Here is a 54,950-nt window from a genome sequence, read left to right as displayed (position 1 = left end):
AACTCCTCAGTCAGAACAAATTCCTCAGAGACCAGAAGAACTTCGTCTCTGTCACTGAAGGATATGACTGAACTGTATGAGATTTCCAATGGCTTCACTCGAAGGGATTGGTAGGTGTAGGATTTTCAGTTGAGCATCACATGGAAATTTTTCCTTAGTATTTCCTCGACCCCCTTTAACAGCACGGTGTTTCCTATGACTCAAGAAAGAGAAAATGAAACTATGAAAAGAAAAGTCTTCACGCTTCATGTTCCTCAAATGAATACCAAGTCTTCAAGGTCACACCAATTTCTTCACTGTCAAAGTCTTCAGAAAGTCTTCAGAAATCCAAAGTCTTCAGTCAAAGAACTCCATTTTTAGGGGTCGACTTTCTCTGTAGATATCAAACTCCTCATAGACTTATAGACCTGTGTACACTCATAAACACATTAGTCCCTTAACCTATAAGTCTTCAATACACCAAAATCACTAAGGGGCACTAGATGCACTTACAATCTCCCCCTTTTTGGTGATTGATGACAATGTAGGTTAAGTTTTCAACGGGGATAAACATATAAAGTGTAAATACTGATATTGAGGAATTTGATTGCAAGATATAGAAGAACTCCCCCTGAAGATGTGCATAGTGAGGAATTTGCTTTTGAAGCAATGCACACCTGAAGAATTGAATCATGGAGATCTCCCCCTATATCTTGTAATTCATACACGCATTTGACATAATATATGAAGAATTTGAAATGCATGATGAAATATGGTGACTGATGTAATTAAGCATGCGTGCAATAACATTAACGAGGAATAAGCATGCAGAAGGAAACAACAAAAGTATCAGGCCACCATAGAGTTTAAGTTTATAACTCGATCCAGCAAAGTCTTCAAAACGCCCATATAAGATAGACCCGCTTGAAGACTAACTCATTTCTCCCCCTTTGTCATCAAATGACCAAAAGGGCTGAAAATGAGGACTAACGCCCCTGAAGAATATCAAGGTGATGAAGGAGCGTCAGCGTTGTTGGGGTCGTTAGTTGATGTAGGGCCTGCCGCAGTGTCGTCCAAATCTTCATGTTCATCAGTGTCACGTGATGAAGAATAGGAGCTGGCCACCAAGGAAGGAACCTTGACCTTCTTGTACTTCTTCGGAGGAGGTGCAGCCCAGTCAAGATCTTCCTTGAGACCCATTTTCTTCAGATCTTCTTCACTATAGACTTGAGACAGAACAACCTAGGTTCGGTTGAGGGTTTCATGAAGGTAGTAGTGGTTTTTCTTCACTGCATTGTGGGTAGCAGTCATGTTGTGAAGAATTGAACCAAACTGACGCTTGACCCATTTATGATTGCGACCAACCTTCTGGTGAAGAGTGAGGAGAAGCTCACGGTCAGTCATCACCCTGGGTGCTGTGCCTTGAGGATTTTGCTTGGGTGCGTTGGCGGCAGAGTCATGGGTGGCAGAGTCATCATTGGTGGAGTAGGATGCAGCCTTGCGAAATTGTCCATCCAATGGTCGAATGCCTTCATCAATTACAGCAGTAGCCTTGCCCTTTTCATCAGCTGAGGAAAATGTCCGTTTGAGGACTTCGATCGGGGGCAAGTAGCTGCAATGGTTCAGTGTATCAGCCTTGTAGTTGAGTGAAGACCTTGTTCTGATGAATCTCATAATCCATGGTGCATAAGGCTTCAACTCAAATGGTGACATGGCGACATTGGCCGGAGTCCTCATGAAGAAATCATGGAAGTTTATGGGAATGCCATGAATGATATTGAAAAACAGATTCTTCATGATGCCAACGACTTCTTCTTCATTTGAGTCGTGGCCCTTGATTGGACTCATTGTCTTCGTCAGAATGCGATAGACAGTCCGAGGCACATACAGCAATTCCTTCACAAGGAATTTTGTTCTTGGGGCCTGACCTGGCTTCAAAGGCTTCATCAGCACTTGCATGTAGTGATCGGTTAGCTCATGTTCATTGTAGACGCAACAAGCACCTTCAAGGAGCGGACTGAGAGGTAAGGCACGAAGCAATTCAGTAGCTGGTGCCTTGTAGTGAGTGTTTTCAGACATCCAGTCCAGCACCCATGAATTCACATCTTCAGAATTTCCGGTGATGTGCAGTGTTGCATAAAATTGAAGAATTAGTTCTTCGTTCCAATCACATATGTCAGTGCAGAAGTTTAACAATCCAGCGTCGTGAAGAACACTGAGGACTGGCTCGAAGCACGGCAGAGATTCCATATCCACGTGAGGAATGTGCTCATGATCGAAGACTTTGCCTTTGTTGAACAGCACTGAGGAATAGAAATTTTCCTGGCTGGCAGTCCAGAAACGCCTCTTCCTTATGCGAGCAGAGTCATAAGGGTTGTAATCAGTGAAGAATACATGCTCGCCAAAGAAGGCATCAGTCTTGAATTTTTGCTTCCTGGAGAATGGATCCTTTGGCTTGGGCAGAGGAGTGTCAGTGAGTTGCATCACAACCTCAGGAATCGCAATCTCAGGTTCTTCAGGCTGAGGAATTTCTGGTTCCTCTTCAGTGGCAGCCTGGTTCTTGAATTCTTCATTTTCATTTTCTTCAGCACCAGCGGCTGGAATGTCTTCATGAGCTTCATCAGATCCCATTTGAACTGTAGTGACTGGGGACTGAGGAATTTGCTGCAGTGGAGTGAAGAGTGGAGAATTGGGGTGCTGACTTTCCCAAAAGTCATCATTCATCACTGGTGTGGTACAGCCAATGTCCACATCTTCATCTTCAATTTCTTCAACGCCAGCCTCTTCAGCAGTGAACTGAGGCATAGGCGAGGAAACAACTGGTGTTGAAGGGATTTCATCCACTTCAATTTCTTCATCCATCTGCTCTGTCCTAGCAGCAGAGGGAGTTTCTTGATCAGATCCGCTAGGGATCACATATTCTTCATCAAAAGGAACAAGGTCCTTTGATGGCATGGTTGAGATCGGAATAACATCAATCGGGTTTGCAAAAGAGCTGGTCATAGACTTCATTTTCTTCGGAGCTGAAGAATCTAAAGAAGCAGATGCTTTCGTTTTCTTCACAGCTGCACGCTCTGCAACCTTGGTCTTCTTCACATCTGATGCAGATGGAAGGATTGGAGTTGGAGAAGGCGCAGGAGGAGCAGAGGAATGTGGTTCATTTTCTTCAGACGCACCACTAGTGGGTGCCCTGGGAATTTCTTTAGTGGCTGGAATGCAGTCATCAGCGGTGCTGGCATGTTCTTCAGTTGGCTGAGCAGATGCTTCAGCCGGAGTGACTTCAATATGCACAGGGGCAGCGGCACTTGAAGTGAGTGTCTTCGTCAGATTACGAACCTGACCTTTGCTCCTTTCCAATCAGCATAGTAAGCGTTGAAATCATCGCTGAGGACTTTGATTTCAGACTGGATCTTTACAAGTTCATCAGTTGTCATAAAGACAACGTTGTTCTTCAGGAACTTCTCCTTCCTGTACTGTGCTTTCTTGAGCTGTCTGGCCTTCTCATATTTCCATTTTTCTTCACTGATGAATGGGTCAGCATGTGACTTTGGCCAGGTGTCAACTTGAAGTCAGGCATAGGAGTGTCTGGGTCCTTGTGCCAGAGATCAATATAGTCGAGGATCAACTTTGGATCCAAAAGCAGTGGCACCTCTGTGCCCTTGGCTCTAGCGGCCCTGACTTGCCAGTCTCTGATGATTTCAGCAAGTTCTTCATCATCAGCTTCGTCTTCTTCAGACGGCACTTGGAAGGCAACCTACTTCTTATGAGGACTTGGGCGAGAGCCTCGTCCAGCAGTGGTCTTAGTCTTCAGCAGTGAGGGTCCTGTTGAAGAGTTTGGTGTAGCTGAGTAACTAGCTGAAGCTCCTGAGGCAATGGAGATGCCTGTAGTCCTTTGGCACATGGCAAGATGCACAGGTGCTGAGGATTTTGTTGGAGCAGCTGAGGACTTTGGAGGAGCAGGAGCGGCTTGAGGAATTGGCCGTGAGGGCTTAGCTGAGGAAATTGGCCGTGAGGGCATTGAAGAAGAGGCACTTGGCTTGTGCGCAGGCTTCTTTGCCATGGATTTCTTCGGCCTTACAGAGGCCTCAACAGCAGCAGCAGTGGAATCTTCGTTGAATTTCTTCACTGCTTCCTTAGCCTGTTTGGCCAACTTGGCCTGGCGCTTGGCCTATTCTTCAGGAAAATCCTCACCGCGCTTGATGCTAGTGGGATCTGCCTCTTGGCCAGGTGCCAATGGAGGTCTTGAGCATGGAGGAGTAACAGCGAATTTCTTCATGTATTTTGGAGTCACATACTTGTACTCCCTCCACTCTTTTGCCCATCTCCTTTCTATCCTCTGAATGCGCACTTTGCGCTGATTTTTATCTTCCTCAGGGGGTGTGCAGTACCCAGCATAAATGTCCTCAGGGATTTCAAAGGCAGTATTGACCTCAGGCCTCTTTCCTCCTTTCTGTGGCTTCTTTTCATTAGCCATTTTCTTCAGTTGAGGAATTTGAACAATTGAACTCTCTGAAGAAGTATGCAACTTTTCTTCAAGGAACGCTGCAAATGAGTTAAGTTGATGAGAACCTAGTGATTTAGCAGCGGACATGAGTACCTGTTAACAGATTATAGTTGCGAGGAATTTGGAGAGGTCATATGCGTTCTCAGAGGGTTTTTCAAAAAGAACAAGTTTGAGGAATTTGACCAGATGAGTCTTGAAGAATTTCACTAAGCGTTCTTTGTCTTAGGTTCCAGAGTTGTATAGATCGAAGATCCACACAATTGAGGAATCTTGAAGAAAAATGATGCTTAGGGAAACGAATCAAGAACAGATGACAAGTGAGGTGTTCAGTGTGTGAAAATTTTGAGGAATAAACACCTTTGAAGATTTTGTAGAAGTCATTTGAATCAAAGAGGGCAGTAAAAGTAACTTTTAAATTACCCTGAACGAAGAACACGACGAACTGGGATGTGAAGAAGTGAAGCTCGTCTGTGCAGATCTTCCACGCCCTAACTTGGCAGAGGAAGACGGCTACGGCGGCGGCGGAGTGAAGATTTTCGTGGCCGGCGTGCGTACGGCGGCGACGAGGTCGAGGCAGTGAAGCTCTTCCTCACCGGCGACGATGATGTAGCGGCGGCGCTAGGGTTTGAGAAGCCCGAGCGGGAGAGAGGTCGAGCGGAGTAAAAGAAGTGAGGAAGGGGAGAGGGGGTATTTATAGCCACGGTGAAAAACGGTTCGCCCGAAGAAATTGGACGAACGTGCCCCTGACTCTTCTCATTCGCATGACATGTGTCACCCACGTACTGAGATGTGGAGATCGTGTTAGATCGTGGGTGAATAGATAAGTCTATCATGGGAAGCGCAACGGTTTGAGCGGCAAAGCCGAAAATTTGGATAAGATAAGTTAAAAATCCCGTTCGCAAATTCTTCAGCTGACAAGGACACAGTGAAGATTTTGAACGAGTTTCAAATAGAATGCACATGAAGAATTTGTGAATAGATTGGGTTGAGTATAGCATAGAGGGGGAAGGGTCCGATCACGTTCACTTAGCAGAAAAACCAACTTGAAGAATTAGCCATAAGTGAATGCTGTAGAGGACATAAACTCACATATATATATATATATAGCCAATGAAGAAAAACGACGGAAATAGTGAAGATTTTGCAAAGTTGAAGAATATGAACAACCGAGGAATTTCAAAACTGAAGAAAAACTCAAATTGAAGATTTTCAACTTTTGTGGTGGCGTGACTCATCGTATAAGAATAATGATTTCAGACACCGCGTACAATTGTCGTAGGGTTCTGAGAATCAAATTCTTCATCAATTTCTTCACATTTAGAGTGCTATTCTTCATTGATTGAAGAAAAACGTTTCTTCATGTGTTGCACATCTAAATCATCAATTTTGCATAAGTGTTAGGATGAGTGTCCTTTTCAAAGAACATTCGAAGATTCTAAGATATTTAGCTCACACCGCAACTTGCTAAATCTCTTCTCATCCAAGGGCTTTGTGAAGATATCGGCTAGCTGTTCTTCAATCTTCACATGCTCAATAGAAATGTCGTCCTTCAACACATGATCGCGAAGAAAATGATGACGAATCTGAATGTGCTTTGTCTTCGAGTGCTGAACTGGGTTGTGAGCAATCTTGATGGCACTCTCATTGTCACAGAAGAGAGGCACATTCTTCACATTGACGCCGTAGTCCTTGAGACTTTGCTTCATCCACAGCAATTGAGCACAGCAAGAACCAGCAGCAATGTACTCAGCTTCAGCAGTAGACAGTGATACGTAGTTCTGTTTCTTCGAGGACCAACAAACCAAGGATCGTCCGAGGAAATGACATGTACCATATGTTGACTTGCGATCCACACGATCACCAGCATAGTCAGAGTCAGAATATCCAACGAGATCAAAAGCCGAGCCCTTGGGGTACCATAATCCTAGTGTTGGTGTGTGAGCTAGATATCGAAGAATATGTTTCACAGCCTTATGGTGTGATTCCTTCGGTGTAGCTTGAAATCGGGCACACATGCAAACACTAAGCATAATATCTGGCCTAGATGCACATAAGTACAATAAAGAACCAATCATGGAGCGGTATACCTTTTGATCGAAGTCAATACCATTTTCATCAGTGCACAGATGGCCATTTGTGGGCATAGGATTTTTGACGCCTTTGCAATCTTGCATGCCGAATTTCCTTAGTACATCCTTGAGGTATTTCTCCTGAGATATGAATATGCCATTGCGCTGTTGACGAATTTGAAGACCTAAGAAGAATTTCAACTCTCCCATCATAGACATTTGATATTCTTCACTCATCATATAGGCAAATTCATCACTATAACGTTGGTCAGTACAGCCAAAGATGATATCATCAACATATATTTGGCATACAAACAATTCATCATCATATGATTTAGTGAAAAGAGTAGGGTCTAGTGAACCGGGTTTGAAGCCTTTCTTCATGAGGAATTCCTTCAAAGTATCATACCACGCCCGAGGGGCCTGCTTGAGGCCATAGAGGGCCTTATTTAGTCTGAAGACTTTGTCAGGATGCTTAGGATCTTCAAAACCTGGGGGTTGAGCAACATATACTTCTTCCTCAAGCTTACCATTGAGGAATGCACTTTTCACATCCATTTGATATAAAGTGATATCATAATGATTAGCATAAGCAAGTAATATGCGAATAGCTTCAAGTCTAGCAACAGGTGCAAAAGTTTCATCGAAATCAATTCCTTCAACCTGTGTGTAGCCTTGAGCTACTAGTCGTGCCTTATTCCTCACCACAAGGCCATTTTCGTCTTGCTTGTTGCGGTAGGTCCACTTTGTGCCAATGATATTGTGTTTGCGAGGATCTGGACGATTGACCAGTTCCCAAACGTTGTTGAGCTCGAACTGATGTAATTCTTCTTGCATGGCCTGAATCCACTCAGGCTCCAGAAATGCTTCATCTACCTTAGTGGGCTCTGAGATAGAGACAAAAGCATAGTGCCCACAAAAGTTAGATAAATGTGAAGCTTTTGAGCGTGTGAGAGGACCTGGTGCTTCAATGTCATCGATGATCTTCTCAACTTGCACTTCTTTTGCAACGCGGGGATGAGTAGGTTGTCGTCGAGGAATTTGATCAGCATTTTTCTTCAGCACCATTTTCTCCAGCAATTTCTTTAGGTGCATTAGCTCGACGTTCTTCACATTCTGGAATGAATTCTTCAGCAGATTCTTCGGTAGGGATGACATCCTTAGTAGCCTTGAACTTGATAGTTTCCTCAGGTGCTGGTTCATCTATCACAGAGGGTAGGTGCTCTCTTTGCGAGCCATTAGTTTCATCGAACCGCACATCTACAGTTTCAACAACCTTGTGAAGAACGTTGTTGAAGACTCTGTAGGTGTGCGAGTCCTTTCCGTAACCAAGCATAAAACCTTCGTGTGCTTTCGGTGCAAATTTAGCATTGTGATGAGGATCTCTAATCCAACATTTAGCACCGAAGACTTTGAAATAACTCACATTGGGTTTCTTGTCAGTGAGGAGTTCATAGGCAGTCTTCTTGAAGAATTTGTGAAGATATACCCTGTTGATGATGTGGCACGCAGTATAAATTGCCTCAATCAAGAAGTGACGAGGCATCTTGTACTCATCAAGCATAGTGCGAGCCATCTCAACAAGAGTTCTGTTCTTGCGCTCCACGACGCCATTCTACTGAGGAGTGTAAGGAGCTGATAACTCATGAGTAATACCAAGTTCATCAAGATAGTCATCAAGACCAGAATTCTTGAACTCAGTTCCATTGTCACTTCTGATGTGCTTGATTTTCACACCAAAGTTGGTTGAAGCCCTTGAGGAAAATCGTTTGAAGACTTCCCGCACTTCATGTTTGTAAGTGACAATATGTACCCAAGTGTAACGAGAGTAATCATCAACAATAACAAAGCCATAGAGAGATGCATCATTTGTGATTTGTACATCCACTATCGAGGACCCACTCAGTGGCTTTGGGTTGATCATCCTGCAGATGAATTAGTGCAGCTTACGAACTTCATATAATTCAATAGTGAAGAATATGACATCACAATTCATCAGACCAATTTCATCAAGCAGTGCAACAATTAAAACAGTATAATGGCATAGGCAAAGAGTTCATCACTAGAGCTCCATACGAAAAAAGTGGCATAGAAGTCAATCCATTCTTTTCCTTTCGCCAGAGGGAAATAATTCATTTAGAGTTTTTTATACGAGCTACGCATGACCTTTATTTATCTATCCAGATGGGACATAAGAGAAGTTAGGGTAAGCATATGAATAAGCAAAGAAATTCTTCGAGGACATATGAACATAATGATTAGAAAAATAATGCTCATATTCATAGCCCTTGGCTCTTCCCTGCGAAACAGAGTTGTTAGCACGATGATATTCATATGAGGACTTTGATCCTCTTGAGGAATTTGATCCATGTGAGGAATTTGGTCCGTATGAGGACTTGGATCCATATGAAGAATTTGCTCTGGGGTTCCTATTCTTCATAGGTGGTATCATGAGGACATTCACCTGAAGACTTTCAAGGCACCTTTTGGGAACCCAGATTTTCTTCATAGGGGAACCGTTCCTGCAGTTAGTGCCAACATATCTAGCAAATACTTCACCATTCTGAGTTTTAAACAGTTTGTAGTTGGAGTCAAATGACTCATCAGAAGAATGAGAAGATTCACATGTAAAGCCAGATAAATTAGATGGATCAACTGGAGGTCCCTTTGCAGCAACCCATGAGGTTTTGGGGTACTTCTCAGGCTTCCAATATGTACCATCAGCGTTGAGTTTCCTCTCAAAGGCAATACCCTCTTTCCTAGGGTTCCTGTTGAGGATCTGCTTTTTAAGCACATCACAAAGAGTCTGATGCCCTTTGAGGCTTTTGTACATGCCTGTCATGTACAATTCCTTCAGCCCTGCATCGTTAGTGATACTAGCAATGTCCTAAGATGAGGAATTAATGATAGCAGAGACAGTTGAGGAATTTGTAGCATTAGAAGCATTTGAACATTCAGGTGAAGAATTACCAGATTCACGTTCAATGCATTTCAAACATGGAGGAACAAATTCTTACTGAGCAGCGCTGATTTGTTGAGCAAGTAATGAATCGCGCTCCTTCTGAAGATCTTCATAACTCACTTTTAGCTTCTCAAGATCTTGCTTTCTTTGAAGAAATTCATAAGAAAGCTTCTCATGATCAGATAAGAGAGTGTTATGATTACCTTGAAGGTTGTCAAACCTAGTCTAAAGTCTCTGAAGATTTTCAGTCAAGGTTTTAGTGCGATCCATTTCTTCACCCAACATATCATCACTTTTGTCTAGCATGTTTTGAACCTTTTCAAGGGCCCTTTGTTGTTTCACAACAATCTTAGCAAGTTTAGAATAGCTGGGCTTAAGGTTTTCATCAGATTCATTTTCACTTGATTCAGATGAGGAATATTTGTGTACCTTGGCACCCTTTGCCATGAAGCAATAGGTGGGAGCGTAGTCATCATTTCCTTCATCAGCCTTGTTGGTGAGGTCATTTTCTTCAGTGTTGAAGATAGACTTGCTGACGAATGCAGTAGTGAGGGCTAGGCTCGCCACACCGGATTCGGAATCCTCAGATGCCTCCTCTTCCTCATTTTCTTCAAATTCAGCCTCAGAGTCCATTTCCTTGCCAATGAATGTCCGAGCCTTCTTGGAGCTGCTCTTCTTGTGAGATAAAGACTTTGAGGACTTTGATGATTAAGATTTTGAGGATTTCTTCTTTTTCTTGGCATCATCAGAACTGTAATCCTTGTATTTCTTCTTCTTTGATTCCTTTTCCCACTGAGGACAATCTTGGATGTAGTGTCCTGGTTTCTTGCATTTGTGACAAAGCCTCTTCTTGTAGTCACTGGATGAGGAATCATTGCTCCTTGAGGGTCTTCCAAAGCGACCATGTCTTGAGAACTTCTGGAATTTCTTCACGAGGAGTGCTAGATCATGGCTCAGTTCTTCAGGATCACCAAGGCTGCTGTCAGAGTCTTCATCTTCAGACTCAGAAACTGCCTTGACCTTCAGTGCACGTGATCTGCCATAGCTCGAACCATAGAGATCTCTCTTTTCAGCAAGCTGGAACTCATGAGTATTTAGCCTCTCGAGGATATCAGCGGGATCAAGTGACTTGTAATCAGCACGCTCTTGTATCATCAATGCCAGAGTATCAAATGAAGAGTCAAGCGATCTCAGCAGTTTCTTCACCACCTCGTGGTCGGTGATGTCAGTGGCACCAAGTGCTTGAAGCTCATTTGAGATGTCAGTGAGGCGATCGAAGGTTTGTTGAACATTTTCATTGTCGAGTCTTTTGAAGCGGTTGAAGAGATTGCGAAGAACATCAACTCGAGAGTCACGTTGTGTTGAGACTCCTTCATTTACTTTGGACAGCCTATCCCAGATAAGCTTAGCAGTTTCCAAAGCACTCACTCTTCCATACTGTCCTTTGCTCAGATGGCCACATATGATATTCTTGGCTCGAGAATCGAGTTGCTTGAATCTCTTCACATCGGCAGCGTTCAGTGAGGGTGAGACAGAGGGAACACCTTTTTCCACAACATACCAGAGATCATTATCAATTGCCTCAAGATGCATTCGCATCTTATTCTTCCAGTAGGGGTAGTCCGTCCCATCGAAGGTAGAACACCCAGCAGAGACCTTGATCATACCTACGGTCGACATAACTAAAACTCCAGGCGGTTAAACCAAAATCACACAGAACAAGGGAGTACCTTGCTCTGATACCAATTGAAAGTGCGTTATATCGACTAGAGGGGGGGTGAATAGGCGATTTTTATAAATTCTTCACTGAGGAATTTGTGGGTGAGGAAATTCCTTAGCGAAGAACTACTTGCAGCGGAATAAGTACTCAAAAGTATGCATAGCAGAACACAAGCATAGTCATCATGATGAAATGAAAACAAGCACAGAGTACAGAAAGCGTAAACACAGGATAACACAAGATGAAAACAAACAGACTGAAGACATTGAACTGAGGAAATTGAGAAAGTCTTCAGTCAAAGTCTTCAAACACAGATATGAACAAGCATACAACACAGTAATGAGGAAATAAAAGAGTTGAGGAAATAGAACCAGTAAGCTTGGTGAAGACAATGATTTGGTAGACCAGTTCCAACTGCTGTCTCAGTTGTACGTCCGGTTGGAGCGGCTAGGTATTTAAACCTGAGGACACACAGTCCCGGACACCCAGTCCTGAACACACAGTCCAGGACACCTAGTCCTCATCGTATTCTCCTTGAGCTAAGGTCACACAGACCTCGCCCAATCACTCGTGGTAAGTCTTCAGGTGACTTCCAAACCTTCACAAACTCGGTCACTCGGCGATCCACAATTTCCTCTTGGATGCTCTAGACCATGACGCCTAACCGTCTGAAAGAAGCACAGTCTTCAAAGGTAACAAGCGTCGGATCCACGCAGGATCAATCTCTTCAGTGATGCTCAATCAATTGGGTTTGTAGGTATTTGGGTTTGGGGTTTTCCTCACTTGATGATTTTCGCTCAAAGTCCTCGGAGGATGGGATGCTCTCAGATGACAAGTGTCAGTTTCTCTCGGAGCAGCCAACCAGCTAGTGGTTGTAGGGGGCGGCTATTTATAGCCTAGGGAGCAGCCCGACATGATAAGACATAAATGCCCTTCAATGATATGACCGTTAGGTGGGTAGATATTTTGGGACAGCTGGTGCGCAGCACAGCAACGGTCGGAAATTTGAGGTTCAAAGTCCTCAGGGCTATCATGTTCCTCACTATGTAGGCAATCCGCACTGGCGAATTACTAACTCCTCAGTCAGAACAAATTCCTCAGAGACCAGAAGAACTTCGTCTCTGTCACTGAAGAATATGACTGAACTGTATGAGATTCCCAATGGCTTCACTCGAAAGGATTGGTAGGTGTAGGATTTTGAGTTGAGCATCACATGGAATTTTTTCCTTAGTATTTCCTCGACCCCCTTTAACAGCACGGTGTTTCCTATGACTCAAGAAAGAGAAAATGAAACTACGAAAACAAAAGTCTTCACGCTTCATGTTCCTCAAATGAATACCAAGTCTTCAAGGTCACACCAATTTCTTCACTTTCAAAGTCTTCAGAAAGTCTTCAGAAATCCAAAGTCTTCAGTCGAAGAACTTCATTTTTAGGGGTCGACTTTCTCTGTAGATATCAAACTCTCCATAGACTTATAGACCTGTGTACACTCATAAACACATTAGTCCCTTAACCTATAAGTCTTCAATACACCAAAATCACTAAGGGGCACTAGATGCACTTGCACATTGCTGCTCAAACGAGCTCCTGCTTGGACTGAAGGGCAGCGCCTGGGGGAAGAGGAACGGGGAGTCCACACAGCTGGATCCGGCGTAGTTCGCCATTGTGGGGCAGCCGCAGGACTGAGGTGCAGCAGCGCCCTCCATGTCCGCGGCACCGGAGGAAGGGGAGTCAGGCAGGGCGGCTGACGGGACGGTCGGCGACGACTGAGGGGGCCTACGGTAGCCGCGGCTGCTGATGGGGGCGGCGGCGGCGTGCAGAGTGACGAGGAACCCTAGCTATCGCCTGGACGAACGCGAGGCAGAGGAGCGTGAAAATGTTTTTTTCCCTTGGCCTGGGTCGGGTTGGGCAAGGGGATGGGGCGCGGTGGCATTCTCGCTGTAAATTTTGTGACAAACAGGGGCATTTCGATGTAGCCCTTTGATTGTAAGTGGACTTCTGCGGGAAGCTGCCCTTACCCCAGCTTTTTTCCATTGTGAAGAAAGTGGAGATGAAAATAAGCTAAGCCCGATCTCTCTAAACGAGTTCTTTTGGGCTTCTAGCTTATTTTCACTAAAAGCTGCCAAAAGCCACAAAAGAACTGGCCCTGAGTCAATTGGATTCAAAACATCTGCGGTTTGCTAGCTAGAATTTCCAACTGTATAAATATTGCTATGTTAAGCACTTCCAATCTAATTTACAAGATACCTCATATGTTATATGTTCATGAAACCTTCATCAGTGCTTCTCTAAACTTCTCCCTCCTAAACGCCGCTCATGGCTACTCTTGTTGTTCCAACGCCGGTCGGTCTTCAACACTACGAGAAAAGTATTAAGATAAAATCTAACCATGGCATTAAACTTTTGGATCCAAATCGGCCCCTTACGAAGTAGCACATAAATTAGGGTTTAAGCTTCTGTCACTCTAACAACCCATCATCTCATAACTACTCCACAATACATTCCCTTAGGCCCAAATATGGTGAAGTGACATGTAGTCGACGTTCAGATGACATCACTAGCTAAGGGAATCACAACATACATATCATCAAAATATCAAACACATATCAAGTTCACATGATTACTTGCAACATGATTTCTCTGCTGACCTAAAAAACAAAAGTAACTACTCACAAATGATAATCATGCTAAGATCAGAGGGGTATTAAATATCATAATCGATCTGAACATATTATCTTCCACCAAATAAACCATATAGTAATCAACTACAAGATGTAATCAACACTACCTGTCACCCACAAGTACCAATTAAGGTTCCGATACAAAGACTGAACACAAGAGGTGATGAATTAGGGTTTGAGAGGAGATGGTGCTATTGAAGATGTCGATGGAGATGGCCCTCCTAAAGATGGGAGAGTTGATGATGATGACAATGGCGATGATTTCCGCCTCCGGGAGGGAAGTTCCCCCGGCAAAATCGATCTGCCGAAGGGCAAAAATGCTCCTTCCTAAGTTCCGCCTCGAGACGGCGGTGCTTCGTCCCGAGAGTCCACTCTTGATTTTTTCTAGGTCAAAATGACCTATATACCAAAAGATGGGCACCAGAGGTGGGCTGAGGAGGGCACAACCCACTAGGGCGCGCCTGGGCTCCCTGTCGTGCCCAGGTGGGCACCTGGGTTGTGCCCACCTGGTGGGCCTCCTCTGATAGTTATTTGCTCCAATATTTTTCATATATCGCAAAACAATTATCCGTATATTTTCAGCTTATTTGAAGATATGCATAATAGGTAACTCTGACATAGCTTTTTCAGGTCCAGAATGCAGCTGCCGGTATTCTCCCTCTTTGTGTAAAACTTGCATATTATGAGAGAAAAGACATTAGAATTACTCAATAAAGCATTATTATGTATAAAAACATTATAAATAACAGTAGAAAAACATGATGCAAAATGAACGTACCAGGGATATAAGTCTGGCGGGAGAACTTAGTTTGTCAATTTAACTAATGAAACATATACAATGCGCCACAAAGAAAATAAGAAACTTCATTTGACGATGAATCAAAAATACTTACGACAAACAACACATCTTCAATAATTAATTCAAAGACCAGCAGGGGTAGAGGATGGAAATGGCAATCAGGAATACCTTTTTTTTTTCTGCTTTGTCTTGCTTAAAATGTACTAACAGTCAGCAAGACAGAGAGGAACAGAGGATGAACTATACATCTCCAGAAGCTTGTAACAGCAATTGACCGATTCAATCCCAGCCTCATAGACTGTTCCACACAAAATCCAAGTTTCCGTAAAAAAAAAAAAAAGAATCCGAGTTTCCCACAAAAAAAGAAGAAACCCGAGTTTCCCTCAAAAAAGTGAAATCTGACTAACCACAAATTATTACTAGAAATTAAATCCTTTCTTCAGAAATTCAGGCGTAGAGAAGGGGAATTGAGTGGTCTACCTTGTTCCGCTTACCGTAGCCATGTACCGTGTTGACAGTTACTCCAATAATTTCCATTATTCCGGTAGACCAATGGGTCCAATCCTTGTGCCCCTGCCTTCACGGAAACATCAATTACAGCTTAGAAAAGGACTCGATGCCAAAAGATGCAGCACGTCACAGTCAGATGCATCCTCCGCATCATAGAAAAGGAATCGATGCCAGTGGTCACAGCTGGGCAGTTCAATGCCACTGACCTGTTACTGGTAGGCATTAGCCTACTGTTCCTGTCCTCATTACAGTGTTTGGCCGACGACCAGCTGTCACATGCCAAGTCAAGTCAAGTCAATGGAAACTCTTGAATGCCATGAGATGCGGAAGTGAGAAAAATCATAATTCATAAGTAGGAGACGATTACCAGAATTGACGGAACTTTTATTAGGATTTACAGTTCAGACTGACGGAAGACGCCTTCTGTATTGAGGGACAAATAAATTTCATTGTTTTCTCAGTTCACAAATATTTCTGAAAGAAGATTGGCACTTTTCATTTAAAATATATCTTAACGGTAATTTGGTAAAAAGACGAAGCAATCATTCTAGAAAGCTCAGAAAAGTAGCGGCAGAGGAAAGAGCATTCGGGTTCGGGAATACCTTTTTTCTGCTTTGTCTTGCATCAAGTTTAACAGTCAGCAGGGAGAACTTTCTGCGCATGACAACGAAATGTCACTGATAGGAAGAGGAATTGACCAATTCAACCCCAAGCCTCATGGACTGCTCCACACAAAATCCAATTTATGGACATGATTTTCCATGTGCCACACTGTTCCACGAAGAAGACGCGTGATGACTGACCACTGTTAAGTGCCATTCTCCAAGGGGCATAAGCTTGCTCTCATCAGTAGGGGCACCAACCAAAGCAAAAGCAATGGCAGCTCACCTCCCATGGCGCTTTCTCCAGTTCTTGCTACTGCTGCTGCTGGGGGTTTCATCTGCTGCTCAAGCACAGGTGAACATCACCCTGGGCTCCTCCTTGACGCCCCAGGGGCCAAACAGCTCATGGCTCTCGCCTTCCGGAGACTTCGCGTTCGGTTTCCAGCCAGTGGAAGGTAACACCTCCTCATACCTCCTTGCCGTCTGGTTCGACAAGATCCCTGAAAAGACTGTCGCTTGGTATGCCAAGAGCAGTCAAGATACACCGGTGCAAGTGCCATCCAGCTCTGTGCTGCGGCTCACGGCTGATGGGTTGCTCTCGCTTCGCACCCCATCTGACGGTGAGGTCTGGAGTCCCCGGGTCCCTGGTGCGGCCTACGCCAGAATGCTCGACACAGGTGACTTCAGGCTTTTCGGTGCAGATGGCAAAGCAAAGTGGGAGACCTTTGATGTCCCGGCTGATACCATCCTGCCCACACAAGTGCTTCTTGTGGGTCAGCAGGACAAGGTACTTAGAAGCCGTCTCATCGCTACGGACTACGCCAATGGCCGGTTTCTCCTAGCTGTGCAATCTGATGGTAATCTTGTATTCTATCCAATTGCCGAGCCTACCACAAAACGGTACGATGCATACTGGGCATCCAATACAGTTGGGAACGGCTCACGGTTGGTGTTCAATGAAACTGGCAGGATATACTTCACAACGACAAATGGGACACAGGTCAATATCACTTCAGCAGGGGGGGTCTCAATGGGTGATTTCTTCAATCGTGCCACGCTTGACCCAGACGGTGTATTTCGGCAATATCTCTACCCAAAGAGCAGAAAGGCCAGAAGTGTATGGAGCTTGCAATGGACGGTGGTGAGCTCGATTCCCCAGAACATCTGCCAGGCGATAAAGGAAACAAATGCTGGCAGTGGGGCATGCGGCTTCAACAGTTACTGCAGCTTCGATGGCACCCAGAATCAGACAACAGTATGCCAATGCCCAGAACATTACGAGTTCTTCGACAAGGAGAGAAAATACAAAGGTTGCAGGCCAGACTTTGAACCACAAAGCTGTTACCTGGATGAGGCAGCAGCGGTGGCCAAGTTTGAGATGACTCCCATCAATGGTGTTGACTGGCCTCTAGCCGACTATGAGGAGTACAGCCCCATAGATGAGAATGAATGCCGGACACTCTGTGTGATTGATTGCTTCTGTGCCACAGCCGTCTTCCGTGCAAGCACAAATACCTGCTGGAAGAAAAAGCTCCCTTTATCAAATGGGAATATGGCGGCAGATGTAGACAGGACAGTTCTTATCAAGGTGCCGAGGAGTAACAATTCAGAGTCCCAGCTTAGCAGCGGCTCCACCAAATGGAAGGAAGACAAGAAGTACTGGATTCTTGGGAGTTCCTTGTTTTTTGGGGGTTCTGTATTGGTAAACATTCTCCTTGGCAGTATTCTGCTCTTCGGCACTTACTGCGGTATCTCCACAACCTCCAAGAAGAAACTTATGTCATCGCAATCATCGGGTAGTTCTATATTGCCCCCAAAGATTTTCACTTACAATGAGCTGGAGAAGGCAACTAGTGATTTCCGTGAGGTGCTTGGCAGTGGTGCCTCTGGTACCGTGTACAAAGGACAGCTGCAAGATGAGCATGCGACCAGCATCGCCGTCAAGAAAATTGGAAAGCTCCAGCAAGAGACTGAGAAGGAGTTCATGGTGGAAGTGCAAACCATCGGGCAGACATTTCACAAGAACTTGGTCAAGCTTCTTGGTTTCTGCAATGAGGGAACTGACAGACTGCTTGTATATGAGTTCATGACCAATGGCTCGCTGAACGAGTTCCTCTTTGGTGATGCTCGGCCGCATTGGAGCCTCCGTGTGCAAGTTGCACTTGGAGTGGCACGAGGGCTGCTCTACTTGCACGAGGAGTGCAGCACACAGATTATCCACTGCGACATAAAACCACAGAACATCCTGCTCGACGACAACTTTATGGCGAAGATTGCAGACTTTGGCCTGGCGAAGCTTCTTCGAGCCAATCAGACACAAACATACACCGGCATCCGGGGTACTCGAGGTTACGTTGCCCCAGAGTGGTTCAAGAACATAGGGATCACTTCCAAAGTTGATGTTTACAGCTTTGGGGTGATCCTGCTGGAGCTTGTATGCTGCAGGAGGAATGTGGAGCTAGAGATCGCCGATGAAGAACGTTCGATACTGACTTACTGGGCAAACGATTGTTACAGATGTGGGAGGATTGACTTGCTGGTGGAAGGTGACGATGAGGCAAACTTCAACATCAAAAAGGCAGAGCGATTCGTGGCTGTCGCCCTTTGGTGCCTCCAGGAGGAGCCGACTATGAGGCCAACCATGCTTAAAGTGACACAAATGCTTGATGGAGCAGTGCAGATCCCCACGCCTCCGGATCCCTCTTCCTTCATCAGTTCACTTCCGTAGTGCCTGCTTGTTAACAAATAAGTGTAGCATGAAGCAAGACTATGCAATACACGGGTAATATGATACTGTTTTCATTTGAAGCTTCAGAATTAATGGTAAATATAGTATTCAGGAACCTATGTTTAGCTGAACAATAGCATCACAGATGCATCTGTATCTTTTCTTTTTTTGCGACACATCTGTATCCTCTTTTCATAATGCGTATGTATATCTATTTATTTGCTTATTTATATCTCTGAACCTGTTTTTGTCATACATTCTCTACACTAGAAAAGGGGTAGAGGTGAATACGTAATACATATGGTTAGTAACTAATAAAAGTTTCCTACAGCTACATTGTCTGGGCCACTGGCGTCAAACAGTCCTTCAATAGCTACCTTGATATGTAAGCAGCGAATCAAGAAATTTTTCTATTATAGTTTGAAGACATTAGCTACCTTGTATTTCAGGCACTTACATCCAGCTGCAACAAATAGCACCATGATACTTCTGTTTTTTCTTCAGAAAATGCATCGTTATCTGTATTCATATGCCTAAATGTATCTTTGATGAATCCATTTTATTCAAACATTCCCAACAACTGAAGGGAGTCGGATGTAAATAGGCATGGGCTGGTGTCGAACATCCCATACAATCTTGCTAATAGTAATATGCAACCGCTGAATCAAGAAAAATGTTTTTACTAGCATATTTTGAGTACTTACAGAACAACATTGTATTCTCCAAAAAAAAGACATGAAAATTATTACTATGCACTGTCAAAATTCAGAGGGTAATACTCTCTGAATTATTGGGGATACCTATAGCAATGCAGACAGTAATTAGCTACAGATGTACTCCAATAATCTGCACTGTCAATACGCTCCAAACAAACAAACGCCCAAATATGCTGGTACTAGTGGACAGTATTAGTGGGGAATTAGTGAGAATACTCTGTGTTAGTGGACAGTATTAGTGGGGAATTAGTGGGCAATACTCTGCACTGTCAACATTCAGAGGGTAATATTTTTTTCGAGGGTAATTCAGACAGTAAATGGCTACATTGGCTATAGTAAAACAAGCAAACGCCTTCGTTCCGACTGATTGCCAGCAGCATGGTACTTCCATTCACTCACTGAATTTCACCAAAATTAGGGGGGTAAAAAATCCCCCAACGCCCAAATCGAGGGGCTCTCCACTCCCCGTCGCCAGTTTTCCACGAGCGGGATTCGGAAGCGGCAGCTGCTTCACCTCTGATTCTCCCACACGCATCCACAGAGCACTCGACAAACGGCGCAAGAAATCGAAATAAGAAAAAAAACAGATGCCAAGAACTGGGAACTCAGGAGCAAAGCGGCAGGGTTGGGGTCCTACGGATGGGGAGAAGAGACGCACCCAGGGCAGGGCCAGGGCAGCCCGGCGACGCGCCGCCGCCGCCACCGGAAGCGGAGCGGCCGAGAAACAACGGCCATGGGAGAAATTTTTTTTTTTGAGGTACCATCCGAGATTTTATTACTCGCTGGAGGAAACGGGGAGATTGGATTCTGAGAAGAGTACAAAGCAAATCTGAGCCGTTTGATCGGAGATTTCTGTCTGTTTTATCTCAATTATTACAAAAATCAAATCTCAGCCATCTGTATCCGAAATAAAAAATAGTCTACCGAATAATAAAGAAATCTAAAGTTCCTGATCTTTTAGTACTTACATGTTTATTTTGGAACTCCATTGGACTCCATCAGAAATAGGCAATGTGATACAGTCCAGTGGGTGAACACTAAGAGTATCTCCAGCCGTTGGCACCCTAGAAGGCGCTAAAAATCGCCGCCTAAGGGCGTACCGGCACTAACTGCGTGCTGGGGGCGTGATGCTCCCCGGTCGCCGCGCCCACGTTTCTTTTTGAAAAACAAATTAAATCCGGCACAAACAAGGCGCAAATTCAACCAAACTTCGGCGAGTTCATAACATATTTAAAATATTTTACAAAAGAAGAAAAAAAACACTACTAGACCCGCCGTCGCCCTCGCCGTTCCTCGCCGCCCGCCACCCTTGAATCTCTACATGCCGAGGAGCCTGTAGAATTGCGTGTCGTCGCCGTCGTCGTCGTCGTCGTCGCCTCCTCCGCGGCCGCCGTCCCTGCTGCTCCCCTGGACAGGGTCGCCGACGCGCGACGGGTGGGACGGTCCGGGGGCGTCCTCGTCCTCGTCGCTGTCGAGGATCACCACGCCGTTCTCGTCCTCGCGCCCACGCTGGCGGGCGGCTATCTCCTCCAGGGCTCGGCGCTACCGGACCATCTCGTCGCGGAGGTAGTCGTCCCGCGCCCACCTTAGGGCGTCCTCGTCAGAGAAGCCGCGCCGGACTATGGCCTCGTACTCCGCGGGGAGGCCGGGCTCCACCTTCGGCCTGACGAGCCGGGTAGAGGTGGGGGAGGACTTAGCGATGCGGACGCCGGAGTTGCGGGTGCGCTGGCTGACCGGCGTGTCCTGTGGCTCCGGCTTGATGGGGAGGAGGGAGAGAGAGCCGGACGAGCGGCCGGACGAGGAGGAGGACGCCCCCGGTTCCATGCGTCTCGGTGTCCAGTCCATGTTATCTTTCGGCCTTCTCAGAGCCCATTTATTCTTGGGCTCATTTCCAGCATTCGGTTACTTACGGCCCATTACTGTCATTTTCTGCTTGTGGGCCAAATTCAGCCCGTCGTTATAGTCGGCCCGTTTGTGGTCCGTTAATACGTTGGGCTGTTTTCATAGCGTCATCAAATACGGCCTATTAACGATGGCCCGTTATGGTCGGCCCATGAACGGACGATTCCAACTCTAGCCCGTTTACGGCCATAATGCGGTCTGTTTGGCCCATGTTTGGCCAATCGATCATACGGCCCGTATAAGGCCCATTGATGATACGACCCGCAGAAGGCCCATTGTTTCTATGGCCCGTAGAAGGCCCATTGTTTCTATGGCCCGTAGAAGGCCCACTGTTTCTACGGCCAGTAGGAGGCCCAGTGTCACTACAGTAAATATTAGCCCATGGTTATTGTGGCCTAGTTTTAAAAAATAGGTTATTGCAGCCACTAGCTAAACGCGGAAAAAGAACTGCAATGACTACAAGCAAACAAATAAACAAGACAACAAGGAAATAAATAAGCAAGCAACTAACGCTAGGCTATCACGGCTATTACACATATTACATCCACTGGGCATCAAAGTTCGCCACCAATGCAAATATAGGGAACAAAGCAGCATATCATATACACTGGTTGTCAAAGTTGGCGACCAGCGCAAATAAACGCCGCAGCAAAACAAATCCAGAACTGAAACCACTTCAGAAGATCTCAAGAAACAATATCCTGGGTACCCATAATGCTGGCAAGATGCTTAGCAAGCTTATTAACTTTCTGTTGTTTGGCGCTTAAATCTTCCAGCGCTTGCTGTTGCACCAGAAAATATGCATCTGAATTCTACAGGGACTTCCTCAGTCCTTCATCTTCCTGTCGCAGCACATCTGATCGATGTCTTTCAACTTGAAGTTGAGACTCAAGAAGACGAACTGATTCAGGCAGCGAGTTCGAAGAGCTTGTGCCAGCAGTAGTGGCCAGTAGCTCGAACACTACATCAAGAAAGGACTTTTGGGTTCCCTCACTGTCGTCAAGATAGTTTTTATCAGCTTTCTTGGAGACCAAGAGGGATGTCTCACTATCTTGAACCTTATCTGCATTACTTCCTTTACCATTGGATAACGCGGTACTGTTCTCCAATATTTTGTCCGCATTCTAAAATAGAAACAAGAAGACACATCACATGTTTACCATGTTGTATATGAAACTCATTTTGGTAAATGAGTTCAGTAGTAAAGTGGACAGGATAACAGCATGAAGCAAACATATATCTATGTAGCATGGTCACTTTATGGTCTATATCATTCTAGTTTTTGTTGCCAAATCAAGATAGAGACACCGTTCAAATAATATTTGTTCAAGACAAAGCAGAATAGACATAATATAAGTGTGGGTAACTATAGAGCAATAACAACACTTGTAATGTGCATGACATGAGAACATAACTGTTTATTCAATTGAAACTGAAATCAACATAGAGCAGGTTACAATAGCAAACCAGTTAAAGAAACAGGTTAAAACATACCTGTTGCGCCATTGGAGTTTCAATTCCATCCTTCAAATTTAAAAATAGTTGGTATGAGTAAATACAGTAATGCAAGAGCAAAGGAGTATGAACCATAGCTACAGAACCTGACCTGAGAACAAATCTTCTTCTCCTTTAAGCGTTGAGTTGGGATTCGGAGTGGTGGTCCTCGTGCTTTGGTCACTGCAGTTCCCTTACTATCTGCTCGTGTTTGGGTGCTCTGTGGTGGAGACGGTGCTGTGTCAACTGGAACTGGGTTACTATCTGCCGGGGTTGGGGTTAGAAGGGGTGTAGCTGGTTCTCTGTCCAACTGGGTAGGGGTACAATCTGCGAGAGTCTGGGTTATGTGTGGTGGATCTGGTCCTTGGGCAAGTACAACCATGGTTCTATCTGCATCAACTGGTAGCACTATCTTTTCTGAAGACCGTGTTGTTACTCCCTTAGATACTGCCATCACGCTCTCCAATTCAAATGGCTGATTAACAAGAAAAGTAATTGAAAGTATAGACATTGTATGATAGACAGGTGCAATGGATAGTGGGGAATAAAAGAGGGCATGAAATAATTCATATTTATGTTGTCTAACCAAACAGGATAGCATGACACAATTTCACATATATGATGGCTAACTAAACAGGATAGCATGACACAATTTCACATTATGATGGCTAACTAAAAAAGATGGAAAGACATAGTTCAAAATATGAGACTATGTAAACAGGATGACATGACATAACTATATAATGTGTTTATTAAATAGGTTGGCATGCCATAATTCACATACATTCACGGATAGAATGCCATAATTCATAATATGATGACTGTAAACACTAAATATGATGAGATGATATAACTATATGATGTCTTTATTAAATGGGTTGCCATGCCATAATTCAGATAGATGATGTGTATGTACTATGTAAACATGATGGCATGATATAATTCAAATATATGATTTATATAGTAAGCAAGTAAGCAGATGGCAATCCATATATGATGTAAAAACTAAGCAATGCAAGACAACATGCATGACATGGGTAATATAACCCTGCCAAGTTTGAGCATAGACCTCAGGGGGGAAATAGGACTGGTCATCAGTCTCTGAATCCTCCTCTGAGGAGCTCTCTGTAACCAGCAAGATGTCTGCTTCAGCATGTAGCATTGTCTGCTCTGAATACCTTGTTTTCACTCCAGATACTTCCATCACCGCTTCAAATGGCTGATGCACAGGAAGAGTAGTTGAATATACCAACGTTGTCGACAAATGGAACACGTAATACAAAAAAATGATAGCATGATATAATTCACATACATGATGATTGGCTAAACAGCATGGAATTGCATAATTCACATATATAATGCCTTTGCAACAAGATAGCATTGTATAATTCACATATATAATGTCTTGCAACAAGATGGCAATGCATAATTCACATATATGGTAATTAGACACTGAACAAGTGGCATTCACACAAAGCATGTCTAAACTAATCAAATGACATAGCAATGCGAGACACCATACACACGATATGAGCAACATAACCCTGCCAAGTTAGAGCATACACCTCGAGGTGGGGGGAATAGGACTGGTCATCTGTCTCTGAATCCTCCTCTGAGGAGCTATCCGTAACCAGCGAGATATGCGCTTCGTCAGATAGCAGAGTCTGCTCTGAAGACCTTGTTTTCACTCCAGAATTTGCCATCACCGTGTCAAATGGCTGATGCATACGAAGAGCAGTTGAATGTACTAACATTGTTGACAAATGTAATATGTAACGAAAAAAGGATGGCCTGATATAATTTACATATAAGATGACTGGCTAAGCTGGATGGCATTGCAAAATTCACATATATGATGCCTAGCTAAACAAGATGGCGTTGCATAATTCACATAAACGATGAATAAACTAAACAGATGGCATTCGCACAAAGGATGTCTAAACTAAGCAGATGACATATTTGATGTATAAAGTAAGCAATGCAAGACACCATATGCATGATATAACCAACATCAGCATGCCAAGTTAGAGCGAAGAACTCAGGGGGTAAATAGGAGTTGTCTTCTCCTTCCGAATCCCCCTCAGAATAGATATCTTCCTCTCGATTATAATCCGAAATGCGTGGAGGGGAGCTGCCTTTGCGCCTACCATGGAGCGATGTCTACATGAAATTTTATTGCCACGCAAGGCTCGTCTCTTTTGCTCTACATGTTCAGTTCCATTGTTTACAATAACTGTCATGCATAGGAATAAAACATAGTGAGATTATGTAAGGAGTGCATGTAGAAATCCAGAGTGATGGTAGCAACCTGTGGATAGACCCAAAACCAATAATAGCAGGCAGATAATGGCTTCAGTTAAAAAATACAGATAATGGCTTCTTTACTATTTGTTTCCCACCCAACATGAAACTCATAGTAGACACCGGAGATTAACCAGATGGTAGATAGATACTATTGATAGCGGCGCCGATATGTAGCCCACAACCATTTAAAAACTCAAGTTTGACCATTAGTTTGGAGCTGACTCAGAGTCTAATCGGTGAACAGGACGATAAAGTAGCATGTAATATTAAGTGATGCATAACGTAAGCAGACACGAAAGAGTGCGACCTCTCTTGCAGACCCGTGTAGTCCTCGAGGTCATCTGCTCGGTTGATGATGGTAATGCAGTTTTCATGGCTACCAGCGGCGGGGAAGAAGATCTGAGGCGGCGAAAGACAGTCTGGAGGCCGGATCCCTGCTGTGCTGGACCCTTCTGTCGTTGGAGCAGCTGAGCTGGGGTGGACGACGGCGCAGCAGGAGCGGGACAAACCACGCAAGGTTTTCTTTGACAACTATCTGTAAGAGAAGTAATTCTGTAAGGGCTCGTTTTAATTGGAGGATTCCAAAAATGCAGGGATAGGAAATAGACAGGAATAGGATAGGAATGCACGTGCAAAACAGAGAATTTAAAAACACAGGATTTCTGCCAATCTGGGTGTTTGATTCACAACAATTGGAGGATCAAAGGATGCAAAGAAGCATGGTGAGATTAAGTCAAACCATAAGAAAATGTACGGTTATAATGCTATTATGCTACTATCTCTTAGTCTTGTGCTTCATGAATAGGAATTTGAAAAGGAGGACAAGTGAAAATTAAAATTCCTACGTTTTTTCTTTCAAGGAGACACTAAAGGAACAAATCCGTGTGCTCAGTGGACAATATATATAACATGTAGAGTAAAAAAGAGATGCAACAAGTGTACAACCTCTTTGGCGAAGCCATGTTGATCTCAGCGTGAGTGGGTTGGCCGGGGAGGATGCTCCGGCTGACTTTGCTATCGGAGGAGGGGAAGAAGATCTTAGGCGTCTGGAGATGGAGCCCGAGGTATTGCTCCGCTGTGATGGAGGGTTTCGTCGTTGGAGCAGCTCCGGTGAGTTGTACGACGCCGAGGCTGAAGCAGGACAAGAGAGACAACGAACAACGTTAACCTGAGTGGAATTCTAATAGCATCTCCAATACATGACGTAAAATACATAACCACAAAGTGCTAGATGTAAAATACATCAGCCGCTCATCTCTGAACTTAACTGTCGAAACTGAACTTAACTTTCGAAACCGAACTTAACTGTCGAAACTGAATTTTGCTGTCGAAACTGAATTTTGCTGTCGAAATTGAACGCACTAGCAAGGTGAGGCTACACGTCGGTTGACTGGCTTTTTCATCTCTGGTCAGTCGATTTTGCAGCCGTTGGATACGAAATCAAGGGCCTGCTGTTCATCTTCAACCTCCACCCCCCTGAGCCGCCAGCCACCACCGGCCAAACAGCAGCACCCCGCCGCCCGCGGCCGGCGGTGCGCCGCCCCGCCCGCCCCGAAAACACACCCCACCGCCGGTCCGCCGCCGCCCCGGCCATCCCTCTAGGCCCCCCCCGTGCCGAGCTTTTTCTCCGGCGATCCCCACGCCACCGCCCCGCCAACGCCTCGCCACCGCCGGCGACCACCGCCCCCCATCCTGAACCCTAAGATAGATAGTGGGGTACCTCCCCGGCGAGCCCCCTCCCCGCTGCGGCTGGTTCTTCCTTCACCCCGGCGAGCCCCCCACCCCCTGAAAATCGACTGACCCAAAAGTCGATTCAGTCGACTGAAGTGTAGCTAAATCGGAGCAGCATCGCAAGCAAGAGCAAGAGCAGCAGCGCGAGCAAGAGCAATAGCAAGAGCAGACCAGGCAGACCAGGTGCCCTCTAACGTTCCGTAGGCTAGTCGCCCTATATCTTTGACTTGCACACACACAATTTCGATGGCTCTCTTCATCGATCTCGCACCCACCCACTTGATCCTCTCTTCGACTCTATCGATAGCTATGACCCCTCCCTCTCTTCTCGTGGATTGCCCGACCCTCTATCTATGATATGGATAGGCCTCCATTTCATACACATTGCATGCAAAATTTGGTTTGAGATGTCATCGACACATATTCCCACAAATAATTCACGAAATCAACCCCCCACCCCAAAACAAAAAACACTCACGAACGCGGTTTGTATCTCTCACACACACCCACGTAGGTGGGGGACGTGCACGAAGAGAAGAGGTGCATGCAAGGCGCACGTACTCCCGTCTCTTTCCCAACCACACCCGCGCGGGTACACGGTGGAGCTCATTTCTGTACGAAAAAGGCAGCCCACGTGGTAATTTGGCACGTGTACTGGTTGTCCACTTGGCGGAGGGAGGATCGTCTACCACGGGTGAACAAACAAATTGCGACTTGACGTGTTATGTTAAAAAAAGAGGCAATCCATGTGGGGCCTACCTTAGAGGCAAGGCTCTATACATTGGAGTACTTTTGATGTGTCCCGTCAACTCGTAGAACGAGGAGAAGCTTGCTTAGTACGCCGTCTCCCCCGCCCACGGGCGCGGTGGCTCGCAGGATGAGGTGAAGCTTGCTCCGCCTTACGCCCGCTCCCTCGCCCATGCGCGCGGTGGCTCGCAGGACGAGGAGAAAAATTTACTACTCCATCCGTTTATCCTCGTCCCTACTACCTTGGTTATAGTGATTATATCATATTGTTTGGAATATATATGTCCTTTAGTATATTTCAATATGAACTAGTAGTACATACTCCAAACACTGATGTATATAGACGTATTTTAGAGTGTAGATTCACTCATTTTGCTCCGTATGTAGCACTCTCCCTTGCCCCTCGACCCTCGCCCACGTGGTGGACGTGCAGCAAGTCATTCGGTCTCATATAGCCAGAACGATATATACTGCACTACCATTATTGCTCGACTTCCCGAAGAGGCGAAGAGCTAATCGCAAGGTTAATATTTTGGAGATGCCAAGCGCAAGGTTATAGGAGAATGAGTAGTAGGTGCCGCGTCATTTATAATTAAAGTTTTTTTCTTCAGTGGCACGTACGCAATATGATAGGTTCATATGGAGAGAAAAGGAAACTGCTCCACTATATACATAGTCAGGATGGGCCAGCCTACACGGTTGCTTGCTGGGGTTGCTCTCTTCACACTCTCTCGCACAAAACGACTGTGGCCACATCTCTAACATCCCGGTGCATCACGTCCGCTTGGGGAAGGGGTGGATGCTTAGTGTAGATGCGGTGGCCGTCGCCGACGGCGAAAACCCACTGTCGGCACGTCCCGATCAGGGGTCCCCGCCATTCTCTCTCACAAAGCCGGTGAGGTTGCCTTTGTCCCTTGCTCACTGCCGCGACGTGGGCAGTTGCCGCCTCCCGCCGCCCTCCTCAAGGTTGAGCTACGTCCCTCAGGTACAACTCCCTTTACAGCCGGCTTGCACCACTGCTCCAGCTGCCCACATCACTCCCTGTGGATATTTCTCTACTTCTTTGCCCCGCACATACCTCTACTGGCTTCTACGCACTGTATTTGTGATGAGTTTATGTCTCATCAACTAGTCCCAGTAATCTTATTCTAATCACGCTTCTTCAATTTCTTTGCCACAGGGATGCTCATCTCGATTTTGGTGAAACTGCACAAAATGATCCGATGGTCAAAAGGTTGCAAACTTCATTTATTAGGAAGCTCGAACGTTGCCAGCAAATTGAAGCCTGGTCAGGGTTCACGGTTCAAGGGCTACGGACTGCATGGATCGTTTTTTTTTCTTTAGCTGCCTCTGTTCCAAAATAAGTGTCAACTTTAGTAGTAGTACAACTTTGTACTAAAGTTTGCACAAAGTTGATACACTTATTTTGGAATGGAGGGAGTACATATTTGCTATGATCTGTCAATCATTGAGATGCAATAGCATGCATGTTATTCTCCTTTGTATTTGATGAAATGTTGCAACGGGCAACCTTGGACGCAAGATACATGTAACAGAAGCTGGAAGCTTCATAGCATTGTACAAATTTATCTCGCTGATAAATTACAGTACGTACTATACTAGTACTTCCTCCGTTCCTAAATATAAGTCTTTGTAGAGACTTCACCATGAACCACATGCGGATGTATATAGATGCATTTTAAGTGTAGATTCATTCATTTTGTTCCGTATGTAGTGGAATCTCTACAAAGACTTATCTACTAGTAATAGCTAGCCCCCACTACTAGGAATTCTCTATCCTCTCCTTGAGCCACATCATCAAAATTGATGTAGCCGTTAGATGAAGTAAATCAGTCCATAATAGCCGTCTGATCTAGACGTTGAGAGGCTCCGCACTAAGCCACATGCAAGCATGCAGAAATACCGTGGCACATGCATGTGAGTGGGTTTTAAATCACATCAACATGTCTGCATGCAAGCATGCACCGGTAGCATGCATGTAAGTGAGCTTTTAAGTCCCATTAGCATGTCAAAAATAAAAATATAATCCCATTATGCAGTAGGAGTTGGCTGATCTTTTTTCCTTACGTGGGATGATCTAAATGATGATGGGAGTTTATTTAGTTTGGCTACCACATTTGTCATGCGGTTATAGAGTTTTTTTAGTTCTATGAAATCGATAATTTTGCGCAGAGAGATATACCGCTGTTCCGCGACAACGCGCGGGGACTCATCTAGTAATATTTAGGAACGGAGGGAGTACTATGTAAAGAGTTAGGTGTCGCACGGTGATAGTGTGAGGTGGGCCATGTAATCACTGAGCCTGTGTGTTTTCACTACTCTTGCACGCCTCCGCTGTAAGAATGGAGAAAATTGTAATCTAGTAGTAGTACCTCCTTTCGCCGAAAGCGTGGGACATCCAGCAGTCCTACCACCTTAGTAATAAAGACCAATGAGCCGTCAAATCACATAGACCCAGCAGTAAGTTGGATGGACGAAGCAACCATCTCTCTTGCGCCAGTGAGAGGTCGCGTCCGCTCTGCCCGGGCATGAATGCGGCACCGATTCTTTGGAGCGGCGCTGACCGTTTCGGGAAGGAAGCGCGCGCGGGCGATGGAGGGGCTTTGGGTGGGCCAGGCTGGTCAGGAGCGGGCGTGGCAGCTGTCCGCATGTCCCTACCGGACACGCCCGGAAACGAGAGGATGCACGGACACTCGCGGCTAAAATCGTACACTACACAACATCTCTCTGTAGGAGTAGGTCGATCTGTCGCTCTCTCTAACACACACATGCTGTTAAACACACACACACACACACACACACACACCTTGGTCCCGTTGCACCTTCTAACGTGACTTATTACACCTAGACGGAGGGAGTAGTAAGTATACGAGATACGGTGGCACACTGACTTAAGTCGAATACAAGTGCCCAAAATTTGTGTGCATGTTATAATAATGATTCACTTAAAATATTACGTGAGCGAACAGAGGGATCAATTGGAGAGTGTTCCCGAGCAGTAGCGAGATGTGTGAGGTAAGATACATCGCTGGCGCTTTTAATTTTTCTTATTAATTTGTTTGTTTCACCCTCTGACTGGTGGGACCCAACGTACTACGTGGAGAGAGGTAAGGTGACTAAGGCTGCATTATTTCTGCACCACTGTGGATAGTCTTACCACCAAAGCCACATGACACGATTATGATTGAAATCCCAATGACTCCCACACACAAAAAAACACGGCATGCTTGTCACACGAATGCAGGAATGTATAAAAGGTTATTTCCCTCTCGTTGAACATAACGGGAGGGTTGTGCAGCTGGTTAGCCTGTTCGCTCATCAAACTTGAGGTCTCGGGTTCGATAACTACACTTGAGCATAATTTGTGCCAGGAGGATTCTTTGACTGGTCAAAATGTTTTCTAGGGTTTGCATGCTTCACACTCTTTCTCCAGTATATATATACACGCTGGAGCCTCAGCGCTTGTAGTTTCTCTCTTCACACTCTCTCGCCCTCTCCCGCTGGAGCCTCAGCGCTTGTAGTTGCTCTCTTCACACTCTCTCGCCCTCTCCAGATCTAAACAAGACTTTGTTGGCCTCTCTCTCCCCTCACTGCTGCTCAAAGAGCCGGCAGGATCCGTCCACGGGAAGGGAAGGAGGCTTAACGCTGTCGCCGTCGGCGAGGGACTACCGGCGCAGCTGTTCAATTTCGACCCAGCGGCGGCGCGGGAGGGCCTCCGACCCCTTCTTCTTCGCCGCCGTCCCGTCGCCCACCGAACCACGCCCCAAGAACCTTAAGGTATAATTTACTTACTCCACATGCATTGCTCTAGCTGCATGTATACCATGAATCTGGGACGTGGTTCAAAGAGGAAAGGAGTGGGGGAAAGTAGTGGGAAAAGTTGTATATAGCATGAATCTAGGACGTGGTTCAAAGAGGAAATGAAGGAGGAAAGTTGTATAGCATGAATCCAGGACGTGGTTCAAAGAGGAAAGGAATGGGGGAAAGTAGTGGGGAAAGTTGTATCGCATAAATCTAGGACGTGGTTCAAAGAGGAAAGGAAGGGGCAAAAGTACTAGTTCAAAAAGGAAAGGAAGGGACAAGGCTGTAGAGTTTGAGCAGGACTAGATTTGCTGCGCTCACATAGGGAAAGGTGTCTAAAGATAACAAAACTGGGACCAACACAAATATGCTCCTTGGTTGTTTGTTCTTTGTTGCAACAGACTGTGCATGACCACAGTACATCGGTAGATGCACATGGTGCTGGTGCGTCCACTGTCCCGTGCAACTCATTAGCTATTGTTAATCTAAGGCCCTGTTTGGTTAAAAACTCCCTAGTCCCTACCTGCTTGGTTCCAGGGACCAAACATGGACTAGAGGTTACTAAATGACATTCTACCCCTAGTAATGAACTAATCGAGACAAGGTGCAATGCGTGGCAGGGGCAACTGTTGGAAAAAGTCCCAAAAAGACTCCCTCGGGGTCTTCTTTCTTTAGTCCCAAATGCCCACTTTTAGTCCCTAAAAGTCCCTCCTGTTTGGTTTAGATGGGACTGACACGGAGTTTTTTTAGCCCCTACACCAAAATGTCCCTGTAAACAAACACCCTCTAATAATGCCGCTGGAAAATTGATGCAATGCCACAGTTAAAAGCAAATTACATGTTTAACGAATTTTATTGTTAATATAATCTCTATGTTAATATTAATCAATGCCACCATTTGAGAAATGCTACTGTCTTGCTTTCTTTCCCATTTAGATAAGGTAGATGCTTCTTTTTGTTGGCTTCTGTGTCATCCACCGTTATTGACCACTAACTGTTTCCTTTGCACCTCTGTGTAAACAGGGTTATCTACTTCACCTCATTGCCATTGTGACCTTTTGTTGCACTGCACAAAACACTTTTGTTTTAAGAGTGTTTTGTGCAGTTCAACCAAAATGTCACACCGACAACGTTGCTTGATCTTAGTGGAACTGCACAAGAGGAGATCTTACTTCCTATCCGTTAAGGCGAATTTGGTTCAGATCTTCTTCTTGTGAGTTGTTTGAATTTCGCATCATGAGAGGTCAGTACTAGCCTTTTTTCACATGATTCTGCAGTGTGCTTTCATATGTTGTGCTACTTGTACGGTAATGTTGCTTGATTTTAGTGAACTGCACAAATGGAGACAAGACTTCCAATCTGTATGTGCACTGTAATATCCCATTGATGTAAGATAAGGATATTTCACAACTGTTGGCCTGTATTTTGCCACTTTCATCAGAAAATTAAGTTTAGTACTATACTTGTGCTCCCTAATTGACATGCCAAATCTTACATTGAAGGCGAAGCTTGTCTGTTATTGAACCAAGTGATGAAGGGGAAGAACAAGCGGAAGAAAAACAAAAATCAACTCCCGGTGCTGTAATGAAGCACTGGAACTGTGATGACACAAGTAATGATATAGTTTTGCACCTTAATTTATTGCTATGGCTGGAACGAGCAATTATTTTGCCACTGATTTGATGCCACTCTTAATGTAATATGTAATTATCTCTACTTGTGCAAACAGGGATCTTCTTTGAAGATACCATATATTTTAGTGGAACTGCATAAGAAGATGTTGGAAACATTAAACTAATCGAGGAGTATATAGTAAGCATGGCCACCATCGTAGATAGCAACAGATGGTTCCGGTGAAGTGCTTCATCTGTATGCTCTACACAATAAGCCTCCTGACAAAGGTTGGTACTCGCCCACTGATTTCATCCATATGATTGAGCTTTGTCATCTCTATTGGTGTTGTGCTACTGTTTAGATACTGTCATGAAAAAGTGGTATTGTCCTTGAGAAGTGCTTCATCTGTGCTGTTTTAAATATTTCCTTTCCTTTTTTTTCCGAGCAAGCAGGGATGCTAGCATTTAGTAGTCCTCTTGTCTTTGCACAACAGGATCATCTTCCTCTGAAGAAGAATATGGAGTACGTGAAGTGACTAGTTCCGATTATGCCAGGATGAAGAAGCCCTGTCTATCTTCTCATCAGAAGGAGCAGTTGAAGGATGGTTACATTACTCCCCACAAGACCAAACTAACTTCAACTCAGAAGGACTGGCAAATCTCCATTTTTTTGCTGTGATGTGCGAGTACAATGTTGTTCAAGGATTCTTTCTGGTGAGTTCCATTTTTCTAAAAGTGTGCTCTACATGGACCATGTATGTGCCTGTTGAAACTGTCAACTCATAGTACAGTTTGCTTTATACTAATCACTTTTTTGTATTTGTGCAAACAGGGGTGCTCAGCTTGATTTCAATGGGAACTGCACAAAATGATCATGAATACATCGAATCATTCATTTCCACCACAAGAAAGGAGGTGCCGATAAGTTCAAGGCGTTGCAACATATAAGGGCGAAATCATACAAGCTACGCGCGAATTTGGTTGATTTTGGTGGAACTGCACAAAAAGAACAGCTGGTTTATTTAGCACGAGGTGCCATGTCAATGTCCGAACTGATGGCAAACCCTGCCCATTCCACAATCGTAGGCATTTGATATTTTGGAATGGGACAACCTTGTCAAATTTTGCTCATTGATTTTAGCAAGACATGCGTTTGATATTTTCGAATGGGACGCCCTTTGCTGTCAGCAGCGTCGATCAATTTTTTCTTTATTCTTTAGTTGTGAAGTAAATATTGCCTCTGACATGTGAGTCGCTGAGATGCATAATCATCGATTGTTTTGAATGTTCTCTATGAATTACCAGGCCTGTGTGTTTGATTGCAATGTACAGAAACGCTAAAAAGCTGCTCAAACTCTTTGTACTCCTTCTGTTCCTTTTTACTTCGCACATTGTGAAAGTGCATACTTTTTTGTATAAGATTGGTCAAAGTAGAGATACTTTGACTGCAGACAAAACTTGTATGCAGACTAGAAAGGACCGGAGGGAGTACATGTGAAACTGCTGCAAACGAGGTGATCACCCTGGGAATAATGCTAGTACGTATTGTTTTGCATGTTCATCCAATGCCAGTGATACAGGAATTCGAACAAATCGAAATAAATTCATTCATACACGATCGGATTTCATATAAACATGCCGGATTTCATTACATTTCATACATTCTTCAACTAAAAAGGGGTGCGCTGGAGGTATAATTAATTAACCGAAGCTACCCACCTGTGTCCCGCTGAGCCGAACAGAAGCTTAAGTGACTTAACTGCAGGTGCAGTTGCGTAACTGACATGTGGCCTGTTGGGCCCACGTGTCAGTCAGCCAACTGCACCAGCAGTTAAGTAGAAGCAGCGTTCTTCTCCAGCGCAGCTCTCCGACTCCATGTCGCCGCCAAGAAGCTAACCAGCCGTCAATGGTCAACCCGCCTAGCTTGGCTACAACCGGAGGGTAGCAGCGGTGGCCTTACTTGGACCCGAGCGGCGGCGACCTACCGTGTTCTACTCTTCCTCGTTTTCTGTGTGGCGCGGCCACATTGGCAGCGGGGCGGGGCCTCGGCGGAGCTGGCGATGTCCTCTGTCTCATTGCCGGCGGGCGGTGCCTCAGCGGAGCGGTGGAAATCCTCCCCCATGTTGCCGGCAGGGTGGGGCCTCGGCTGAGCCGGCGATGTCCTCTGCCTCGTTGTTGGCGGGGCGGGGCCTCGGCTGAGCCGGCAGTGTCCTCTGCCTCGTTGTTGGCGCCGCGGGGCCTCGGCGGAGCAGGGCCTCGTCCATGCCAGCGGAGCGGGGACTTGTCGGAGCCGGCATTGTCCTCTGCCTCGTCCTCGGTCTCGCCAAACAGCGCCTCACCCGCTTCATCGTCCTCCTTGCTAGCCTCTTTGTAGGCGGCCGCAGCCTCCGCCACCCGCATGTGGTACCACTAGCGCTCGAGGCGGCCCTTGCGGGCGGAGCGGTACGAGTCGAGCAGCGCCTCCTGCTCCGCCCGCTCCGCGGCGATCTGCTCCTCCGCCTGCAGGTGCTCCTGGTGGAGATGGTGGTTGTAGGCGGCATCGGCCTGTGCCTCCCGGAACTGCTCCTCACGCATCTGCCTCACCCTGTCCATATATTGGGCACGGGCCTCGCTGATGGTCATGGTGCAATGCACCGGCGAGGATGGCGCAGAGGAGGGGGTTGGCGCCGGATCGTTGACTACCATGTTCTCCATTGGGACGTCGTCGTCCTCCGGCTGCCTGCCGGCCAGCCGGTCGACAGCAATGGCTGCCATCTCCTTGTGGTCCGTCGTCCGCCCATCCCGAAGAGCGCTGGAGCGCGAGGAAGCCATGGTGGGCAGTAGTGGTGTGGACAGGAGAAAGGGAACGGCTGCGGATGACTGCGGCTATGGCCGGCGCAACAGTTTATATAGCAATGGTGGGCGGGCGGAGGGATGGACATGTGGCGCCGGAGTAGCCGCCTTGGCAACCGCGTATCATTAATGTGGGCGACATATGGACGGACGAACGGCACTTGTGTCGTTTGAAGGTGGAGCAATCGCCTGCACCGGGAAGCGGGGCGGGCGGCGCTGACTGTTTCGGGCGGAAAGCGCGCGCGGGCGAGGAGATGACTTTACTTGGAGAGGATGACAATGGGGACCCACCAGGTCCATAGCCTCACGTACGCAAGTGCCTTCTTACTATAAATATAAATATATATATATATAACTATAATTTATTTTGCTTCCTCCTGGTTTCCTGACATCACGGTCCCACACCATTGTCAACCTATGTAGTAGTCAATAAACGAGAGAATTGCACAAGAAGCGGCCGACAGCTGGGACCAAGCAGCTCGAGCAGTATTTGTGTTTTTGAGGTGTGAGCACTGCAGAGTTTTTCGATGTTTAGCCAAGATATTAATTTTCTCCTCTGAACAACAACGAAAACATCGCTGCAGGTATTAACTGGGCGGGCTGTGGCCTGTCTAGCCCAGGCCAGATATCCAGCCCAGATATTAATTTTTTTCACGCTGAAAATGGCTAGCCCAGCTATACTTTTTTTTAGGAATACCCAGGCAAGGTCAAGTTGTTATTCTCCGCCCCGCTGGGCTGGAAATCTTTCCTAGGAGGGATGCATTAGGCTTAACAAGAAAATGGGCTTTAAGAAATAATAAATGGGATGTAATTATAAAGACTGGGCAGTAACTATAAAAAAATGCACCAAACACGTGATTACTTTATAAAATATTATTTTTGGATATTGAAAATTTCAATTTCATTAATTGTTGCGAGCGCAATGTTTGGTTGGATTTTTACGTAATATAAATTTATATTGAAATTGTATTTAATCTAACTAGAAATTTCGGGATAAAAATATTTCGGATCCCATAAAAATGTGGGAAATTTTATTGAATTCTGTTTTGAATGGTTGGTTGAAATGGGCTGTACTTTTAACAAATTGTAAATGGGCTGTAGTAAATTCCATTAGAATTCAAAAATGGGCTACACATTCTTACAAATCTCAAATGGGCTATAAGTTCTCTGCCACACACTTCTGGCCTTACTAAGTTGACGCGTCCCCTAAAAAAACAGAGTTGACGCGTATGCAAGGCTTTGTCAACTTATAGTCAACACACGGTTCTAGCAGCAGTGGCCGTTGGATGTCCATCCAACGGATGCCGTGCTTCTTCTTCAATCTCGGATATTCTAGCTTCACCCGCCCAAAAAATGATTCCTCCCCTTGACATCTGGGGCGCACCATTTCGGAAGCTGACCTGTGGGCCTACTAAGTTGACGTACCAAGGGCATTGTCAACTTAGTCAATATAAACGATTCTAGCTGCAGTGACCGTACGATGTCCATCCAATGGCCGTCGTGCTTCTTCAACCTCTGGTCTTCTTGCTCCAGCCGCCCAAAGCAGCGCCGGTCGTGCCGCCTGCTCCTGCCTCCCGTGGCCGGCTGTGCTGCCGCGGAGGCCTCACCGCCCCTACTACTCCCACCGCTGGCCAGGCCATCCCTCCACTCACCCACACCCCCTGTTATTCTGCGGCAACGGCAGCCTCACACCGCAGCCGAACCAGTGAAGCCTCGTACTCCTCCGCGCAGGCTTCCACTGCCGCGTCTTCCCCGGCTCCGCGTCGTCCCCTTCCTAGGCCTCGCCGTCGTCCAGACCACCGCCCTGGTACTCTCGGCGCGGCATGGTCAACGTGGTCAACGACCGACTTCCATCGAAAGAGTACTGTACGTGGAGAGGCTGACAGCTGGGTCCAGGCGGCCGCAAGGAAGTGCCTCCTTATTACGCGCAAAATAATTATTCCTCCACCTAACAGCAGGGACCCACCAGACGGGCCACCTTATTTCGCCAAAAAAACATTTCCCCCCTAAGTGCTGGGACCCACCAGACGGGCCAGCGTATTTCGCGAGAAAAACGTTCCCCCCGCTGTCAGGTCGGACCCACCGGAAGTGCCTCCTTATTACGCACAAAAAAATGAATACTCCCCCTGCTAGCTGGGACCCACCATGGTGGGAGGCTGACTTGTGGGCCTACTAAGTTGACTGGGACGGGGGCCTTTGTCAACTTTAGTCAATATGAATGATTCTAGCTCCAGTGACCGTACGATGTCCATCCAACGACCGTAGTGCTTCTTCAACCTCTGGTCTTCTTGCTCCAGCCGCCCGAAGCAACGCCAGTCGTGCCGCATGCTCCTGCCTCCCGTGGCCGGCTGTGCTGCCGCGGAGGCCTCACCGCCCCTACTATTCCCACCGCTGGCCAGGCCCTGCGGCGACGACAGCCTCACACCGCAGCCAAACCAGTGAACCCTCGTACTCCTCTCCGTTCGGGCTTCCACTACCGCGTCTTCCCTGGCTCCCCGTCGTCCCCTTCCTAGGCCTCGCCGTCGTCCCCCGCCCTGGTGCTCTCGGCGCGGCGTGGTCAACGTGGTCAAGGAACGACTTCCATCGGACGTGGACTGTACGTGGAGAGGCTGACAGCTGGGTCCACGGCTGCAGCAAGGAAGTGCCTCCTTATTACGCGGAAAATAATGATTCCTCCACCTGACAGCTGGGACCCACCGGACGGGCCATTGTATTTCGCGAAAAAAACATTTCTCCCTGACTGCTGGGACCCACCAGCTACATCTTCGCACGCAAGGAAGTGCGTCCGGGCAAAAAAAATGATTCGCCCCCCTGACTGCTGGGACCCACCAGCTACATCTTCGCAGGCAAGGAAGTGCCTGACAGTCGGGACCCACCTGGTCGAAGCGTACGTAGCGTTGTCATTCTGGCCGCGAACGTGTACGCACATATATACTAGTGGATGTAGAGGCGCGCACGTGTCGTAGTAGAGGCACGTACGTGTCGTAGTAGAGGCGCGCACGTAGCATGTACACGTACGTACAGCGGCTAGGGTGCAAGAAAGAAAATACGGCCACGTATGTGTACATACGGGCGGGGTCTCGAACGCCTACTCGCGCATACGTACGACCAGGTCTCGTGTACATGGCTGGGTCGGAACGGAGAAACAGCGTCGTCGTCGTGTTCATGGGGAGGCAACGGAATGCGTCGTGTTCATGGGGAGGCAACGGAATGCGTCGTGTTCATCGGGAGGCAACGGAACGCGTGGGAGCCAACCGGCTGGGTCAGAACGGAATGCGTGGTCGTGTTCATCAGGAGGGCTTGGACGGAACATGCGATGGAAACGAGGCCTGGTGTACCGCACAACAGAGGAAACAGACCTCCTACGTTCGGAACGGGGTCCTGTTGATCGGGAGGGGTCTGGCGTACCGCAAAACGGAGGAAACGAACCTCCTACGGTCGAAACGGGGGTCCTGTTCATCGGGAGGGGTGTGGCGTACCGCAAAACGGACCTCCTACGGTCGAAACGGGGGTCCTGTTCATCGGGAGGGGTGTGGCGTACCGCAAAACGGACGAAACGGACCTCCTACGGTCGAAACGGGGGTCCTGTTCATCGGGAGGGGTGTGGCGTACCGCAAAACGGGACTCCACGGGATACTGTTCATCTCCACCGTCGACCTCCTCCAGCCTCCACGGGCTACTGTCGACCTCCTCCAGCCTCCACGGGCTCCTGTTCATCCAGCCTCCACCGCGCACTACTCCACCGGCTACTGTTCAACCACCCCTCCACCGTCTACTGTTCATCCAGCCCTCCACACCACGGGGTCCTGTTCAACCACCCCTCCACGGGCACCCCTCCACCATCTACTGTTCACCCAGCCCTCCACCACACCACGGGGTCCTGTTCATCCAGAGGCAACGCCACTGCTCACTGTTCATCCAACCCCCCCTCCCCGCAACGCTCACTGTTCATCCAATCGATCGGCTTCAGTTAGCAGCAGTAGCGAAGGAATCACTCGATCGGGTTCAGTTAACAGCCATCGATCGATCGCTCGGGTTCAGTAACGCGTAACCTGCAGTGCAATCGCTCGGGTTCAGTAACGCGTAACCTGCAGTGCAATCGCTCGGGTTCAGTTAGAGCCCAACGCCTCGCTTGGGTTTAGTTAGAGCCAACGCCTCGCACACACGCGCGTACGTGTACGAGAGAAACGCGCATCGCTCGGCTCCCGACCTCCCACCGTAACCGGGAACTCCCCGAAATTTTCCTCCCCCTCGCATCTACCATGGTTTTTTCCGTCATGGACGGCCCAAAGAATGTCATGCAGCTGCGTCTCCGGCCCGCCCAGGACGAAAAGCCCATTTTCTGTCATGATTTTTTGTCATAGAAGTAGGAGCCCACCACATCTACGATGATACCGGGTTTTGTCACAGTTATCGTCATAGAAGTGTCATATGTATGACAGAATTTTTTTTCGTTCGGCCCAAAATGTCACGTGTGTGTCTTTTTTTTGTAGTGTCAACTATCATTTAGCCTTTCATAATTGCTAACACTCACGCAATATTTATGGGTATGGAGTCTTAATCGGACACAGAGAAAGATAGGGGCTTATAGTGCTGCCTTTTACCTCAAGGGTAATGTCAACAATAATAATTCATGCTAACTCACATCCAATTGGATATATATATCAGGATCTTTCCAACACAAGGTGCTTGCCAAAGGATAAAATATAAAAAGGAAAGGTGAAGATCACCATGACTCTTGCATAAGGTATAAGACAAGAATAAAAGATAGGCCCTTTGCAGAGGGAAGAAGAGGTTGTCATGTGCTTTTATGGTTGGATGCACGAAATCTTAATGCAAAAGAACGTCACTTTATACTGCCACTTGTGATATGGACCTTTATTATGCAGTCCGTCGCTTTTATTTCTTCCACATCACAAGATCGTATAAAGCTTATTTTCTCCACACTAATAAATCATACATATTCAGAAAGCAATTTTTATTGCACGCAACATGACAACTTACTTGAAGGATCTTACTCAATCCATAGGTAGGTATGGTGTACTTTCATGGCAAAACTGGGTTTAAGGATATTGGGAAGCACAAGTAGTATCTCTACTTGGTGCAAAGAATTTGGCTAGCATGAGGGGAAGGCAAGCTCAACATGTTGGATGATCCATGACAATATACTTTATTTCGCATATAAGAAAACATAACCCATTACGTTGTCTTCCTTGTCCAACATCAACTCTTTAGTATGTCATATTTGAATGAGTGCTCACAATCATAAAAGCTGTCCAAGATAGTATATTTATATGTGGAAACCTCTCTTTCTTTATTACTTCCTATTAATTGCAACGATGACCAAAACTATGTTTGTCAACTCCAACATTTTTTATTCATCATACTCTTTATATGTGAAGTCATTACTCTCAATAAGATCAATATTATCTCTTTTATTTCTTTTTATTCTTTCTATTCCTTTTTATTCCCTCACGATCATAGCAAGATAATCAAGCCCTTGACTCAACACTCATCTTTATTATATATAGCTCACGGACTCGATTACATAGAAGGACCATAAAGCAAAACTCAAAACTAAATCATACTAAAACTTTATTCTACTAGATCAATATATTACCAAAAGGATCGAACTAAGAAAAAGGTAAAGATAGGAGTGTGATGGTGATACGATACCCGGGCACCTCCCCCAAGCTTGGCAGTTGCCAAGGGGAGTGCCCATACCCATGTGATTATGTCTCCTTCCTTGGAAGTGGTGGTGATGGAGTTGTTCATGATGTAGGCTTGTCATCCATCTTCCAAGGCATAGGCTCACCATCATAGAAGGATGATCGAGTCTCCGGGATCCTTAAATCTGCAGCCAAACTCATCCTCTTGAATCTATATTCTTACTCACAGTTTTGGTTTTGCAGGTCATAGATCTGGGCTTGGAGGTGCTCGATTTTCTCGTGAAGCTTGAAGATGGCCTCCCCAATGTCCTTGGCATCCAGCTTGTGGTTGTTGGTGAACTCCGTGATCATTATGTGATTGGTGTCGAGTCCACGCTCCACCATCTCCTGACACTTGAAAAGTTGTTGCTCCATTGCTTCAAGCCTTGTCTCCACGCTTCCGGTCCTCCTTGGTCCCTCAACATCGCGGATGTGCAGCAACCCCTCACGCATCTCAATGGTTTGAGGGTGTTGCAGCACTTCCACGAGGTATGGGTTGATGACCTTCTCGAAGAACTTGTCCTTGGGGGCACTTGGAGACGTCATGGTGATCTAGATCTGTTAGAAAAACAGCTCAAAGCAAGAACAGAGGATATTTGCATGGTACGGTGGTCAAAACCTTTGGGAGATTATATAATGAATTTTTACCGACCAAAAGAAGTATCGTGCAAGAAAACGGAGCCCGGAGAGCACACGAGGTGCCCACGAGGCAGGGGGCGTGCCCAGGGGGATAGGGCGCGCCCTCCACCCTCATGGACGCCTCGTGTCCTTCCCGGACTACTTCTTATTTTCCTATTTTCTTAAATATTCAAAAAAGGAGAAAATTGCCATTAGAACTGTTTTGGAGTCGGTTTACTTATGGTACCACATACATATTCCTTTTCGGAGTCTGAAACGTTTTGGAAAGTGTCCCTTATGTATTCCTCCGAGGTTACAGTTTCAATAACATTAGTTTCAACATTTACAGGAGTACCTGAGATATAATGTTTGATTCTTTGACCGTTCAGCACCTTCGGATTTCTGCCTTCGAAGTTTTTGATTTTTATGGCACCGGAACGATAGACCTCCTCGATAACGTAAGGACTTTCCCATTTAGAGAGAAGTTTTCCTGCAAAAAATCTTAAACGAGAGTTGAATAGCAACACATAATCACCTATATTAAACTCACGCTTTTGTATCCTTTTGTCATGCCACCTTTTAACCTTTTCTTTAAATAATTTGGCATTCTCATAGGCCTGGGTTCTCCATTCATCAAGTGAGCTGATGTCAAATAGCCTTTTTCTCACCGGCAAGTTCGAAATCATGATTGAGCTATTTAATGGCCCAATATGCCTTATGTTCTAATTCGAGAGGTAAGTGACATGCTTTTCCATAAACCATTTTATACGGAGACATACCCATAGGATTTTTTATGCAGTTCTATAGGCCCATAATGCATCATCAAGTTTCCTGGACCAATTTTTTCTAGATCTATTAATAGTCTTTTGCAAAATTAATTTGAGCTCTCTGTTACTCAATTCTACTTGACCACTAGACTGCGGGTGATATGGAGATGTGCTACCTCTTGAGCACTGCGTTGGTTTTCCCTTGAAGAGGAAAGGGTGATGCATCAAATTAAAGTAGCGTAAGTATTTCCCTCAGTTTTTGAGAACCAAGGTATCAATCCAGTAGGAGGCCACGCTCAAGTCCCTCGTACCTACACAAACAAAGAAGAACCTTGCAACCAACGCGATAAAGGGGTTGTCAATCCCTTAACGGCCACTTGCAAAAGTGAGATCTGATAGAGATGATAAGATAATATTTTTGGTATTTTTATGATAAGGATTAAAAGTAAAGATTGCAAAGTAAATAAAGATAGAAATAGCTTGTTGACGGGAGATTAATATGATGGAAACTAGACCCGGGGGCCATAGGTTTCACTAGTGGCTTCTCTCAAGATAGCATAAGTATTACGGTGGGTAAACAAATTACTGTCGAGGAATTGATAGAATTGAGCATAGTTATGAGAATATCTAGGCATGATCATGTATATAGGCATGACGTCCGTGACAGGTAGACCGACTCCTGCCTGCATCTACTACTATTACTCCACACATCGACCGCTATCCAGCATGCATCTAGAGTATTAGGTTCATAAGAACGGAGTAACGCTTTAAGCAAGATGACATGATGTAGAGGGATAAACTCATGCAATATGATATAAACCCCATCTTTTTATCCTCGATGGCAACAATACAATACGTGTCGTTTCCCCTACTGTCACTGGGATCGAACACCGCAAGATTGAACCCAAAGCTAAGCACTTCTCCCATTGCAAGAAAGATCAATCTAGTAGGCCAAACCAAACTGATAATTCGAAGAGACTTGCAAAGATAACCAGTCATACATAAAAAAATTCAGAGAAGATTCAAATATTGCTCATAGATAATCTTGATCATAAACCCACAATTCATCGGATCTTGACAAACACACCGCAAAAGAAGATTACATGGAATAAGTCTCCAAGAGAATCGAGGAGAACTTTGTATTGAGATCCAAAGAGAGAGAAGAATCCATCTAGCTAATAACTATAGACCCGAAGGTCTGAGGTAAACTACTCACACATCATCGGAGAGGCTATGGTGTTGATGTAGAAGCCCTCCGTGATCAATGCCCCGTCCGGCGGAGCGCCGGAAAAGGCCCCAAGATGGGATCTCACGGGTACAGAAGGTTGCGGCGGTGGAATTAGGTTTTCGTGGTGCTCCTCGATGGTTTGGGGGTACGTAGGTATATATAGGAGGAAGAAGTAGGTCAGTGGAGCCACGAGGGGCCCACAAGGGTGGAGGGCGCGCCTAGGGGGGTAGGCGCGCCCCTGCCTCGTGGCCTCCTCGTTGGTTGCTTGATGTCCACTCCAAGTCCTCTGGATCATGATTGTTCCAAAAATCACGCTCCCGAAGGTTTCATTCCGTTTGGACTCCGTTTGATATTTTTTTTTCAGCGAAACATTGAAATAGGCAAAAAAACAGCAATTTGGGTTGGGCCTCCGGTTAATAGGTTAGTCCCAAAAATAATATAAAAGTATATAAATAAGCCCATTAAACATCCAAAACAGAATATATAATAGCATGGAACAATAAAATATTATAGATACGTTGGAGACGTATCAAGCATCCCCAAGCTTAATTCCTGCTCGTCCTCGAGTAGGTAAATGATAAAAACAGAATTTTTGATGTGGAATGCTTCTTAGCAATTTTCAATGTAATTCTTTTTATTGTGGCATGAATATTTAGATCGGAAAGATTCAAGATAAAAGTTTAATGTTGACATAAAAACAATAATGCTTCAAACATGCTAACCAAGCAATTATGTCTTATCAAAATAACATAGCCAAAGAAAGCTTATCCCTACAAAATCATATAGTTAGGCCATGTTTCAATATCGTCACACAAACGTTCTAATCATGCATAACCCCGATGACAAGCCGAGCAATTGGTTCATACTTTTTAACGCGCTTCAGAACCCTTACGCAATACATGAGCGCAAGCCATGGATATAGCACTATGGGTGGAGTAAAGTATAATGATGGGGGTTATGAGAGAAGACAAAAAGGTAGAAAGTCTCACATTGACGCGTCTAATCAATAGGCTATGGAGATGCCCATCAATTGATATCGATGAGAGGAGTAGGGATTGCCATGCAACGGATGCACTAGAGCTACAAATATATGAAAGCTCAACAGAAGAAACTAAGTGGGTGTGCATCCAACTTGCTTGCTCACGAAGACCTAGGGCATTTTGAGGAAGCTCATCATTGGAATATACAAGCCAAGTTCTATAATGAAAAAAATTCCCACTAGTATATGAAAGTGACAACATAGGAGACTCTCTATCATGAAGATCACGGTGCTACTTTGAAGCACAAGTGTGGAAAAAGGATAGTAACATTGTCCCTTCTCTCTTTTCTCTCATCGTTTTTTTCTTTTCTCTTTCTTTTTTTTGGGCGTTCTTTTTTTTCTTTGGCCTCTTTTTTTTATTTAGTCCGGAATCTCATCCCGACTTATGGGGGAATCATAGTCTCCATCATCCACTACTGGAATCAGGGATTTTGCCGTCTGCCAGTTCTTTGCCGTCCGCTAGCACACGGCAAAGAAGGTCTTTGCCATAAGCTACCAAAAAGCAGACGGCAAACAACTAGCAGACGGCAAAGAAGGTCTTTGCCATCTCACTACAGGAAACAGCTATTTTGCCGTCTGCCACGGCGGACGGCAAAGGCTCGAACGGCGGACGGCAAAGGCCTTTGCCGTCAGCCGCGGACGGCAAAAGGCTCCGGCAAAGTAGGCTACGGTAAACAGGTCCTTTGCCGTCTGCTTTTTATGGCGGACGGCAAAGAGTCCTTTGCCTACAGCGGCGGACGGCAAAGAGGACGGACGGCAAAAATACTGGACGTCCGCCAGCGTTAGTCCGTTAGGCGGCTAACGGCGGCCTTTGCCGTCCGCCAGCGGACGGCAAATTTGAGCGCCTCTTTGCCGTCCGCCAGTTGACGTCAGCAATGCGTCAGCGCCCGCTGTTTTTTGCCGTCTGCCACGGCGGACGGCAAAGGCAAAGTCTTTGCCATCAGCTTAGCTTTGCCGTCCGCCACGGTAGGCAAATTTGCCAAATGGCCCATCTCTCTGGAAGCACAGGTGGGCGCCACGTGCCCCCTTTGACGTCTGCCACCGATGGCAAAGGTGTCTTTGCCGTCCGCGGCGGACGGCAAAGAGCCTGCACTGCCTCTTTTTATTCTGTTTTTCTTATATCCAACAATTATCACAGGAAATATATCACATCAAATATATCACAGGAGCCAGCACATATATATCCAACATAATAAATATCCAGCACATATATATCCATACATACATAGTAGGTTGCACATAGTTCCATCGATCCATACATATTACAATATGCAAAGTTTCATCATAGCAATCTAGTTTCATCATAGCAAGCGAGCAGAATACAAGAAGTGCATCAAAGGAAAAAACAAGCAATCCATCATAGAAAGCTGGCTTCCGTGAAGTGAACGAAACCTGCAAAATGACAAATAAGAAAGTTAGAAAAAGAAGACTAGAAGAAGAATTAGACTAGAAGAAAAAGAATAGAAGAAGAAGAAGAAGACTAGAAGAAGAAGTATATGCCATTTATTAGCTAACCTAGGTGAAATGGATCGTTTATGAGCTATCTTAGGTGAAATGGATCATTTATGAGCTAAGGTAGGTGAAATGGATCGTTTATGAGCTAACCTAGGTGAAATGGATCGTTTATGAGCTAACCTAGGTGAAATGGGTCGTTTATGAGCTAACCTAGGTGAAATAGGTCGTTTATGAGCTAACCTAGGTGAAATGGGTCGTTTATGAGCTAACCTAGGTGAAATGGGTCGTTTATGAGTTAACCTAGGTGAAATGGGTCGTTTATGAGTTAACCTAGGTGAAATGGGTCATTTATGAGCTAATTATGCAATTTTTGACATAAGTTAGCTAAGTACATATCGTTTTAGAGCTAACTTAGGTAAAATGGATGGTTTATGAGGTCAGTAAGCTTATTAAGTCATTTTGGAGGAAAAGAAGCTAACTCTAGGTCATTATGGTAAGCATATTGGACGAAATAAAGCTAAGTCTAGGTCTTTATGCATTTGTTAAGCAAAACACTAGAGAAACTTACCGTGATCAGGGAGGTGTAGGAGCGGGGTGGCTAGTGCCGCTACCTGGAGAAGGATCGTGCGATGCGTTTCTGGAGTTAAGCTGCACCAAAGATCATTTCCAATGTCTCGTTAGCATTATGACACTCAAATGTTAAGACTAGCAAGTAATGTCCATTCAAATTAAACTCACCGTGCTCCCAGGAGCAATCACTGGCATCGGCGGAGCGGGCTGACCGGACTTCTCGCACACAGACTGCACATTTGGTTTTCACAACAGTCATACTAGTTAGTAATGAGACTCAAATGTTAAGACTAGCAAGTAATCTGCAGAAGAAACTTACCACAAGGAGCTCGTACATGGCCCTTGCCTGCATGTCATTCCGTGCCCTCTCCTCCTCCATCATCTTTCTCGTCGATGTTGTGTGGGCAAAGGAGGTCTTTGAAGTAAGGCAGATCCATAAGCATGTTTTGTGAGTCCAGGCGTGCTTAGAATTATACCCCTTGAAGTACCCTGGACGCTCTGCATCTGGCTCGAGAGCGTTTAACTGATCCAGGGTCTGTTGGCCTGTCAATGCAGGTGGTGCAGAGTTTTTGACAACTCTACCTCTGATGAAGTTCTACTTGTCTTTCCTGAACTTACGGCGAGGATTCAGGAACTGTCTATGCATGTCGAAGCAAGAAAACTTGCGACCGGCCTGAAGCCAACGAAACTCAAGAGCTCCCTTGCATGTGGGGCACGGGAACCTTCCATGCACACACCAGCCAACGAATAGCGCATACGCCGGCAAGTCATGCGTCGAGTACATGTACCAGACACACATTATGAAGTTCCGTTTGCTATAGGCATCGTATGTCTTGAACCCATTATCCCAGGCTTCTTGTAATTCGTCCTTAAGCAGTTGCATGTACACATTCATATTTTTCCCCGGATAGTTGGGCCCTGGAATTATCAACGTCAGGAAAATGTTCTTTCTTTGCATAATCTGTCCGGGGGGGGGGGGGAGATTGAGTGGAAAGACAAATACGGGCCAACAACTGTATTGGGCTGCCGTCATACCAAACACACTGAACCCATCCGTGCTGATGCCGACTCGAGGATGCCTCGGATCTGCCGCTTTGTCACCATGTAATTCATCAAACTTTTTCCACGCAACACCATCCGATGTGTGTACAATCATCAGATTCCCATCTGCATCTAGTTCGGTTATTTTGCCCGTTTTGTGCCATGTCATCTGTCTGGCCGTCTCTTCGACCATGAAAAGACGTTGAAGTCTTGGTACGATTGGCATATACCGAAGAACACTAACGCGGATTTTGGTCTGTGTCTTCTCACCCATACCGTTGTCTACCACAACATACCTGGAAGACTTACAAATGAGACAATAGTTCAAGTCCGCATAGTCAAGCCTAAACAAGACACATCCTTTCTCACAGGCATGTATCTTATCATAGGGCATCTTCAGTGCACGGAGGATTTTGTCCGACTGGTACAGGTTTGCAGGCATTACATGGCCTTTGGGTAGAAAGCGTCCAAATACTGTCAGCATTGCATCGTAGCATTCTCTGCCCAAGTTGAACTGAACCTTCAGAGCCATTACTTGTGAGATGGCATCCAACTGACAAAGCTCAGTGTGCTCATGGAGCGGACGTTTTGAAGACTCCAACATTTCATTGAAGGCCTTTGCAGATTCCTCCATCTCCTCGTCCGAATCCCGAGCATCATCAAAGTCTTGCACCATGTTTTCCATCCCGGTACCATGCTCGTCGGTGCGACGACGATCCACCTCAGCTCGATCACGTTGGGCAGACTCACCATGAAATGTCCACACTGTATAATCGGGCGTAAAACCACTCTTCTGCAGGTGTTTGCCCATTTCAGCCTCTGTCCTCTTTTCCCAATTGCCGCACCGTAAACAGGGGCACCAGGTTTTCCTCTGGCCATTTGCAAATGCGGCTCGCACAAACCCCTTGGTTTTTGTGAACCATTCAGTGCTCCATTTGTTCTGACTAGTGTGACCGGTGTACATCCACGCACGATCACTCATCTTGACTTTCAGAGCTACTAGACACACAACAAATATATATATATATATATATATATATATATATATATAATTCACCATGTATATATTCATCAGTTGATCTACTTTGTCAATTTTATTACGTCCATGCAACCTACACTCTAATAGGTAATGATAGGTCCTAATCCCACCCGAGTATGTTTAGATTGGGTTCATTTTCCCATGCTATGCTCCGGATCCTACGCAAAATTTCGGCAGCACCTCCCCGCTGTTCTCCTGATACACGTCTCTGCAATAAATAGAGAGGATGTGTACCCGGAGAACAACAGGGGAGGCACTGACGAAATTTATGCGTCGGATCCGGAGCAAAGCATATGGGAAAACGAACCCAATCTAAACATACTCGGGCTGTCCATGGATAGCGTTGGAAAATTCGAAAGAATCAAGGTTATAAAAAATGCAAATGCATGCATATTTATAACTATGACGCTTTCGAACGGGAGACACATATTGGTTACGCATACTGATGATTCAACACACATATGTAGCTAGCTATCAAGTTTCATCGGAATAGATCAAATAATTAATGGGGGAGGAGGACATGTCATTTGTGCTCACCCACGAACGAAGGGGCAGAGCTCATCAAACGCACGGCGAGGTCGTCGAACACCAAACCTCGCAGCGATGAAACAACTGCACATTTAAAACTACCCGATCAACACAATTATATATGATGTTTTTCATAACAAAATCGAAACATATATGACCTAACTAATAATTCACAAATATATGACCCCGTCGGCTTCTGGAAGGCCAAAGAACACCTTTTCGGGAGGTGTCGGGGGTCGGGGTGTCGTGTCGGTCTCGGGGTCGGGGTCGGGGTCTCGGGGTCGGGGTGTCGGGTCGGGGTGCCGGGTCGGGGTCGGGGTCGGGGTGTCGGGTCAGGCTCGGGGTCGGGGTGTCGGGGTCGGGGTCGGGGTCGGGGTCTCGGGGTCGGGGTGCCGGGTCGGGGTCGGGGTGCCGTGTCGGTGTCGGGGTCGGGGTGTCGGGTCAGGCTCGGGGTCGGGGTCTCGGGGTCGGGGTGTCGGGTCGGGGTCGGGGTGCCGTGTCGGTGTCGGGGTCGGGGTGTCGGGTCAGGCTCGGGGTCGGGGTGTCGGGGTCGGGGTCGGGGTCGGGGTCTCGGGGTCGGGGTGCCGGGTCGGGGTCGGGGTGCCGTGTCGGTGTCGGGGTCGGGGTGTCGGGTCAGGCTCGGGGTCGGGGTCTCGGGGTCGGGGTGTCGGGTCGGGGTCGGGGTGCCGTGTCGGTGTCGGGGTCGGGGTGTCGGGTCAGGCTCGGGGTCGGGGTGTCGGGGTCGGGGTGTCGGGTTGGGGTGCCGGGTCGGGGTGTCGGGTCGGGGTATCGGGTCGGGGTGCCGTCTCGGGGTCGGGGTGTCGGGTCGGGGTGCCGGGTCGGGGTCGGGGTGTCGGGTCGGGGTCGGGGTGTCGGGGTCGGGGTTGGGGTCGGGGTGTCGGGGTCGGGGTCTAGGGGTCGGGGTATCGTGTCGGGGTGCCGGGTCGGGGTCGGGGTGCCGTGTCGGGTCGGGGTTTTTTCCTCTGTTTTCCTTTTCTTCTTCTTTCTATTCTTCCTTTTCTTCCTCTTCTTCTTTTTTCTTCTCCTCCTCCTCTTCTTCTTCTTCCTTTCCTTTTTCCTCTTCTTCTTCTCCTCCTCTCCTCTTTTTTCTTCTTCTTCTTCCTCTTCTTCTTTTTTCTTCTCCTCCTCCTCTTCTTCTTCTTCTTCTTCCTTTCCTTTTTCCTCTTCTTCTTCTCCTCCTCTCCTCTTTTTTCTTCTTCTTTTTTCTTCTTCTTCTTCTTTCCTCAAACTAAACTAAACCTAACACTAAACCTAAAACTAAAACTAAACCTAAAACTACAACTAAAACTAAATCTAAACTAAAACTAAAACTAAAAAGGAAAAAAACAGACAAAACAGAAAAAAGGAGGGCTCACCTGGGGGTGGAGGAGGCCGGTGGAGGAGGGGGGCGGGGCGGTGGAGGAGGCGGCCTGGGGCGGCGGGGGGCCGGGCCCTGGCGGTGGGGCGCGGGGCGGCGGGGGGGCGGCGGGGGGCCGGGGCGGGGGGGGGGGGGGGGGGCGACGGGGCGGTGGGGCGCGGGGCGGCGGGGGGCCGGGGCGGGGGCGGGGAGGGCGACGGGGCGGTGGGGCGCGGGGCGGCGGGGGGCCGGGGCGGGGGGGGGGGGGGGGCGACGGGGGGCGCCGGGCGGTGGGGCGCGGGGCGGCGGGGGGTCGGGGCGGGGGGGGGGGGGGGCGACGGGGCCCCGGGGCGGCGGCGAGCCGGGGCGGCGGGGCGGCGGCGGCGGCGGGGGGCCGGGGCGGGGGGGGGGGGCGACGGGGCGGTGGGGGCGACGGGGCCCCGGGGCGGCGGCGAGCCGGGGCGGCGGGGGCGACGGGGCGGCGGCGGCGGCGGGGGGGGGGTGGGACGAGAGAAACGGCGAGGGAGAGAAGAAGTGAGTAACGGGCGGGGGGTACGGGCCGTTAGGTAGTGAGCTCTTTGCCGTCCGCAACTCTTTGCCGTCCGCTTTTTTGCCTCTTTGCCGTCTGCTAGCGGACGACAAAGAGGTGGCCCGTTAAGTTTTTCCCAAACGGGCGGGGGGGTGGGGGCCACCTCACTCTTTGCCGTCCGCCAGCGGACGGCAAAGATTCTTTAGTATGTGTGTGCAAGTCTTCCAGGTATGTTGTGGTAGACAACGGTATGGGTGAGAAGACACAGACCAAAATCCCCGTTAGTGTTCTTCGGTATATGCCAATCGTACCAAGACTTCAACATCTTTTCATGGTCAAAGAGACGGCCAGACAGATGACATGGCACAAAACAGGCAAAAGAACCGAACTAGATGCAGATGGGAATCTGATGGTACACACATCGGATGGTGTTGCGTGGAAAAAGTTTGATGAATTACATGCTGACAAAGCGGCAGATCCGAGGCATCCTCGAGTCGGCATCAGCACGGATGGGTTCAGTGTGTTTGGTATGACGGCAGCCCAATACAGTTGTTGGCCCATATTTGTCTTTCCACTCAATCTCCCCCCCGGACAGATTATGCAAAGAAAGAACATTTTCCTGACGTTGATAATTCCAGGCCCAACTATCCGGGGAAAAATATGAATGTGTACATGCAGCCGCTTAAGGACGAATTGCAAGAAGCCAGGGACAATGGGTTCAAGACATACGACGCCTATAGCAAACGGAACTTCATAATGCGTGTCTGGTACATGTACTCGATGCATGACTTGCTGGCGTATGCGCTATTCGTTGGCTGGTGTGTGCATGGAAGGTTCCCGTGCCCCATATGCAAGGGAGCTCTTGAGTTTCGTTGGCTTTAGGCCGGTCGCAAGTTTTCTTGCTTCGACATGCATAGCCAGTTCCTGGATCCTCGCCATAAGTTCAGGAAAGACAAGAAGAACTTCATCAGAGGTAGAGTTGTCAAAAACTCTGCACCTCCTGCGTTGACAGGCCAACAGACCCTGGATCAGATAAACGCTCTCGAGCCAGATCCAGGGCGTCCAGGGTACTTCAAGGGGTATAATTCTAAGCACGCCTGGACTCACAAGACATGCTTGTGGGATCTGCCTTACTTCAAAGACCTCCTTTGCCCACACAACATCGACGTGATGCACACTGAGAAGAAAATCGCCGAGGCACTTTTTGGTACATTGTTCGGCATAGATGGGAAGTCAAAGGATAATACTAAGGCTAGAGTCGATCTGGAGGCGCTATGTGATAGGCCGTTACAAAACATGAAAGAACCGAAAGGAAAGCAGAACTGGGCGAAGCCAAAGGCATGGTTCAATCTTGGAAGGCCAGCTATGAGGGAAATTATCTTGTGGGTGAAAATGCAGTTGATGTTCCCCGATGGGTATGCAGCAAATCTAAAGAGGGGAGCGAGTCTTGATAAATTGAAGATATTTGGTCTCAAGAGTCATGATTGGCACATATGGATTGAGCGGGTAATGCCGGTGATGTTGCGTGGCTTCATCCCTGAGGATGAATGGCTAGTACTAGTAGAACTCAACTATTTCTTCCGTGTTCTTTGTGCGAAAGAACTATCGCCTGGCGTGCTAGAAGAAATGGAAGAGTTGGCGCTGGAGTTGATCTGCAAGTTAGAGAAGATCTTTCCACCGGGCTTCTTTAATCCAATGCAGCATTTGATTTTGCATCTCCTGACCGAGGCAAGATTGGGGGGGCCCGTGCAAAATCGTTGGTGCTACCGAACTGAGAGGATGCAGAAGACACTTCGACAAAAATGTAAAAATAAACGTAGAATTGAAGCATCAATGGCTGATGCATTCATCACTGAGGAGGCGGCAAACTTCGTGACAGCACGCTCCGAAGCCAAAAATTGTAATTTGCATAATCCGAAGCCTCGGTACAATGCTGACGAACCTCAAAAGGGTGGATCCAACCTCAGCCTACTCAAAGGGAATCTCGCACCAGCCAGTGGTTCGAAACCAGTATCTTTGTATATCTTCAACAACCTGACAAAAGTGCGGCCGTACATTGAGTAAGTTCTCGGTACATTGTTTCGCAACTTCTATTTCCTTTGAACTGCTCTTATTCTTGCATATTTCATGATTGTTCTCATAACAGCAACATATATGGATATTTTCATATGATTTCTTATGCTCAAGTAATAATCTATTCACAATGCAAAGTATGAATCAGAAACTTTATTGAGAACTAACAAACTATAATCTCAGTCATTGAGGAAATTGCAATTTATCATAACATCAGAAAGAGTCTATGTCAGAGCTTTCTAGCAAGTCCACATACTCAACTATCATTTAATCTTTCATAATTGCTAACACTCACGCAATACTTGTGGTTACGGAGTTTTAATCGGACACAGAGAAAGATAGGGGCTTATAGTTTTGTCACGACCGGTTTTTCGGGATATTAATTTCCCAGAAAACGGCCTTTGTGCTCACCAGCCCCAGGATTACTGTTAGCTGATGAGGCACCAACTTGATACAAGAACTCCAAGCAAAGTACAAAATATGAGGTACAAGACCATTGTGGCCTAGGGGTACAACACTTGGTTTCTAGTGGTTGATGGCGGAAGCGGTTTGTGGTACATCTGCGTCTATGGGACTCCATTTCCCACAAGAACAGCTGACCAGGATTACTCCTATCTTCGCGAGGCTGCTATCGTCATTGCGTAGGTTCCGGGGCTGCCATCGCAATGCTATCTCCATGCGCGAAATCTGGCCAAGACAATAGCCAGGGACAAGCCAGTGAGTACGTTTGAATGTACTCGCAAACATTAAGAACACGGGTATAATATATCAAACATGCTCCGAAAAGTATTTTTATGATGATAACATCTGGCACAAAATAAACGAAATCCGTGATGCACGCATGCGGGAAGAAATAAGAACATGTAATACGGGAGTAGGAATAGGATGCACTGATCGAGTGTCTGAAATGACTCCTCGGAAGGGTGCAAAAAAAATTTAACAATGCCACAGTCGGGCGTCTGAGCGACACCACATAAAGGGCTTATAAAGAATAATTAAACGACAAGCATGCCGCAGTCGGGCGTCTGAGAGACACCACATAAAGGGCTTATAAAGAATAAATAACAGGCGTCCCGCAGTCGGGCGTCTGAGCGGCGCCACATAAAGGGCTTATAAAGAATAATTAAACGACAAGCATGCCGCAGTCGGGCGTCTGAGCGACACCACATAAAGGGCTTATAAAGAACAAATAACAGGCGTGCCGCAGTCGGGCGTCTGAGCGACGCCACATAAAGGGCTTATAAAGGATAAATAAATAACAGGCATGCCGCAGTCGGGCGTCT

At 46.5% G+C, this 54,950-nt stretch overlaps 1 protein-coding gene across 1 annotated transcript; it reads left to right on the top strand.

The window, feature by feature from the left end:
- Nucleotides 1-15,832: 15,832 nt before the first annotated feature.
- Nucleotides 15,833-18,784, top strand: LOC109781548 (G-type lectin S-receptor-like serine/threonine-protein kinase LECRK2). The gene has a single exon (XM_020340138.4). It carries the CDS (start codon nucleotides 16,101-16,103, stop codon nucleotides 18,552-18,554), a length of 2,454 nt encoding a protein of 817 aa, XP_020195727.1. The 5' UTR covers nucleotides 15,833-16,100; the 3' UTR covers nucleotides 18,555-18,784.
- Nucleotides 18,785-54,950: the final 36,166 nt, after the last annotated feature.

This window comes from Aegilops tauschii, chromosome 2 (genome assembly GCF_002575655.3).
Source record: "Aegilops tauschii subsp. strangulata cultivar AL8/78 chromosome 2, Aet v6.0, whole genome shotgun sequence".
Classification (NCBI taxonomy): Eukaryota; Viridiplantae; Streptophyta; class Magnoliopsida; order Poales; family Poaceae; genus Aegilops; species Aegilops tauschii.
The sequence above is the reverse complement of the archived record's forward strand: the minus strand, read 5'-3'. Positions and strand labels throughout refer to the sequence as shown.

Excerpts from the sequence above, each read along its gene's own strand:
- LOC109781548 (XM_020340138.4), top strand. The coding sequence starts at position 16,101 with ATGGCAGCTCACCTCCCATGGCGCTTTCTCCAGTTCTTGCTACTGCTG.